Source organism: Leptidea sinapis, chromosome 1 (assembly GCF_905404315.1).
Source record: "Leptidea sinapis chromosome 1, ilLepSina1.1, whole genome shotgun sequence".
Taxonomy (NCBI): Eukaryota; Metazoa; Arthropoda; class Insecta; order Lepidoptera; family Pieridae; genus Leptidea; species Leptidea sinapis.
Genome location: NC_066265.1, coordinates 357,165 through 421,932, shown reverse-complemented (window position 1 = coordinate 421,932; position 64,768 = coordinate 357,165). Strand labels below are relative to the sequence as shown.

Here is a 64,768-nt window from a genome sequence, read left to right as displayed (position 1 = left end):
CATTTTATAAAACTCATATTAAAATCCCCGATTATCAAATGTTTCTTAGATTCATTTACAGCAATAGATGATTTCGAGAAAAAGGCCTGAAGAACTGTTTTTTTTTCAATAGGAGGAGACATATACGGCGCATAAGCTTAATTTGTCAAACCCATTAGCATTTTGAATCTCTAATTCTACCCATAAGTCTTCAGCAATACTTTCAAAAGAGGTCATTCTATGAGATTTAATACATTTATGTACGGCAATGAGAACACCGCCACCATCCCTATTACTATAAGAAGAATTAGACTGCCTATCACGTCTATAAATCTCATAGCGATCGTCAAATATTTCTCCATCATATATATTGCTATTGAGCCAGGTCTCATCATATAATTATGTAATAATACGTTTTTATTAATCTCATCCAACTTAGTTCTCATTCCCCTTATATTTTGGTAGTATATATCTAATGTTGCATTATTAAAAAAATTTAAAATCTAAACAGAACGGTGAGAAAACAATATAAACAAGTATTTTAAAATCAATAAGAAAATTATTTAAATAACTTTTCCAGGTGTTCCGGGCTCAAAATCGTCTTGGAGGGGGAATTTTCGTCTTTACGGATAAATATTTTACTGTCTCTTACCCAAACAAATTTATAACCGTTTTCTTTGGCTTTCTTTCGAGCATCAGCGTGCAAGGATTTGTTGGCTCGCGTCAAGTGTTCGTTTACAAATATTGGCACTTGGGGACCAGCAATGCCCAATAGCGTTGAGGAGAGTTTAGAGTCTTTGTGTGTCTTGTTATATAATATAACAGCTTCAAGTAAATTGTCGCGCATTAATTTGTTAGGCAGCTGACATAGAAGAGCTCTTGGCTTATTTGATTCACAATTATTCTTAGCAACTCTCGTAGGAAATAAAATATCCTTTGATGATGAAAGGTTAAACCCAACTACGCTACAGAGTTGTTCTACAATTTTCTTTGTATTTTCGTTTCTATGTTCCGGGATTCCAATAATTTCTATATTGCTTTGTCGCGAAATTTGCTCCATAGACCTAATTCGAGATTTTAACTGGCTTACGGTTTTTTTTTTTCGAGAGGAGTACATTTACGTATTGAAGACCCCGAAACGGTGCCCATATGTCGGGCTCGGGTGTAAACACCCCCTACCGACTAAAAACCTCCTCTGTGCTGATAGCCCTGAGGGCTTTTACAGCGAAGCCGGGCGGGGGCCTTGGAGGCCGAAAATGTAGCTCACAGGCGCGCGGCGTCTCGGAAGGAGAACGAACCTCGGACCACCTGCTCACTAAGCTGGATGGAGAGAAGATCACTAACGATCTTATATATCTGTTAGTCCAGTGGACTCTAGGTTTGACGAGACTTCGCACTCGCCGGCGAGTGCGGTGATATATGTATGTAAGTATGTGTGAGTGTATATAAGTGTGTGACTATTTGTGTGTAGTGTTATTGTAGGTGTGTGATTTGTGATGTGAGTGTGAGTGGTGTTAAACGATTACAGGACGAGGACTATCTCGTCGCGCTTCTATCAAAGTGTGTGAATCGTATTATATTAGGTTGTGGCCGCTGCAAATCGTCAAAGTGACGAGTGGCAGCGGTTTGATGTACACGGCCGCGCCTACGTCTTCGAGGGCGGTGTGGTTGGTTTGGTGTCGGTGTTGGTGATGGTGCTGGTGTCGAGTTCGCGATCGTAATATAGTCGTCCGGGTCGACTAGTACGTGTCGAGGTCGCCTCTGTTTATTCAGACTGTGGTCTAGAGGAGTGTAAGCACATGCCTCTCTCACCAAGATATTAGGGTGCTCGGCCACCTTATCAAAGTAGCGTCGTGATATCTCCTTGAAATGTTGAGCGATGGTCGGCAGCTCAAGATCGCGATGGAGATCTACGTTACGAACGAACCACGGCGCTCCGGTGGCCGTGCGCGTGATTCTATTTTGAACCACTTGCAAACGCCGCAAGTGGCTCGGCGGCGCGTGGGCAAACACGATGCTTGCGTACGACATAATGGGATATACGATGGTCTTGCACAATGTCACCTTGTGTCTGAGCGGTAGTTTGCTTCGCTTGCACACAAGTGGATACAGGCGGCTAAGGACAAACCGGGCTCTATGCAAACCGTGGTGATATGTTTTGCGAAGTTCATGTTACTGTGGAACGTAACACCTAAATATTTGTAATGTTGGGCCCACGGAATAGGGGTCCCATATAATTTAACAATAGGTATAGGGGCCAAAGATTTTCTTTTATTAGTATAACCAAAGAGTACCGCTGCACTCTTTGAGGGATTGACTTCAATCCGCCATTTTCTGAACCAGTCTCCTAGTTCATTAACGGCGGCCTGAAGCACTCTTGTATGAGTCGCGAGGCGCCCCCGAGTGGCGCCATAATAAAGAGCCGTGTCGTCCGCGTATTGTGCGATTTGCACTTTCTGAGGCTTCGGGAGGTCACTCGTGAAGAGTGAGAAGAGGGTCGGGGACAGAACTCAGCTCTGAGGCACTCCCGACCTGATAGGTCGGGGCGTGGATAACGTGCCTTCTTCTCGATAGCGGAAGCTTCGATCAGTAAGGTAGGCTCGTATGATGCGCACGAGCCTGTCTGGCATACCCAGTTCATACAGCTTAAAGATTAAGCCGTTATGCCATACCTTGTCGAAAGCTTTCGTGACATCGAGAAATACGGCCGCTGTAACTGTACGGTATTGGATTCGTTTAAGAATATACTCAGTGAGTCGGTGGGCTCGTTGAGGACACGAGTGAGCAGTCCTGAAACCAAACTGCTCTGCACTTCTGCTCCGCGATATAATATTTGAGGCGCGCGAGAATCAGACGTTCGTATAGTTTACCTAAAGAGTTAATTAAACTAATGGGTCTATAACTACTGGGACAAGTTTTACGTTTACCAGGCTTGGGAATACCGATAACAATCGATTCCTTCCATTGTTCGGGGAACGCGCAAAAATCGCTTACGGTATCACATAGGGTGTCTTTTTCAAAGCGGAGAGATGATATTTCCGTAGTTTTGGAATTGACAACTTCTAATAATTCTTCGTATTGATTATTAAGAACTGTGGTGGAATCCTTTAGTTGTTGTAACTGCTGTTTAATTGGTTCCAACTCGGAAACCAGAACCTCCCGAATAATACTCGGTAATTCCTTCGTAATTACGTCGATAATCTAATTCTCAATTTTACTTTTAACACTTGACGATATAGTAGAATTGGTTGGCTGCGTTTCTATAGACACTGTGGAAGTGCTATTTAAATTACATTGTTTAGTGATTGGGGAGCAACTGGAACATATCCACTGTGATCGTGACTTTGTATCATTATTATTATAACCAACACATTCAGAATGGTATTGGTTATTGCATTTTGTACACTTCAAACGTTTTTGTGTAACAAGAATAGTTACCGAACATTTTGTGCATAAAGGCATTACGGAACTTTATGTTATGTAAGTAGGTAACTTGTACAAAACGATTCATCAACCACTTAGTTCAATAAGTGTATGTCTCAGATGTAACTCTTATTAATATATTATTAGTATATTTACATCACTTACAGTTTGCTCATCCAGTATAAAACCATATACGCCCGTGTGTCATATGCCTTTATCGCCTCAATCCTTATAGTGGAATGCAATTGTTAGCACTTTTTTATACCTCAGTCACTTTTTGAATAATTATTCTCTTAAATACTTAGCACAATACTTTAAATTCACTTATTTTAACTATTTAACTGTTCACGTTTTAATCAAAACATTTATTCGGTCCAGACTTTATCCATTCATACACAACTTACAATAATTTAACTGTCGATATACCGCGTTTAAATAATTTTATTTTAAAGAACTTGTGTACGTGTGTATTGCGAGAGTTACTTACTATCTTATACATATAAAATCAAATATAATATTTAACCATTAACTTGATGGATGAAAGTAGGTCGTAACTCGGATCCTCTACTATGACGTCATAGCGACCTGCAAAAAGTTTTCTCCAAACTTTTATTGTTCGAGGAAGATAGCCATACATCCCAATGTAGCCATATTGCTTATTGGTTAACGAGTATGTCGCAGCATAAAACCTTGCAATATATGCCTCACAAGTAGTGTTGGAACTTTAGTTCAATGAGGTACTTTGTGTTTTAACACAGACCTGGGGAACACCAATCTGGTTTAAAAAAAACAACAAACACAAAACTTAATGTATATTTATTTCATGTTTGGATTTTAAACTTTTAAGTGATAGTTAAAATTATGTAGAAAAAGCTGCCTTCATTTGTCGTTCCCGTTTTGCTTTGACCTGCAATCGAAATAATAATAAAATTCAATTACGTTTTATAACACGGAACAGAAAAAACTAGTGGAAGTGGCTTGAGGGCGTTACCCTGTCGCCACTATTCTGTATATCTACAAATGTACCTACTCGAGGCTCAAGTGAGACCAGTCATTTGATGTCAAGTGAAGCATAACTATCTTTTTAAAAAAATACAAATATGCCTTATTGTGCCATTTCGGACTGTAGAAATCATAGACCCGATAAAAATATGTCCAACGAAGGAATTTCCTATCATCGGTGTTCATAATTTTCCGATTTAAATACAATTAATATTTTTTATGTGTAGTGCAATTTATACAATTATAAATGTACCCTAATACTATGACGTATGGTTCATTTACCTTTACGTTTAATCTATGTAACTTATGTGAGAATAATTAATGTAAACAATAAAAATATCTCGCTACTCAACAAGTGCATGCATGAACATATCGATATAATTTTATCGAAACATTTTATCTTTATAAATTGAATTCAAGTATTGCTCTTTTCCATGCATCATGCGATAAGGATGTAAGTAAGTAAAATGTTATAATATGGTTGTGGTAATTAATTGTGGACAAAAGAGACTACGATGAATTCAAATTATAACCCAAACTTCATAATGGTCCATCGTTCTTACCTGTGTTGGGAGCTTGCGCTGACAAACTTTCAGCTTTTATAAAATAACGTAGGTCTGGGGTTCACGGGCTCTTAGACTATTATAATTCTTTGCTGTTTTATCTTTCTCCATTCTTAAAATATCAGTCGGATACACAGGGAGCGAGACATGTCTGACGTCACTAATATGGCGGGCGGCCGTTGTAGCAACTTGCTAAATATATACATCGGGTGTTACCGTTTCATGCCCTGGTAGAGGCCGGTGTAGTAGCCGCTCATGTACCAGCCCAGCAACATGGAGGAGAGCGCCTGGTCCTCGGACGCGGGCGGGCGAGAGGCCACGTGCAGCGGAGGAGGAGGCGGCAGCGGCATGTCCACACTGCCCAGCTGAATGTTATTTATAGAGGTTTTAACCATAGGTCACAAATACGATTGCAATACTAATTTGTTATAAAAAACATGACAATTATTTATATTTTCAAATTTAAAATCATAGTTTCATTATCTGTATGTCACGTGACGTCACTATAGCAACACCCCAACGGATACGGACTATGAAAGGCCATTTCTATTTGTTACAAATAATCAATAAGGACTGTACCGCACATTTGACGTCATCACGATAATGGCGGCTCCCTTTTTGGCGCGATATTTGTTTTTTAAAACAATTTTCTAAATGCGTAAAGCAGAATTATTTTGTGGCAATAAAAATACCAGTTGACTATCGAAACTTTACGATCATTTTTGAATATACATATTTAAAAACAATTGAAGTATGTATTTTTTTTAAAAATGTACCTACTGCTACGAGTTTTCACAACACGATCTAATACAGTCTCGTGATACACTTCCGATACTGTTCACTCCGTTTTAACAAAAATGAAGCTTTGTAACCTTGATAAGACAATCCCAACCAAACCATGACTTACGCTGGATGATAATCACGTACTTTTCCGACTACTTGCGTAGGATCTTTGAAACTATGAGTAAATAAAACGGTACAGAGAGTAAGCTTCATACAACCACGCGAAATAGTTGCACTTTGTTTAGTGTACTGTATGCATGAATAATACGAGAAAAATAAAAATGTATCATATTTTAACTATGCCAAGGACTACAACTGGTAAGTAAATATTTGATAATATTTATGTTTGTATGACCTGAAAGTGAACATATTTTCATTTTGCTGCGGCTCTTCGAACGTGTATATTTTTCATAAGTGAAAAAAACTTTCACCCGCGTATCGGTACAGCAAGCATTTTGATCAAATCACTCTATTTAACCTAATTATTATGTTAAGATTAATTCAGGGCACGTCCTCTACAGACACTGAGCTTGGTACTTATTGATGATTAAATTAATTTTGATTAAATCGCAACTAATTTCGCCATTACTTGTAACAGGTAGAAATTGAGATATATTCTGATATATGACCACTCTGTTATAAGTATACTAAAAATAACAAAAATAATATTAACTTACATTTTTAAGAATGGATATATCCGGCATGGGCATGTCTGACAGTGTGAAGCTACTTCGTTTTTGTTTACTTTTCCCTTTACGATTTCTTTTTTGTTGCTGTGACACACCTGAAAGTTAACAAATAGCAAAATGTAGGTACAACTTTTTCGTTTAGATGTTTATGTGATAAGTTCCAACGTGGAAAAAGACCATGGTTCACGGTTGTAAGGACCATGAAGAATTGATTGCAAGTTTCAACCTTCTTTTGTGACGCTTGAAACTCGAATGGTGCCATATTATTTGGGCTATGATGGGCTAAGTTGTGGACAGTGTAGCCCACGTGCTATCAACCTCCCAAGAATACGACGTGCGGCCCGAGCGAGTATTCCCCGATTCTGGCAGAGTCGGTTTTTAAAAATGTTTTGAATATCGGCACAGTCGGTAAGACATAAATCGATTATCACCAAGTAAACACGTGCATCTCTAAAGTAAACGGTCGAGTCTACAGTTTCAGATTCTCTCGTGTAATTGTTTGATCACAGAGAGCAGTTCGTATTATTTCCGCGCCTGAAAGTGTGGCGCTGCTAGTCAAGTCGACATTAGACAATACGTATTTGATAATCTCAACACTGAATCCTTCTTCTACTGATCCTAATTAGGAAGCCGCTCAGAATGTTGAGTTCAATCAATTATTCTGAGTGGCACTGAATCGAGATGGACAGGGCGTAACTATCATTAACCATCTGGTAAAAGTAGTAGGGATTCGCCGGCTCACAGTAGTAGTGGGGATGAGCCGGTTCTGCCTCCCCGGTTCTGGCTCACTTGTTCGTGATGCCTACTAAAAAAAAAAAAAAAAGAAGTTTGGTGTCAAACTGGGGGTTTTGATGTATTTCCGAGCGATTGCGCTGATCCGTTTTTCGATATCTCTTATAGTTTCAAAGTTAGCTTTTTAAGTTAAACAGATCCATACTCATTACTAATCAGTGGTAATTAACCTAATGATTGGTGAGCGCCTCAATGTGAATTCTATGAATGTGATAGATGTAATTAGTAAATTACCTCTCATTCGTTACTAAGATTAAAACGACAGTTTTGTGCTGTGTGTCTTATTTATGTTAAAAGATTATAAAAATAAAGTATATAATAAAACATCGTTGCAGATTGTATCATTTTCAAAATATTTGATGAAATCATTCAAAATCTTCTTATTAAACTCAAAGTATAGATACATTAAACAGTACTCGCTAAATATACTGCGTCAAATAAATTCTTTACTCTTGTAGTATTGTAGATATACATTCTGCAATTGCTTTGTAAAAACCTCGGCTGGAATCCCTAAGCTGGACGATCATATGAATCGAAGTATTGTCCCATATCATGTTCATCAATGTGTATTGTAACAACCCAGTGAGAGCCTGGCTTATTTTCACTATCTATATCAAGTCAAGTGAAAAAAATCTTTATTCACTGTAAAACATTATAAGTTATTTAGTGCAAGTCAGGTTGAAGTACAAAAGTTACAATGGCATACAACAATATTCATTAACAAAATTTAGAAAATTAATTCCAACTATCTTTATCATTCAAATAATCTTTCACATTATAATAGGCCTTGGATGTTAATTTATTTTTTACGATACATTTAATTTTTTTAATAGGTAAGATTTTACTATCATTTGGGAGTTCATTATAAAATATAACACAATCCACATTAAAATATTAAGATATTTAATTTTACGGAGCCTAGTAGATGGAATTGCGAGTTTATGTTTGTCTCGAGTACATTATGTACATCACTGTTCTTTTTAAATTGACTAATATGTTCATGAGCGTATAGGAGGTTCTCGTATATGTACTGGCAGTGTAATGTCATAATATTAATTTAACTAAACTTTTCTCTTAATGAACCCCTTGAACGCATTTTATATATTGCTGACAATGTAACAGGGCGTAACAACGTATATCGACTATCGGTTTGCTGCGTAAATATTATTTTGAATACTGAGATCAATTTTCTTCAAATAATTCTGAATCTCGATTGTATTCAAATTAGTTTAGAATAAGCTCTTGTCAGTTGAGGGATTGAATATTTATGCGGTTCATGTATTTTATTCATGTATTTAAAAGTTATTGTGTTACAACTTACAATAAAACAAAACATCATTTTATGTACTTATATTAATTCAAAATCATAAGGCAATATAGTAGTAAGTTTAACCAAAAATAATACACAGCCTTACAAACGATCAAACATAAACATAACTGCGGTAATCTATGGAAATATTGTGATTTTTATCAATTTTATTGTATAAGAGCTTATTCAAAACGAACTTTGGTTTTTGAAATATGTAACTTGAGTTAAATGATATAGCTCTTTGTCATTATCTTGATGTAACAAATTTTGAGATAAATAAAATAAACTTTGGTTTCTGTGATTACTTCCTTTCGTGAATATATCAACAATCCGACAATCAGACTTCCTCATCAGGTCATCAATTATTATTAGGATTAGTTTAAGATTTCCGTCAAACATATTATAGAGATCAGGCAGTTATATCTTGAAAGTAATTAACATGGTTGAGATTTTATAAAGGTTGCTATATATCATCAAAGCATCAAGTGATTTAGATAAAATTTGTGTCACTGACATCATTAAAAAATTTTATAAAATTATTTGCGAAAACTGATTATCCTCATCCACACACAATGCAACTTCAACTACAAAAAAGGTTTCAAATAATATAATGAGACGATTTATTGTCAAACAACCATTTATTGATTATATTTCAATATAATAATTTATAAGTAAACCAAAATACAGTACCTACATCGTAACTTACTCCACAAGTTATGTATCTAATCCTATTCTTTTCAAAAAAATTAATTCAACCTTAAAACTTATATAATATTTTTTTATTTTATGATGACTCCAAGCTAATGTATCAATATAATTTGCTTAGATATACCGTTTGGTATGACAAACTAGATTTATTTATTCGTTGAACAATATTCATTCTTATTTTCAAATAGGCATATCTTTTAATTTTCCATTTTCATATACTTACTTAGTTACACTTTTATTAAATTTGAATGTGAATTGTCCAACAACATCTAATGCATGCGTTTACATCTAAGTACTAGGAATTCATTAAATATGTTAACTTTGTTTTCATCTTTATAATTATGGTACCGCACTCTATTAATTGACTTTTGGATAGCAAACAATTTTTTCTGTAATCAGAGGTTTAGAAACGCAAATGTAAATCAAGTTTTATATCCGTGTAAAATTTTTATATATCAGTGTACAATAATTTTAATTTATTTTGAAACTTATTTAACTAGTGAAAGTCATTGCATTAGAGTTTTAGAAATATTCAATATATAAAATCCCAAATTAATAGGTTTATTGAAGAACAATTTAGTTTTTCGTAATTGAACTGCAACCAAATTCTCATTTTAAAATAGATAAACTGTGGAATTCTATCTTGGCAATTAAATCTTGTACAATTTTACATTTACTCTTTTTTCAATCTTTTCCATTGTTCTTTATACACTGATTTATTCATTAATTTATAAAAATATTTTCGAAATGAGCTGTAGGTAGCTTGTTTATGCATGTTCCTATTTAAATCTATGTAATATTGTAACTATGAGCTTTGTTTGAATTTTAAATTTCTATCAATATTTTGTAATTTCTGTGTGAAGGGCCCATATTGGCACACCTAAAGTTCTTTACCCGAAATTGTTCTTCCTAACTATTTGTAATCCGAATCATCATTCTTCCTAAAAATTTTCATCCTAAAGTTTTCATTCATACTATTTGTAGTGCTACCGGCGATGCTCATATCACTGATGTTTCCAAAAATTGTAAATAATAACATCATTAATGTAAATATATTTAAACTCCTACTGTTTTTTATCATAACGCTTTTATCCCTAAACATACTCACCATAATATTTTCACTCATACTCAGAATGAAACATTTACCAAGTGTAATAAAAAATATATGTGGGTAGAAGATTATATTTATAGTTTCAATGATTATTATTTTAGCTTGGTATACCTATAATCTTTTATCTTATTTAGATTTTGTTTTCTGAAATATTACTATAAATAATGGGTGTTGCCCGGCTCATATGTATTTATGTTCTAACTTAACCTAACCTACCTTTAGTTTCTAGAAAAGGATATGGTTATAAGATCTAGATTCTGTTTTCTGAAATATAACTATTAATACTAGAGTGAAAAGAAAATACATCGACAAAAATGATAGAATTAAAAATATATTGAACATTTGAAAGCTATAGCCGCTAATATTAAACTTATTTAATTGAAATGTATATATGAAAACATGTATTTAACTACTTGTACCATGGTACTATTATTCTTATATGTTATACCTACATGTTATGTGAAAACAAAGTTAGGCAAAATTTGTATATATAATATTGATTATTATGAATAAAAAGAAAGCTAAAAAATCATTATTATTTGGAAAATTTAGTCTTAAAGTTTGAAATTGTTCTTCCTTCAAATATTTGACAAGTTTGTCTAAACTGAATGAAAAAAGTTTAATCGAATCAACATATTGTCAGTTGAATTTTACGATTATTTAATTTTATAGTTTTTGTGAATGCCTTGTATTTTTCTTACGTTTGTGGAATAATATCAATTACTTTTTCAATAGAATTTAATGCATGAACAACGGAAAAGATATTATTCAAATCATCTTACTAGTAACATCTGTAAAAATAACGTAATGCAATTATATAGTACTTTAAAAAACGTCACAGTTAATGAATCAGCTTTTTGTAATAGAATAACTTCATATTAAATTAAGAGTAAGTAAATCTTACCAATTACAAACATTAGAATCACCAGAAATGTTTTTGAACTCTATCAAAAATGATTTGATATCTTTATTATTATTATATCCGTTTGTTACATAGGTACGTTTTTGAAGTTTTCCTCCATCCAATTCGGACATGATTTAACCATTCATCAAAACCATGCTTACACACAATTTTTTTAATTTCCATAAAAATACTTGTGTCGTTATACGTAAACTTTGACTCCAATGATACTGAAAAGATTTTGCAAACTTAGTTATTGAGTACTTATTGTAAGATGAAACTCAGTATTTAAGAAATCAAAAGTAATTTTAAAAAAGAAAAAAAAAATCCTCACCGTACATTATAGTGCAACTACATTTTTGAAATTAAGATTCATTAGGAATAATTTTATTTCTTGACAAAAATCAGTGTGCAGAATAAAATTAACATAAAAATTTGTGAGCAATCGAAGAGATTCCTCAAATTGATATCATACCATTTTTGATAGAGATATTTCAGAACCAAATCCTTTTCTAGAAACTAAAGGTAGGTTAGGTTAGGTTAATCTAGATTCTGTTTTCTGAAAAAGATTTACTTACTCTTAATTTAATATGAAATTATTCTATTACAAAAAGCTGATTCATTAACTGTGACGTTTTTTAAAGTACTATATAATTGCATTACGTTATTTTTACAGATGTTACTTGTAAGATGATTTGAATAATATCTTTTCCGTTGTTCATGCATTAAATTCTATTGAAAAAGTAATTGATATTATTCCACAAACGTAAGAAAAATACAAGGCATTCACAAAAACTATAAAATTAAATAATCGTAAAATTCAACTGACAATATGTTGATTCGATTAAACTTTTTTCATTCAGTTTAGACAAACTTGTCAAATATTTGAAGGAAGAACAATTTCAAACTTTAAGACTAAATTTTCCAAATAATAATGATTTTTTAGCTTTCTTTTTATTCATAATAATCAATATTATATATACAAATTTTGCCTAACTTTGTTTTCACATAACATGTAGGTATAACATATAAGAATAATAGTACCATGGTACAAGTAGTTAAATACATGTTTTCATATATACATTTCAATTAAATAAGTTTAATATTAGCGGCTATAGCTTTCAAATGTTCAATATATTTTTAATTCTATCATTTTTGTCGATGTATTTTCTTTTCACTCTAGTATTAATAGTTATATTTCAGAAAACAGAATCTAGATCTTATAACCATATCCTTTTCTAGAAACTAAAGGTAGGTTAGGTTAAGTTAGAACATAAATACATATGAGCCGGGCAACACCCATTATTTATAGTAATATTTCAGAAAACAAAATCTAAATAAGATAAAAGATTATAGGTATACCAAGCTAAAATAATAATCATTGAAACTATAAATATAATCTTCTACCCACATATATTTTTTATTACACTCGGTAAATGTTTCATTCTGAGTATGAGTGAAAATATTATGGTGAGTATGTTTAGGGATAAAAGCGTTATGATAAAAAACAGTAGGAGTTTAAATATATTTACATTAATGATGTTATTATTTACAATTTTTGGAAACATCAGTGATATGAGCATCGCCGGTAGCACTACAAATAGTATGAATGAAAACTTTAGGATGAAAATTTTTAGGAAGAATGATGATTCGGATTACAAATAGTTAGGAAGAACAATTTCGGGTAAAGAACTTTAGGTGTGCCAATATGGGCCCTTCACACAGAAATTACAAAATATTGATAGAAATTTAAAATTCAAACAAAGCTCATAGTTACAATATTACATAGATTTAAATAGGAACATGCATAAACAAGCTACCTACAGCTCATTTCGAAAATATTTTTATAAATTAATGAATAAATCAGTGTATAAAGAACAATGGAAAAGATTGAAAAAAGAGTAAATGTAAAATTGTACAAGATTTAATTGCCAAGATAGAATTCCACAGTTTATCTATTTTAAAATGAGAATTTGGTTGCAGTTCAATTACGAAAAACTAAATTGTTCTTCAATAAACCTATTAATTTGGGATTTTATATATTGAATATTTCTAAAACTCTAATGCAATGACTTTCACTAGTTAAATAAGTTTCAAAATAAATTAAAATTATTGTACACTGATATATAAAAATTTTACACGGATATAAAACTTGATTTACATTTGCGTTTCTAAACCTCTGATTACAGAAAAAATTGTTTGCTATCCAAAAGTCAATTAATAGAGTGCGGTACCATAATTATAAAGATGAAAACAAAGTTAACATATTTAATGAATTCCTAGTACTTAGATGTAAACGCATGCATTAGATGTTGTTGGACAATTCACATTCAAATTTAATAAAAGTGTAACTAAGTAAGTATATGAAAATGGAAAATTAAAAGATATGCCTATTTGAAAATAAGAATGAATATTGTTCAACGAATAAATAAATCTAGTTTGTCATACCAAACGGTATATCTAAGCAAATTATATTGATACATTAGCTTGGAGTCATCATAAAATAAAAAAATATTATATAAGTTTTAAGGTTGAATTAATTTTTTTGAAAAGAATAGGATTAGATACATAACTTGTGGAGTAAGTTACGATGTAGGTACTGTATTTTGGTTTACTTATAAATTATTATATTGAAATATAATCAATAAATGGTTGTTTGACAATAAATCGTCTCATTATATTATTTGAAACCTTTTTTGTAGTTGAAGTTGCATTGTGTGTGGATGAGGATAATCAGTTTTCGCAAATAATTTTATAAAATTTTTTAATGATGTCAGTGACACAAATTTTATCTAAATCACTTGATGCTTTGATGATATATAGCAACCTTTATAAAATCTCAACCATGTTAATTACTTTCAAGATATAACTGCCTGATCTCTATAATATGTTTGACGGAAATCTTAAACTAATCCTAATAATAATTGATGACCTGATGAGGAAGTCTGATTGTCGGATTGTTGATATATTCACGAAAGGAAGTAATCACAGAAACCAAAGTTTATTTTATTTATCTCAAAATTTGTTACATCAAGATAATGACAAAGAGCTATATCATTTAACTCAAGTTACATATTTCAAAAACCAAAGTTCGTTTTGAATAAGCTCTTATACAATAAAATTGATAAAAATCACAATATTTCCATAGATTACCGCAGTTATGTTTATGTTTGATCGTTTGTAAGGCTGTGTATTATTTTTGGTTAAACTTACTACTATATTGCCTTATGATTTTGAATTAATATAAGTACATAAAATGATGTTTTGTTTTATTGTAAGTTGTAACACAATAACTTTTAAATACATGAATAAAATACATGAACCGCATAAATATTCAATCCCTCAACTGACAAGAGCTTATTCTAAACTAATTTGAATACAATCGAGATTCAGAATTATTTGAAGAAAATTGATCTCAGTATTCAAAATAATATTTACGCAGCAAACCGATAGTCGATATACGTTGTTACGCCCTGTTACATTGTCAGCAATATATAAAATGCGTTCAAGGGGTTCATTAAGAGAAAAGTTTAGTTAAATTAATATTATGACATTACACTGCCAGTACATATACGAGAACCTCCTATACGCTCATGAACATATTAGTCAATTTAAAAAGAACAGTGATGTACATAATGTACTCGAGACAAACATAAACTCGCAATTCCATCTACTAGGCTCCGTAAAATTAAATATCTTAATATTTTAATGTGGATTGTGTTATATTTTATAATGAACTCCCAAATGATAGTAAAATCTTACCTATTAAAAAAATTAAATGTATCGTAAAAAATAAATTAACATCCAAGGCCTATTATAATGTGAAAGATTATTTGAATGATAAAGATAGTTGGAATTAATTTTCTAAATTTTGTTAATGAATATTGTTGTATGCCATTGTAACTTTTGTACTTCAACCTGACTTGCACTAAATAACTTATAATGTTTTACAGTGAATAAAGATTTTTTTCACTTGACTTGATATAGATAGTGAAAATAAGCCAGGCTCTCACTGGGTTGTTACAATACACATTGATGAACATGATATGGGACAATACTTCGATTCATATGATCGTCCAGCTTAGGGATTCCAGCCGAGGTTTTTACAAAGCAATTGCAGAATGTATATCTACAATACTACAAGAGTAAAGAATTTATTTGACGCAGTATATTTAGCGAGTACTGTTTAATGTATCTATACTTTGAGTTTAATAAGAAGATTTTGAATGATTTCATCAAATATTTTGAAAATGATACAATCTGCAACGATGTTTTATTATATACTTTATTTTTATAATCTTTTAACATAAATAAGACACACAGCACAAAACTGTCGTTTTAATCTTAGTAACGAATGAGAGGTAATTTACTAATTACATCTATCACATTCATAGAATTCACATTGAGGCGCTCACCAATCATTAGGTTAATTACCACTGATTAGTAATGAGTATGGATCTGTTTAACTTAAAAAGCTAACTTTGAAACTATAAGAGATATCGAAAAACGGATCAGCGCAATCGCTCGGAAATACATCAAAACCCCCAGTTTGACACCAAACTTCTTTTTTTTTTTTTTTAGTAGGCATCACGAACAAGTGAGCCAGAACCGGGGAGGCAGAACCGGCTCATCCCCACTACTACTGTGAGCCAGAACCGGCGAATCCCTACTACTGGTAAAAAACATCAACAGTATAAAAAATTGCTTCATTATAATATTTCAAATACCCATATTGTGTATGGACTACATACTGCTGACTCATCAGCTACTCACCAAGGTCTCCAGTACTGGTTCCCTCTTCATGCTCCATGTCCTCAACGGTCTGACTCTCAAAGCCGTCATCGTGCCTGTCGAACAATGTCTCGGCTATTCTTACGGCCTGCTCACTTTTATCTAATGGTGATTGCAATTCACTTATAGGCATCTTTTGTAAATTATCGTAATCTGTAATTTCAAAATATAATATTAAAATAGACACTAAAATGAAAAAAAAATACAGGACTAATATCCAAACAAACAAATAAACAAGCTGCTTGAATCACTTCTGTAGAGCCAGAATGTTGTTTAATAGTGATTGTTCAAGGGGTTTAATATAATACTTAAGTTGCTCAGTAGCTTACTTAAAAGTGCTTGAACAGGCATGCTGCAACATTGGCAGTACTACATTAAATATAATCCCAAAGCAGGTATAAAGTCATGAAGTATTGCCGTGTTCTATTAATGACGCTCGGCTTCTTCGAAACCAATTTGGCTTTCCCTCCAGATGGCCACGGAATTGCCAATCGCTCGACATTCCGATACTAGATGAGGCTTTAAGGGAAGTGTCGTCGAAGAGCTTTAATTGGGGTTTTTTTGTGGTAAACGCGTAAACTTGAGTCTTCTGGGGGTCAAATTGGACAAGGTTCAATTTACCCCATTCCGCGACCTTCACAAGGGAGGATTGGGACACAACTTTACAACATAGACACAGTTTCTCCCGGTACTGGTCGGCGATTTGCCGAGAGACACCTGCATAGCCCGTGTATACGGCATCACCAGTAGTCGTCTGCATAGCAATGTATGTTGAAGGTGTCTAACATATCATTGATATGCAGAAGAAACAACGTAGAACACAGCCTTGGGGCACTCCAGCGTTGACGGGCTTCGGGTTAGAGCAATAACCGTCGACAACGACCTGTAAGCTGCGCCCAGTGACGTAGCTGAAAGTCTACTTGCAAAAGATCTCGGGAAGCCCAAATCTCATGTAAATACCAGTTCTGACGCTGTAAAGTTACGTAGAGGACTTTTGTAGTTAAAAGTGTTTAAATGGAGTTATGTAGTCCTTGTATATAGTAGTTGTATAACTAGTTCTACGGTTGACAGAAAGACATCGGATGACGGAAGCCGAATCTAGTGCGTAAACTACCATTGAATTAGTTCCACGACTACTCCGGACCTTGTTTTCACGGAGACGGATCGGATTAGTGCTCTTAAGCAATAAAATGAAGTTTATTACAGCATTATAGTTCTATACTGAAGCATAGGCCGTTCAGTTGATAATTATAACAGTGACTGTATGGCAAATAGCTGGATGCAAGACATTCACGCCATATACAGCAAAAAGAGTAAAAAATTTCTATGGACACTATAAAGTCTAAAGCAGGATGAGGGTCAGTTTTTTAATTGATTCGTCGTAACTCTAATCTGTAAAATATAATACACAGGCAAGGTTTTTTTGAGAAGGGCGGTGATGGCCAAGAATTACGAGACTTAGAGATAAGTCGTGAAAGGAGTCATGCCCTCGATTGATAAAAAACCAATAACTGCATATTTAGTTTTTTAAAATTTCTTGAACTTTTGACGGAAATAATCGACCTGAATGAATTTTCTAAAAAATAACATCCTGTATTATTGGACCAATGGACTCATCATAATTATTGTTAATCAGAATAATTGGGTAAGGCTCAATCTTTGCAATAAAATGTATAACTAAAACTACTACATGTGTTATGATGTTATGACTACTTTGTAATAAATAATACATGAAAGTTCTCAGTTAATTTTTCTTCGTCCATCGGACAGGCAAAAAGTCCGAGCCCATAGAGTCATATCGTTGATATTCAATAATAACGTTATATTGATATGTGTGATATTAATAATTTAACTATTGTTATTCAATTATTTATTAATAACTCGGCTTTAATTAATGTAAGTACATATTTAATGGTATAAATTAAATCTTCTTGTCTTTCAAGTTTTTAAGAATATTTGTTACATACTGGATGGCCTAGAATAGGTGGGACAAACACGGGCAAACATATTTCAGATAAGCAAAAAAAGTATAATGTAATATATATTTGTATCTGTTAACTATTTTTAAAGTTAATTATAATTAAGTTTTACTTCAATCGCGCGTAAAGATTACACGCACACACTTTATTTTGAAGTAGGCTGTATGTAATCAATTACCTAACATTTGGCACATGAAAAAAACAAACTTGCGCGACATTTCCCATAACTAAACCATTCATGCAATACATGTTTATTTTTTCTGCGCAAGTGTGTTGAAAAAGTGCGTAAGAAACTTGTGAGCAACTTGCTAACTAGATACTTGGCTGATTTACACCCTCGGCTACGGCTTGGGCTGCAACCCGCAGTCATGTGTATGATGAGCAACTTAGCTCACTTGTATCATAATAGTATAGTATTCTCTCTTATTGTCAAGGAAATAATCTTGTTGAAACCTACATACACCTGTGAAGAAATTCAAAGGTGCATGTGCAGCTCGAATTGAGTGCTATTTGGACGCAAAATAAGAGAACAGTAGATGAGGAAATTAGCTTTAAAATTGAAATTACTGGGTTACTTAGACTTGGCACCTAACAGCACAGCTACAGCAGCACAAGATGTCGGCTAGATGGTTACCATAACGGCGACTTGTATGGCGCCAAACATATAGAAAGTACTGGGTTACTTAGACTTGGCAGCTTGACAGTACAGCTTCAGCGACTTATGTCTCAAGGAGACGCACACAATCATGTTGCCACTACAATTTCAGGTTTTACCCCAACTTTAGGTGTTGCAGAAATTGACTAGATTGGCTCTTACCTGAGAATTGAACAATGCAGTCTTTGTCATCAATAATACTCAACACAACAGCTTTATATACCAAACCATCGTCCTTATAGACAGCTTTGCACTGCATACCTGCCTTCCACTGAATTTTGGAACTTTTTGACTTTGAAGAAGTACTTTGGCTTTTTTTAGAAGAACCTGTAAATAATATTATTTGAAGTGTTCAGATATTAGACTTAAATATATTTCACAAAATTTGTTTTAGAAAAATATTTATTGCATGCAAATTATGAAAGATTACACAGTACCGGGATGCCAACTATTAAAATAGACTTATCTCCAAGCTTATTGCACCGGTTATATCAGGATTTCAATGTCAGATAGGTAATGTTAAAGGGCATAATTTAAGCTACTTTTGTCAGGCTTTTTTTGGTTTCATTGCTATGTTAATGAAATATACACAGGAACCAATATGGGTAAATTGTAATAAGTACCAAATACTATTTGGGGCAGCTTAGTTGTCCTTATTTTATTGAATTTCACTAAATCTGTCAAATCGCTTGAAACTTTTATGTGTGTGTAGCTTATATTTTTAGAAATACACCTACTTTTTGTTTTAATAAAATCATGTGAAAAGTTTTAGAAATACAATAATTTATGTTGCAGCCTTAAATCATTTTATATGTCTAGATAGGATGGGCAGCTGTGAAAACGTCGAAAAAAATTAAGGATAACAGTTAACCTCTATTTTCAGCAAAAAAAAAACACATACCAACACAAAGTGATATACAAATCGCGAGTGTAAGACATAGCTTGTCACACAACATACTAAAGTAATAAACCTGGCCTGTTTTCATGAGTTTCCTAGCAGCAACAGGCTCTATCTAGACATATAGTTTATCTAATGTTTCAGCATTATTTCAATATTTCTATTCTATGTCGCTATGCCAACTTAATGGCTGACAGGCTTACCCTGCATGTTTCAGTATTAGAACTCTCTCTGTTATTCCTACTCTACTTAAATTACATTTTATTGAGATTAAACCTTTAGTTGAGAATGCAACGATCAACTACTGGTTAAGTAATAAAATGCTCACTGCATGATTGATGCATCTCCTGTACTCACAAACTCTTGTTTTTATGTATTAATTTACATTTTACTTTATTTTTACTTACTCATGCAAGCCATTGAGTATTAGTTGATGTTTTTGAAGACACAACAATTGACATTTGATTTGATTGGTTGTGAATTACCCTAAAGGATTTGAGTTTTACTTACTTTTAATAAAAATATTATATTAATAATTATAAATTTATATTAACTACATAAAATATTAATAAATACAAATTAAAGCAGTATTGTCAAATTGTAAGTAGAAGTATTTAGAGAGTATTGCATAATATGTAGAAGACAATTAATTTTTGTTATTTGGTTGAGTTTGCAGGAAGGGCTTCATCAGTCTCCCTTAAATGTCACTGCTTGTGGTGGCCACATAGAACAGATTATTCCCTTCCCTAAAATATGGTCGAGGGAGACAATGGCTGGCCCATGAGTCATGCTAGTGAATGGAGGCTACTTGTGGTAGCAGAATGAACCGGTTACCAGAAAGTCTGCTTCAGATTCTTAAAATTAAAGGTATTACATTTATTTATAATTGCTAATAAAATGCTTGCAAAACAGCTATTTATTATTTATTTACTGTGTATGTGGGTGATGCAGCTACTCTACTCAATAACCCTTGTTTTGTATTAATTTACATTTACTTTTTTGACTTACTTGTGTAAGGCATTGACTATTTGATATTATTGAGTATTTTCGTTTTATCATGTTACATATATTGTAATTGAAATGAATTGTAAAACAATAAAACCTTAAATGTTGATTAAAAGAGTATCAATGAGTTTCTTGCTACTTCTTCTCAGTAGCTCAGCCCTTTATGAAGTGGTGGTAGATTCAATAAGAAAAGTAATTCTTTGACATTGACCTAAGTACATGAATAAAGTTATTTTGATTTGATTTAACTTACTCTGTTTTTCTGTATACTTTGATCCAGTGTTGGTAGACATGGCTATTCTTTTAGCTACATCATCATTAGCCATCCTTAAAGCTTTGTCATAGGCATCATTTAACTTTCTATCATCCCAAACATTATCATCATCAGACTCAGACTGGCAACAAAACAAATATTGTTTTAATTATTTTTAATATCATAGTCTATAATACAATACTTGTAAAATAAAAAGATTAATAAATATTAGTCAAACATGGGCTACTACTCAAAAAATTATAAAAATAAATAATCTTTGCGAGTTATCATTAAAAACAAGTATAAGCTTATAAAGTCAACAGCTGCTTTATTAAAAACATCTTGTTACTAAAATACACCATTTGTTTTATATGGAGATGAAAATTAAAGAAATAAATAAATATTAATGCATCCAGCAATATTCTATAAACAAATCTGTACTCACTACATTCATCCCCCTAACGTACAAAACTTCACTTGACATGTTTTAACCACAAAATTTAGATCTATTGTCTAATTTATTTTTCTTTTAATACATTTATTATACTGTTAATTTTGTAGTTTTTAAATATTAATTGTTAACAATTTACACTGCCACTGATTTGAAATAAATTGCTATGACTTAAAAAATACAAATTACTACACAGATCAGAATACAGTACACAGCAGTCAGCACTCAGCAGTCAGCCTCGCTCTTTTCAAACTTTGACATTGACGTAACTTATGACAAACATGGTCGCAGAAATCCGAACATACTATGTCAAACAACAACAAACGCCAAGCTCTCACTTGTCAACAAATAATTAGGAATATATTACTAAACGCTTTAACCAAAGAATTTAAAATAGTACAAGTCTTAGAATATTAACGCTACAGAAGTAGCGTCGGTAACCTCATTACAAATAGATAGGACAAGCGATATACAACTAAGGCTGAGATAGAACGGGACAAAGCTATTGATCTTGCATCTCTATCGCGTAACCCATTTATTTGTTTGGCCCAAAGTCATCTTTTGGGACAAATAATCAGATCTGTCATGCTAGTTATATATCCTATCCCATAGTGCAACAGAGCCTTAAGTTCTCACGCTGCGGTAGAGCCTAACGCAGCACTTCTCTTATCAGTCGGCCCTTCCGGGCAATTTGTTATTATAAACCCTCGTTTACACCAAGAAACAAGTCAAAAACTTATTTTATACAAAACTTGTAGAATACTTGTCAAAACATATTTATTTGTTTTTAACATGTATTGCAATTCTCTGATTCTTGCGTTCACACTGTGTTGCCAACAAGTTTTTATACAAGTTTAAAACACATTTGCATTCACATATAGATCTGAGACATGTTTGATACAGTCTGATACAAGGACAGCGTACACACCAACATAAAACATACATGTTGTTAACAAGTATTGTTAATTTTAATGAAATTTATGTGTAATACTTATTTAAAACAAGTTTTATTCTCAATCCATGCTTGGTGGATAAAGTTTTAAGCGTTTACCGGACAGACCGCTTTTTTTCTTAGTGGAAAAGATGAGTGGTCAAAGACATAAGCTTTATTAGCAATATTTATCTCGGCTTATCTATATATATAAAAGAAAATGTATGTTCCCTAATAACTTCTAAACTATTCGACCGATCTCAATTAAATCTTTTGTAATAGATTTGTTGAAGCTCAAGGAAGAGCTCAATATGTAAAATATATAGGTTGTCGTGTCACGATCCCACCCACGCACTCACCCACGCATTTTTATATGGTATTGGTATTCAGGTATCTCTCGCACCGTTTATTGGCAGAACAACGTCTATCGGTTCAGCTAGTATTAAGATATTCTTTCAATACTTTTATAATCGTCTCTTACGCATTACCTACAATTTGCCTTTGATATCCAATCTCAAATAAACAGCTAACAAAAAAAGTGCGTACGCCTTCCTTCAAGGCCGGCAACGCTCCTGTAATTCCTCTGGTGTTGCAAGAAAATGTGTGCGGCGGTGATCACGTATCACTAGGTGACCTTTGCATACGCTCGTTTGTCCTCCTTTTCCATAAAAAAAATAATTGTTCTGCTGGAGTGATGGCATCTCTATACTGTGAATTCTGCTAAGAAAAGTATGCAACTTTTTGAAGCAAATTCTCCAAAATTTCTGGTCTTATTCTAACAAAATGTCTGAATCCACTTCTGTCTTCTATTCTTAAATCATTCAATAAGGAACGATAGGCCCCTTCTTGCTCTCGTCTCCTCAAAAATAATTGCGACCAGTAGGTACTTGCGTGGTTTTCTCGAATTTCCTTTATTCTGTATGACGTACATGTATACTGCACTCATGAAGCAAAGTTCAGCAGTAATGATTTTTTTTCAAACCTTTCTTTAAATTTTATTAAAAAAAAGCAGTTATTTATTATCAGTATTAATAATTTACAACGATATATTTGTATGGAGTAAGGAAACTAGAACGACATTTGTACGTTTTCCTGTGACTGATATTAAAACCAGGAACTTGATGTAAGGATGTTCGACAATGTGTAGTAAAATAACAAAGTTATCTATTTCAGGTTTCCTTTAGATCAAATTCTAAAGAACAATGGATAAAAGCAACAGGACGAACAGATTTATGGGCTGTTGCTATAGAATAAACATGCAAGAATTTCTTCAGTCCACTTTGATGCGGCACAAATAATAACAAAAAATAGAAACAAACGGCTTATTGAAGGAGCAGTTAAAAATTATTCATGTAAGTGAATAAATTTCCCGCTCTCAAATCTCGCCTCGTCACGTCGCACAAGTGTGACTCAAGCATATCTCACCTATAACTATGAACTACACCTTGGCTGACACCGACTCCAAAAAAACAATAATTGTAACTCCATCATGTTGTCGTAATAATTTGATTGACTTTTAGGTGGTCTAATATCTATTTACTTAGGAGAACTCTAAAAATAATTTTAAGATAAGATTATTAATTTATAGAAGAAAACGCAATTATTTTTTACTTTTTAGTGCATACTAAATTGTTTTGGAAAAGTTTTTTTTTGAAATGGGTTGTTTATTTTGTATTTTTTTTATTTTTTGTGAATCTTAAGTACACAATTTAATGTGTCTGAATAATATGTGAAGGTCTACTAAACGTTCTGCTCATATTAGACAGCGCTCTCAATAGAGGAAATCTACCTCGAGGTAGATATCAAATGAAACTTGCGAAAAGCGGAAACATAGATAGAACCTTGCGTCATAGTGAAATGCAGTAACGAACGTCAGCGCATTGCAATATGATTACAGACAGTTAGAAATTCTGCTACAAATAAGAAAAAGCCGTTAAGGATTTCCATTGAACATCATATTCGACCACGACAATTACTTGAGCATAACTTGGTTACGGTAGATGACTCAAATATCCGGATAGCATATAAAAAATTCGGATCAGTATCCTTAATTTTCCTCTAAGAATTGAGGATTTCTGTTACTTTTTGATGGATGCCATAATTAGAACTTAATCAATCAGATGACCCGTATGCTCGTTTGTACTCTTTTTTCCATAAAAAAATCATCAAAATCGGTTAGCGTGATATTCAATTATTCGTTCATTTGTCGCACACATACTTAATGCCAATTTAAGACTTATATGGTCTTCTCGTAGATGCCATTGTCAGAACTAGACTGCTAGCTGAGAAGGATAAGTTCAGTAAGTGACTTGGCTAACGGATGACCGAAGAGACGTTGACTCGACCATCATAGCCCAGATAGTCCTTACGGCGGCCTTAAAATGAAGAGCCTCTATCAATATATCAAAAGGTTCTCTCTAAGTAGGTGGCTGAAAGAACAAATACAGATGCCTCTGTCTGTGGCCCTGCCACCGATAGCTCAGCCCTTGGGCAAGGCTCCGCTGCCAGCGGCACTCCTTACATTAAATATATAGAGACCTTACAATAAATATGTATTATATTATAACACCTTATAATATAATAATAATATAATAATAATAAAAATAAAGCCTCGTTTAATCCAAAACTCTTTTTACACAAGCGAATTATTAGTAGTATTAGTAGGTAAGATATATTTCTAATAGTTTGGTGTTAGTAAGATTAGTTGCTTATACTTCTATTTATTTGAGTTGTGAATCTCGTTAGAGTAAAGGCCTCCTCCATGTTTTTCCATAGTGTTCGATTTTTGCTTTTATGCATCCAGTCTTTTCCTGCTATCTCTATTAAGTCGTCAGTCCACCGTTTATTTGGTCTGCCAACTCTTCGTTTGCCTAATGTTGGTCCATTCCATCTTGTGGTTAGGATTGTCCATCGATTATCAGTATATCGTGAAATATGCCCTGCCCATTGCCACTAAGCTTCATGGCTCATTTGATTGCATCTGTAACTTTTGTTTTTTGTTGTATGGACTCGTTTTTAATTTTTTGTTTTTTGTTTATTTTGAGAATGCTTCTTTCCATTGCTCTCTGCGTAGAAAGTAACCTCTGTTTCATTTTATTTGTGTATGTCCATGTTTGACACCCATATAGTAAACTCGGCAGGAGGCAGGTATCCATTACAGTTCTCTTTATATTCATACTAAATTTTCCTTTTAGAATTTCTTTAAATGACCAAAACTTTTTCCATGTAATATTTATTCTTCTTTCTACCTCTTCTTCGTTGTTTGTTTTTAAAAACGATATTTGTTTTCCTAGATAGATATAGTTAGTTACATATTCCATAAAGTTGTTATTTATCTTGATAGGTATTTTGAGGCTGTTAGTCATTATTTTTGTTTTAGTTTTATTCATTTGTGATTGTGACATTCTTTTTGACTTTCTTGATCTAGTGTACACAGCATAGCTTGTAGTTGTTTGGATGTTTCAGCAAAAATAATTATGTCATCTGCGAACCTGAGGTGACACAATCGACGTCCATCTATATTGATTCCAAATTTTTCCCAAGATAAGTTTTTGAAAATACTTTCCAATACAGCTATGAAAAGTTTTGGTGATAAAGGATCGCCTTGTCTAACTCCCCTTTCTATTTTTATCAGTTCACCTCTTCTTTCAAGTTTAACCCTGCTCGTACTGTTTAAGTATATATGTTTTATAATATTAATGTATTTATTATCTACATTTGATGTTTTTAATGCGCTCCAGATGGAGCTGTGACTGATGCTGTCAAAAGCTTTGCTATAGTCGATAAAAGCAACATATAGCGGTTTATTGTATTCCATATATTTTTCTATTATTTGACTCACAGTTTGTATATGATCGTTTGTGCTGAAACCTGAGCGAAATCCTGCCTGTTCTACTGGCTGTGAGGCGTCAATTTTTCCAGCAATTCTCTTTATTATAATAGATGAAAAGAGCTTGTATACACTTGCCAGTAAGCTGATTGGTCTGTAGTTCTCAATGCTTAAAGGATTCCCTTTTTTGTATATCAGTATTATATCAGATGAACACCATTGCTTAGGCACTGTTTCAGTGTCGAGTACCATGTTGAAGAGTATTGTTAAGTATTTGAGTATAATAGGGGCTCCTAGTTTAAGAGATTCGTTTGTTATGCCATCTGGTCCTGGGCTCTTTTCATTTTTAAGCACCTTTATGTGTGAGTACACCTCGTCTTCTTCTATTAGTTTAAATGCGGTGGACTTATTATTCTCGATGCTATATTCACTCTGTAGGTTGTCATTTTCTTTTTTGTTGTACAGTTTTCTATAAAAATTGGTCGCATGATCTATTACATCCCTTCTTGTCCTTGTTTCGCCAGAGCTGCTTTCTAGTTTTTGTATCCATTTCTTTTGTAGTGTCATTTCCTTATACGCTCTTTTAGCACTTTAATTGTTGTTAAGATTTCTGTTTATTATATCTTCTTTGTATTTTTTGTAATCGAGTTTTATGGATTTATTAGTTGTTTTGAATAATTTGGTCAGTTCGTGTTTCTGTACATTAGTTCTGGTTTTAGTGTGTATTAATTCTGATCTCTTCTTTATTAGTTGTTTTGTATGTTCGCTAAGTATTGTATGTTTCTTTTCTTGAATGGCTTCTTTGCTTTGTGAACTGCAGAGTATTTTTTCTGACAATATGTCATAGTAAGTTTGAACATTTTTTGGCAAACTGGTTGTCAAGCCTTCAAGATTGGCTTTTAAGCAATTGAGGTAATTGCCAATTACTTCACGGGTTTTAGGCATAAGAGTTGTGGTTTTGAAATGTTTCCTGCTTTTATTTTGGTGACCAATGATGATTGTTGCTCGTACTAATCTATGATCTGAAGGGAAGTTGACTGTGACTGTAGACTTATAATATAATACATAGTATTAATACATATTTTAAATATTAAAATCTATGAAACAAAATAAAAACATGTGAATAGATATAACAAATAACACAATATATTTCCTGAAGATTATTAGAGTTCTGACCTTAGTATATTTCAATAGGCAATGTAAGTGATTTTATGAAATTATTTTTGTTATGTTATGGTCCTATAATAAATAAATAATTATCATAACATGCTTTTCCATATTATTTAGTATGAGTATGTGACATTATGTCATACGATTTTATTCCGTGAGGGATAGTTTTAGTCTAATAATATGACAAAACCTAAAACTATTCCTGTCAAGTGTTGCTATCTAAAAGGGGCACATAGGGACTACTTCTATGGTGTCAATATTCTAAGGTACAAGTACTCGAGTTGTGTAGTGTGTACAAGTTGTGAACGTGTGGTAGACGGTAGTGAAGTGTGTCGCTGTCAAGTGATATCAATCAACTATCAACATCAATTAGTAAAACTGTTTTGTTATCTGTGGCCCCGGTATTTGCTTGTGCCGGTATTTTTATCCACATTCCACAAACTGAAACAGGTGGAGTTAGAGCTCGTTAGAGTAAAAGTGTTCTGTGAGTTAGAGTAATATTGTTCTGTGGGTGGAGAACGGTCGTCTTGAAGAATTGGCGTAATTAAACAATAATAAAAATGTTACGTGGTATTAACCGATTGAATAAACTTTATTCCGTCAAATATTCCACTGCTGCTGCGCCGGCGCCGAATACGAATCCAGATATATTTTACACTGGGGTAAATAGTGAATAATATTAAATTTTTAAATTGCAACTGCATTGTTCCTTTAGAAGAATTTGGGGGTTTTTCAGTGAAATATTATCTAAAACTGAATTGTATACTTTTACTTGATATTTTTTTATTTCAACGTTTCTTCTCTCTTAGAGCACCATTTGTTTCCGAAGTGGTGGTAGTATGATAGTGTCTATGATAGTGACATCAAAAATAATTGTAAAGGAATCAATTTTAAGAAAATAATTGCCTTTTTATATGGTGTTATTTCTAATAAATGTGCCTTGTTTGTACTGATTTTATCATATTCTACTACTTACATCTTATTATTATTTATTGTTATAAATTATTATTATATTTTAACAATTTATCTACTGTAGGAAGCAATAAAATAATATAGTACCTATCTCTTTGCTTACATATAAAGGGCCTTGTAAAATAATTATAAATGATAAAACAAACTTAAACACCTTAAATGTAAGAGATGTGTGTAGATTATTGTTTAAACTGTAAGTGCTCAGTATTAAAATTATATATAAATTAAAAATATAATAAACCCTATACGAAAGTCTGTTATAGCGAACAACCTTCTGGATCACTAGGCCTTGAACAAAAAACACACACAATACTGTTATACCCATTACCCATAGTTTGGAATGCCAACCAAAATACCCAACATGAATTCTATGGGCAACATCCTGGCTGAAATGATGGCATATAATATTATTAAAGACAAAACAAATAAAACAAAATTACCTAATGAGAAAATTACTTTGATTACCATTAATGGAACACATGTGCTCATAGTCTCAACAGATTAAACAAAAACTATTATTTTTATTATTTATCTATATCTCTTGGGGTGGTCTTTGGTCATCTGTTGATGGCCATCATTAAAAATATATTTGATAACAAATGTATCTCTTAAAGTCTTATATTTTTACATTGTTACAGTTGTTCATTAATAATGAATGGGTAAAGTCATCGGACGGAAAAACCTTCAAAACAGAAAATCCTGCAACTGGTCAGGTTATTGCTGAGGTTCAACAAGGTGGCAAGGCTGATGTTGATAAAGCTGTTAAGGCAGCTAAGGATGCATTCAGGTGTGTAACATAAGTGAATATAAAATAAAATATTTATTTAAATTATATATTTAAGGACACTCTAGCTTTGTTGAGAGTTTGCTTGTTTGAACACAGAAATTTCTAGATTTTTTCTTCAGATTTGAATAATTGTTTGTTTAAATCATGGCCAGATTGTTGAGGAATATCATTGGCTATCAACATTTAGGCATACCTCTTAGTTAACCTTAAATTTGGAATTTTGTGAAACATCACAAGTCAGAAGAAGTAGTGCTGACAAACTTCAAATATAATGCTATATAAAGATATTGCACAGAGGCACACACAAACCCTGCAGGATTCTGCCAGGAAGATCAGTGCCGGAACGAACTTGTGCCTTCTATATATATATATATATATCTATATATAGAAGGCACAAGTTCGTTCCGGTTCGTTCCGTTATATATATATATATATATATATATATCACTGTTGTGTAGGCCCCAAATATTATGTGATCCCCATTTGTAATATTATCGTGAAAGTGATTCTCAATTCAATAGTCATCTGGAAGGCAAATCAATCTTTTAGTAGCAGTCGACAAATGCAGAATTTATCTCATATCTGATCTAGTGCTCACCAGTATCCTCTTGGTCCGAATGGCCGTGTTTAGCTAACGCAGGGCTGCTCGAATTGTCGAGAATTTTCTACCACGGTTAGTGTGGAGATGACGTCTTCACCATCAGCAAAAGGTGACTCTTATGCTTGCTAGTACATCTATTCCTTGATAAAAGGTTATAAGAGGTAATTATAATAGGGGCTTAAGTATGAAATTTACGTTTTTGTGTACTGGCTACTTGCATTAAAATAAAACCTCCTTGTTGCGGAATATCAGAGTGAACCATTTATCAGATGCCAGCTAGAACATTCAATTTTGATTGTATAAAATTATTCAATCGTTGACCGCTACAAATAAAAAATTTACAACAGAACCGATTTGCTGGTCTCCTGCTTAAATGGGTAATGGACAATTTTTTTATAAGTACTTAGTGCTTAAGATTCTTTTAAGTTATGAGTAAACTTTTTGGACACTACATTAAATTTAAGATCTATAATGTATACTGTATGCAAAGCAATAAATAAATTTCATTTCATTCATTTAAAATCATAGATTTAAAAAGGTTCAACATTGGATTGGTCGATATTCGTTTTCCATTCATTGTTAAAATAAAAGTTGGATACAGTATGTTGAAGACTGAGAGTAATTTTTGAATTAAAAAGAAAGTAAATGAGGCAGCACAAACAGCTCGCAATATCATTGCTGTTGTCAGAGAGGATAGGGCTAATGAGCAAGTCCATTGGAGTCTCGAATTCCTCTGAAGCAGTACCTACATGTCAAGTAAATTAAAAGAAGTAGATTTTTATCTTATTGTACAACAAATACATATTATTAAAAGCTTTTAATTATCTTCCATCATCTGTGGTTCAGTAGACATATAAGTTACCCGAGGGTTAAGGTTTACGGAGGTATTAAAATATAGTCTAGTTGGAACTACTTTAAATATGTATCCTATTGAAATTGTCAGTTTTGATATAATTTGGTTGTGTGTGTCAGGTTGGGGTCACCGTGGAGGACCATGGACGCGTCACATCGCGGCTACCTCATCAATAAGTTGGCAGACCTTGCCGAGAGAGATAGAACTTACCTAGCTGTGAGTATGGCATCCCTATTTTCAAATATTTAATAATTGATTTAAAATATAATTTTATATCACTTATTGAACGTCACTATCTACCAGTCAGCAGTTGCGCAGTTGCGTTGCTGCTCAGAATTTTCCGTTGTTTGAGAATCCTGAGCGGCACTACGGCAGGGCGTATCCCTTACCATCATTTGCTTTTCTCGTGACTTATTATTTTAACACTCGTTTCTTACCTTGGTGTGTATGTATCTATGTAACGTAATCTTCACTCACATTAAAGGTGAACACACTTATCCGAGCCGAAAGAGTAGCAATTCAATTTTTTATGGACCTACTCTGTCCCATTTTTCTTTGGTTCTTCAGAATTAGTGATTAAATAATCAATTTATGCCCGACCCCCGGTGGTGTTTTGTGCCAAAGATAATATAATGAATAAAGTATTATTTTCATAAAAAATTCATGCCACTCGCTTAAGGCTGCTTTTTCACAAGAGATGTTTTCCTTTATTTATTTAGGGGCTTTTATATGTACCTACATTTCAGCTCCATTATAATGTAAGTATATTAACACTAAAACAAAAGAAAAACAAAATTCTTAACTTAACAAACTAAACAAAAATTCACAAGAGATGTGCTATACTTATATATATACTTATACACACATCCAGGATATGAAAGCTAACCTAAGAAAGTATGTGACCGCTTACACCGATTGTAATATATGTAGCCGAGCGAGTAAGGTGCGCTACTTTCTGCGGATAGCTCCACCATTTATGTATCTGTGCATATTAAAAACACTACCTAGAATCCTTTTCCATTAGGACTTAGCAGTATGATATGCGGACCAATGACAGGCTACGTAAATTGACTTTCTTGTGGTAAGGCAGACTTCGGCTCGTGGATGACGTAACAAGAAGCCTTCTGAACAACTGAAACAAATCGTGATTTGGCTGGTCTTTTGCCAGCAAGGTTGTTTTTCCTCGTATTACATAAAAATATTGAAATTACTGTTTTTTATCTTGTATTAGTTCAAGAGATCCTTAAAATTATATAAAAGTGGCGCGGAAGCATGACTTGTCACCAATTATTTGTTTAATGTTGTCGAATGCGTCTTTATAATACTTGCAAGTCACGTTTCATAATAACTCCACCAACATATCAAACAAACATTTTCTCAAGGTATTAGGTACATTATGAAATAGCGTTGGCCAGATACATGAGTACCTACGACGGTAGCGCCCAGCTCTACACTACTTGTGTCGGTTTGAGGGGTGCTGTAATTAATTAAATTATAATAGACTATAAACTGGCTGCTACTGTCTTATCAGGACATCAGTCAAGATTGTAATGAGCATGGCGTTGTCACCTACCATCATATATTATAAACATCTTGCTCGTGTCGTCGACTCTTGTCACAAACAAAATAATATCCGAGAGAGTAGGTAGGTACTTACAAATCTCAATGACAAAGACTTTCGCAGTAGTCAGATTTGCAAAGTTAGAAAAAACGATCGAAAGAAAACTTTTGGAATGAACGCTGCCTTAAAGTTGAGAGAGGAAAATAAAGTTACAAATTTAAACTTTAAATATTACATATCACCTTCTTTCCCAGGTAGCCTACTATGGTTTTACAGAAAATACGAACACAGACGGTCTCAGTGATAGATGGGCAGGGTAAAATTAATTTTTCAGATCGTGCGAATATAACTAGTGGAGTATCCCAAGGCCCCTTATTTTTATTCTATACTTAGCTGACATTATATTTAAAAAATAAATAACTTAAATCAATCATATTTACGTTGATGATATAAGTACAACTTTATTTTTATTTTCCGCCACATGAAGTCCAACAGGCTATAGATGTTAGAAATGCTGATCTTCACGAAATATTCATGTGGTCAGAAAGAACTCGTTGATTATAAACCCGGATAAAACAAGATTGTTGATCTTCGGCAGCTGTAACGGCTTGCTTGGAATTAATTAACGAGTACAATATACGACTAGTCATTAATGATAAGCATATCGAACGCGTACACGAAGTTCACAATCTTGGATTGATAATAATTGATAACGATGAATGTAAACAATTTGTTATTTTTAAAGTGATATCCCATACTTCTGGGATTAATTAAGTAACCAAAATTTATAAGCGCTCGAACGGAACCCAAGAATTCGCTGGTTCGAGTCGAATTTTGGTTACAAATTTAATTTAAATGGATGAGTCTGATTTGAAAAGCATATAAAAAAGGATTTTTAAACAGGTTTTACAGATTAAAAATTTTACACCCAATCAGTCCTGTCCCATTTATAACTGTTTGTGTGGCTTGTTTTGTTTAAACATACCGATACAGTTTATGGTCCGAGGTCGTTTGACAGAACAATACAAAGAGTACAAAATGTACGTGCTCGGTGTTGGTGGGATATACCGGCCCGACAAAACATTTTCTATGCCTCAGATGAAGAAGAAGCAGATGTTTTTAATATGTTTGGTCGTAGGTGATTTTATTTAGCCACGCTTTTACGTGTTGTCAAAACAAAATCACCAAAATATTTATATAATAAATTGGAATGGCTATGTTCAAGGCTTACGGCACCAGTTTCGTGCACTACTATATATTTTTATACCTTCCTCCTTTCATATTCCTGGCACTTGGTTCTCTGGCACCTTTCATTCATTACATTCAATTTTCAACTATCGCCTCTACATGAATGCCGCCTGCATTCCAGGGATTCCGTCCCTGTATACTGGGAGGGTAGAGTACACAATAAGGTGCTAGACGTTTCCAGGACGATGACATATTATGTATCTTCATATATGCAAGGCTCCTGCGATTCCTCTGGTGTTAAAGAGTATGAACCGCGGCGATATCCATCAGCTGACCCGTACGCTCGTTGGTCACCTCTGATATTGCGGATATGATATCCATAGCGTGGTTCGTTTTCATTTTCAAACAGATTGTTTGTTTTTAGTTGATTGATTATTTTTAGAGTTCTCCTTAGTAAAATTAAATGGAAGATTTTAGAGTACCTAAAGTCAATCAAATTATTACGACAGTGTAATGTAGCTACAATTATCATAATTTTTGAAATCGGTGTCCTCCCGCCGCGGCCTCTCTCGCCTCCTCACGTCGCGCGTGCGACACAAGCACATCTCACCTATATCTATGTATGTAGTTATAAACCTACCTTGACACCGACTCCCAATATAACAATTAAATAATACTTAATTAAATAAAAAAAGAATCATCAAAATCATCATAACAAACAGGAACCTCCTCTTTTGTTTAAGTAGGTTTAAAATAAAACCAGCAGACGCCGACATAAATGAAGACATCATCAAGGCGAAGTTAATAATACGAAATATATATTTTTTGTTTATATTAATAAGGTAAAAACATTTTATATAAATATAATTATAATCGTGTTTAAATTACTCTGTCTTAATTATTACTCTGGCAAATTTTTGCTCTCACTGATCTTTTTGTCTCGAATCGAAATTTCCGTCGAAAATGTGACGGCCACAGACATATTATATTATACTAGCCTAAACACGTCAGGTCGTAATATTGATTAGTCAATGTGTGCGTTAGATAGTGGTTTAATATTCAAAATACTAAGGAGACAAGCGTGACTGACTTACAATAAAAAATTGGTTACATTAACAATATTACTCAATCACAAAACATAAAAAAATAGTTGAACAATCGCCTATGCTATACATACATGAACAGTGAACACCGGCGTTCCTCTGTTTAAAGTTTTCGTGTGTTATGTATTCAATCACTCGTGTAAACACAATTTATTGAACATTATAATATTATGGTCTTCTCACACTCGAGGGCTGAGCGCCGACTGCTACGACTCGTAACTAAATATATACCATTATTGCTATCTCTAATGGATATAACTTAAATGCATGCACAAAATTATTAAATAAAACAAGATTGCAAATAACATTCTAAGATACTAATTGTACTATGTACTAAGTAAAACTTTACAATTAAGAGTAATTAGTAATAGAAATGTCATTTAATTTCGCTTATGTTCGCCAATAGTATTTTTAAATGGTTCTCAGTTCGTAAGTGGGTTGTTCTTATGATACATTGATAAATAAATCAGTTCACGCACACCACGATCTTCTCGTGTTTACTTAACAGGTACCTACTTGTACTCACTACTCAGGAGTCAGCACTGAGGTGCGAGAATAAGACAGTAGGCGCCATTTTTATGCTAGCCAATTACTTGTGTTTGAAAAGTCGAGGACCTATCTGCCAAGGCAACAATTCGCATGATAAGAGAAGAAGAATTACTTTGCCTACTTAAGTACATACGCCTGATGTCTACTTTTCTTCATCTAATGTTTTTTATGATTCTGCATGTTAGAGAACTTTTGCGCCGATCAAATGAACAAAGAAAACAGAATGATTATCTATGACGGGAGTAATAGCGGCAGGGGCGTCCCGGTAAGCGATTGTCAATCGACTGAATATCTACCTCGAGGCTTTCGCGCGCCTGTGACACGCAGAGTGACACACGCCTTGTAAAACTAATATTCTAATCTTAAGGTACGTACGTACGTTACGTACAAATAACGCGCGGCAAACCATCGACTATAGACGCGCGTGCTCGAACGTCCCGTGGGGCGATCCGTTCGCTGCCGGATTTTGAGACAGCATCAAATGAGCTATCGTCGTTAGGATGTTTTAGTTTGCGCTCGCGCGGCGAATACCTAAAAATGAACAATTAAATTGACTGTTTTGATGATGATGGTGATGACCGCTGCCGCCGATCAAGACTCGACCCCGCTAACAGGCTAGACATCGGCGTAAACGACGCGAATCGCGAACAATTTTCGGCCGCACGGCTGCTAGCCAACAAAGTGCCTTCCGCCCGTCTCCCCCTTAGTGCCCCGCGGGAATATTTCATTTATATTTCTTTACGATTTACCGATTTTATTTAGTTAGCTTTTCAGTTTGACAAAATGTCGTCGGAAAATAATAAACTTACGTTAATGAAAACCAAAATAAAGTTTATTGCTGTTAGCGAATTACAATATTCATAAAGAAATAGGTAGTTTTTGTTGGAAGATATTTGGCTGGCTGATTATTGATTGGGTTGGATGGGAAAATACGAATAACAATCACTAGATCAAGTTTAGTTTGTGTAGAAATCGCCAAACAAAATAATGATTAATAATTGTTCGGGAGGTACCTAAGTAAAATTAAAAATTCGTGAAAAAGCTTCTAAGTGCTTTATGCTTTACCTACCTACCTACCTACTACCTCCTCCTCGCGTCGTATTCCTTACTGCGGGGGTCGTGATTTCTCTGAGGATTCAACTTTTTGACAATAGTTCTACATATGTGTCTGTCTTTGGCTACGTCACTGCACGTGTGCGGATTTGGTCAGACCATCTTATAGGGCTGCGACCTCTGGGGCGTCGTCCGTCTACCTTCCTAGTAACCATCAGTTGTTCGAGGTTGTGCCATCTTTTCTGGCGATATGTCCAAACAAGTCTAAGACCACCGTATGCCTGTAGAGGAGGCAGATGGATGAAAGTCTGGTTTTTACACCTAGAGGGTGAAGAATGGATTGGTTAGTGCGGAATGCTGTCCAAGGTATTTGAAGCATGTTCCTCCAGCACCACATCTCAAAGGCACCAATCCGATCTCTGTCGGCCTTCTTTAGTGTCCATGTCTCAGCTCCATAGCTAAAGATAGAAAAAGTTTGAGTATTGCCTAGTCTCATTTTAGTTTTTCGTGAGATGTTACCTACCTACGTTACATACTAAATTATGGTTGGGCTTTGATTGCTTTTATACAGTCATTCAGGCCGTCGTTTACGCCGTCTCCGCATATTTCGACATCGGTCCACATGACTAGTATTAGAAGTCTCCAGGTGCCGGAACTTCAAAAGTTATTGCTAATTTAGTTTACAAGAATGACCTGGTCTGTCTAGTTGCCGCGGGCTGTTCAAGCAGGATCGCGCGCGGCAATCGGGTTCTACTAAATTAATATCAACATATTGGCTCGCGCGGCAAATAAAGGTCAACTCGGGTTGTACACACCCTTACAAACCGTAATCTTATTATCAAATCTTCGATTATACACAGATTATGTAACTTATTGTAGTATAAATTACAAGTGTATTTTAAATTTTCAGTCGTTAGAGTCGTTATAGTCGCTAAGAAACCGTGTGATGTGAAACGACCCTTTGTTCAAAGCCGCGATGACCCTGAGCTATCGCTACCAACAATATTGCTATGTATGATAATGCCAAGGTTGAGGCCAATTTTGACTGTTGTTTATCATTTTATGTGATACACGTTTGAGTGATAAAAACATTCGCACTTACATTTGATACGTTATATTATATCTACTTATTTTGAAATACTAGGCATTACTTGTAATAATAATATTTATCTTATTGTTATTGTGTTGTTGTTCCATAAAACATACACAAATTATAGGAGTGCGTGCTAAATGTGTTCGATATTTGTTACAAATGTTGTCACGTTGGAACTTAGGTACTCTTCTTTGGCACATGAACACTTAATACATAATGAACTGACAATATAGCCAGGAGGCAGACAAAATGTAAACACATCAAATGGTGTTGTTCTAAAGTAGGCTATAGAGTATTTTCACAGTAGACATATATATCAGTATGGACACTAAGCCTTGTTGATAAAATTCTTACGTATATGTGCGTACACTCCATTGAAGCAATAGGGTTGTCAGGTTATTTTTCTAACCGACTTTAAAAAAGGATTTTTGGAACGAAGTTCCTTATGGGGCGCTGCAGAGCGTAAAAGTAAAAAAGCGTAAGATTTTTTTGTATAGTGTATGTATGATAGCTACACAGTGTATAATGCAATATTGTAGTCTACATGATGACTGTTATGAAATGTTTTTAAACAACATTTTATTGAATGTTTTTCTTGGAAATATATTTTTTTGATTGTTTTTCTAAATTCTCGTTGAAATATTGACTTAAAATAAAATTTTAATTAATTACAGCTTTAAAATATGTGTTTTCATACTTAGTCTGTTGAAGTTTCACTTCTACCACAGTCTTAAGAAACTTCCCTGCAGTCATCCCACGAACATGTCTAGACGGGGCAATTATTGTTTTCGTCAGTGTCAATAACGAATATGACATCTATTTTGAGATGCGATGGCAGATGTAACATTTCATGTAGCAGCAGCTTCATGTAGCTCCATCTTGGATGAACATTTTGACAGCACTATAGAAAGTGCTGTCATAATGTTTCAGGACCCTCAAAAACCATGAAAACGACACGCGTGACGAAAAACTAGATAATTGACAAAACACATGTAGGTAAGTATTTTGTCCAAAATAAATAAATATAAAACATCCTAGAAAACCATTAAACCACACTCATAAAGAAGAGAAATGATAATAATATTGCAGCACCCATCTTAGTGTAAATTGTGAATTATGTTCACGAATTTATTATAATCGATCTCACGGACTTATAATTCGAATACCTACTAATTATAATAATAATTTAACAATTAATCATTTTTATATACTATACTACATTATAGTTTAAAAAACGAAAGCTGGAGTTTTGATGGAGCCGAGTTCAAATAGCCGTATACCACGCAATATGTTGACATTTTTAAATAGATCGCGGAAACAAACAACAACGTGACACTCGACTCGTATTGACCGCGAAAACTGCTTAGGGGCCTCGTCGATGTGCATTTTTGTGTGAGTGTGTCATTTCAAACGTTTGTAGGGAGTTTTCGTACTGGTACATATGTCTACTGTAGTATAGATCGTAAATATAATATAGATAGTAAATATCAACCCAAAACTTGACGGAAATAAAATAAAGGCTACATTTGCATTTGATATTATACCTACAGCGGCAATCTAGAATGACGACATTAAATAAACACACAGTTGGAGATATCTGACCGAAGTTATAAACTAGTTGTTTAGCAACACACTGTACTTATATTCTGTTCAAATTAAGTCAAATGACTTTATTCATGTAATGTTTTCAAAAGTTTTCTTTTCTTTTTATATTTACCACCACTTCGGAAAAGTTTGAACATTAATGAGAGAAGTGGCAAGAAACTCATTGGCACTCTTTTAAATTAATATTTACATTTTCATCGTTTAACAAATCATTTCAATTACTATAAATGTAAAGTGATGCAACAAAATTACTCAAGCGTCAAATACTTAATACTTTACACGAGTACCTAAAGTAAATGTAAAATAGTACAAAATAAAAGTTATTGAGTTCAGTAGCTGCATCATCCACACACACCGTAAATAAATAAAGGTATTTTTCGAGCATTTTATTAGCGATTATAAAATAAATAAATTATTATTATTTGTTTATTTAATCCCAGAAGTGAGGGTTATCACTTTAAAAACATAACAAATTGTTTAAAATAAAAACTTTAATATTAAAAATATGAGGCAAAGAAGTTAACACAATCGAACTTTCCAATGTGGTTATTGCATCACTAATTATTGTTTAATACAATAGTGTACATGAGCAAATAAAATAGTTAAAAATCGCTTTGATTCAGAGCTTGGAGACCTTGGACAACGGCAAGCCATTCCTTGCCTCGTACTACGGCGACGTGGCGTCCCTGATCAAGAACCTGCGGTACTACGCCGGCTGGGCGGACAAGAACCACGGCAAGACGCTGCCCATCGACGGCAAATACTTTGCGTACACACGGCACGAACCTGTCGGTAAGTACCTACTCGTTACCAGTTTGTTTGTTACGCAATCTGCTTTAATCCTTATACATAAAAATATTTATAATAAGTAAGACATTAACATTATTGTGAAATTACTTTCCTTCCATAATGGTGGTGGCAGTTCGAAAAGTTTTTTTAAAGAATAAGTGATCGGACGAATACGACGTTCAACTGATGTCAGGGCGATGTCAGTGTCTATTATTATATATTATATAGTGATTATTAAAATTTTTCAGTATCAAGATATGAGATGCTTAGCCTTTATTAACATAGTAAAGTCAGTCAACAAACTCTAAAACATGTTAAAAGTGTTGATTGTTGAAAATATGAGTGAAATATCATTCGAACCAGAGTCACGACTAGAAAAATGTATCTCGAAGATGTATTAGTATAGAAAAAATTGCAAAATTTATTAACAAATTCAGATGGAAAAACAGTCACAGAGGCTTGAGGAAACATATGTGTACTTATAGATTTTAGATAGATATCACACATCATGAATGAGGATAATGGAGTACACACTTGATATTATTTTGTAATTATTGCAGGTGTGTGTGGCCAGATCATACCATGGAACTTCCCACTGCTGATGGCATCGTGGAAGCTGGGTCCCGCGCTGGCGACTGGCAACACCGTGATACTCAAGCCGGCGGAGCAGACTCCTCTCACCGCCCTCTATCTAGCACAACTGGTGAAGGTAGGTCAGAACGTGCCCCACTTGAGACGGGACATAGGACGACACCTTGCAGCTGAATGAAAATTAAAACGTCGTTAGTTACAAAATGTGGTCAAATTAGCTTTAATACTGTTATTTGAAAGAAGTTCAGCTGAATTTAGTGATGATGAATTTATATACTTAGTTATTAATACACTATATAAGTGGTATATTTGTAAACAAAAATAATTGGCAACAGTGAGTTCTTATGAAACTAACTCTTAGTTATTGCTTTTTCAGAGTTAATAATTTGCCAAGCCGATCTTATTTAAGTATCAGATTTCTTGATTTTCTCTCTATATAAAGATTTAGCTTGGATGAAAGTTTCTAATAATTTGTGACATAATGATGTAGCCAACGTACATTAGTGGTGTAAAGGACCTTCTGTAATATAATACATACGATACATCTCTACTCTTGTGTATGCCAGTTGTTGTCCGAGTACTAAATGTAATCTGGTTTGTATTATAGTCTTTATTGATTTTACTTTTCATATTAATTTCCTCACAGTTACAGATGTAATACAATAGTGTGTTATACATATCATTAGGACTGTCTGAATTTGAAGTCAAGTAATATATTTCCTAGGTTTTCACACAATTTTATCAATAGTCTATAATAAATTGCCGGAATAATTGTTCTCGGACTATTAATGAATGTGATCATTTTATATTTGTGTAAGGGCGAAATCCGTTTATTAATCACTTTGCAAATACTTTAAAGTTAATAGTTCGTAGTGTGTTCGCTCGCTAGGGGGCTCGGAGAACACAATTAACGTTAAATGAATGTAATAATATCTTCAATCTAATCCACTAATATGTTTATATATTACAAACCCCACAAACTAGGACTTTTTTAATCGTTTTTAAACGTTCTAAGAATTTCTTTCATTATAGATATCAAAAGTAGCAAGTTAGTATTGTATCAAGTATGTAAGTATAATACGGAGCACGCTCTTGTTTCAAGACAAGGTGACCCGTTTGTATGTTCGTCCATCCTTCATAAAAAAAGAAAAGCACGTTGTGATGTACGCGACAGAGCCGCCAGTTTTAATTAATTCAAATGATTTACTATATTTGACAATGTCTTTATCTAATATTATGGTTAATAACTGGCTGTCATCAAAACAGCTCTCGTATCATTTTATAAACAGCAATTGTGTTCACACACAACTTGCATATTTATGTTTCAATTACATTCAGCAGGGACTTGAGTGTTCATTCATTCATTCATTCAAACGTAACACGTAGGCTTACCAATTTTTCTAGAAGTTATTAAAGAGTTATAACTTTTTAATTTCCTCCAATAAATTGTCACATTGATATTATATTTTGACGTAACTTATTATAACGGTGTTACCAGTATATTTCGTTAAGTAATTTGAAGGTCGTTTTTTGTGTGCGTGCCTGATATGTGCCAAGAAAGTCTGTTAAAAAAGTATTTTAGCGTAGCTTATTAGTGTTATACTTTATAAAGTACACATTTATAATAAATGGAGTGACTCTATTGTAGATTACAGTTGACAGACCTAGTCACACATGACGATTTGTCATAACTATTTTTGCCCATTTTTATTTAATGATTGGTAACCAACTGCGTGAAATGCAATCGTAATAGAGTTGTCTCAATCCCGCTGTGTGTGTGTACTTTTTTATAGAGAGAGGAAAATAGTATTACGTTTTGTCATGCCTTTATGTTGTAGTAATACAAAGTATATATAAATATATCCATCATCAACTTGTGATTCCGTCGTGATGCCGCCGCTAGATATTACTTCACGTTGATCTTCCGGGCCCGGCGGCTATACAGGATGTAATTGTTAAGTGAACTTTTCTTAATCAGTAAAATGACATGTTATATATATAACTAGTTATTGATAAGGCAGAGTACATCATGTATATCTATCTCGCCGATGCTCTGCAATGCAGTCATATCTTAATATATATAAATCTCGTGTCACAATGTTTGTCCTCAATGGACTCCTAAACTGATGAACGGATTTCAATGGGGATTACTTCATGGAGTGCAGTTTAGTCCAACTTAAGAGATAGGATAGTTTTTATTTCGATTTGGGACCCATAATTATTTTTATTTCCAATATTTGTTTTGTTTGGACATATTTTCTGTGAGAGTATTTTTGACGCGCGGTTTGACAGTTCTGCTGTGAAACAATTCCATTATAACAACAAGGAGCATATTATTATGTTACAATGAAAAATTATTGACAATTTCATCAAAAACGGTATTTTATTTATTATGTACAGAACAACGTCGGTCTGGTCAGCTAGTAGTCACATATTTCTAAACTCACTCTTTCTAAACAGTTGACATTTTGTCGGACTGTGTATTATTATTGTTTTTTACAAATATATATATATATAATGTACGTATTATTTCCAAGTAGTATGTACCTATATCCTGTTCGTTATAAAACATACAAATTATGTCCTTACTTTATATAAATTTAATACTTAGACATTTTTGACTGTATAAATCACACTGTTACCATTGAATGATGTGTTTATCATTAATTCTTAGATACATATACCACAATTGTACCTTTCATAAGTTTATATAAATGTGTAATATATGTAATGTTGATGATCCAAATCAATATATACATATAAAACCCACAATGACGAACAATCAAATTCAGAAAAGTTTTTTTTACAAAAGTATTTAAAGTATTATTTTAGTGCTACATTGTTTGGTTTGTCTGTGGTGTCAATTTAATTACAGAGTAGGTGCAAGGTGACCAAGATTCGTAACGGATTGTTCTCACTTTAATGTTCGATTGTTCCTTTGTTTATTGTTACCACTAAATACCTACTTGCTAATATTTGCGTTCACAAATTTACTTAAAATTGTGTAATATAATTTTATTACTACTTATCTACCAGTTTTATTTAAGGTCGAATATAATAATATATAAAGGCACCCTGAGATAATTTCTTGCGCTGTTTTTTCTGAGCCTCGTTTTGTTTTCATAAGCTGTGGCATGTTACAAACAACTTTTTGGAACACTCCTTACTAGTTGCACCAGATCAAAGAGTATAATAATGTATAGGGAAAAGAGAGCCGTCTCTACGCATTATGAGCTGTTTATTTGAAAACTAGCGCCATCTGGAGATCTGCCCCGAAAATAACTATATACGAGGGGCGGTCAAAAAGTTCGCGGAATGGCGGGGTTGGCGGGGGTGAGGTCGCTCCTCCAGGTAGCCGCTACTTGAGTAACTCATAATTACTATATATGCCAATTTCTAGCCTAATTGGGTCATTAGCTTTCGAGTTACAAACGAGTGAACAAGTAAATCGGGAACAAACTAGCCACTATGGAGAAAATTGAACATCGCGCCGTCGTAAAGTTCCTCACCAAACAAGGAAAAACGCCTCAAACTATTTTGCAAGAGATGTTAGCTGTTTACGGAGACTCTGCTCCTGGTAAAACCATGATTTACAAATGGCACGGCCTTTTCAAGCAAGGAAGGGAGTCAATTGAAGATGATCCTCGACCTGGACGGCCCATTGAGGCCACTACGCCGGAAATCATTGAAAAAGTTGAAAAACTTGTATTGGAAGACGGAAGGTTGAAGAAGAAACAACTTGCAGCATCAGTTGGAGTATCAGAAACCACAATTTTAAATATTCTTCATCAACATCTTGGCATGAGTAAAGTGTGTTCAAGGTGGGTCCCGAGAATGCTCACGCCGCTGCAAAAACGTGAGCGCGTCAACTGTTCCCGCGAGTATTTGGACCGCTGTGGAGAAGTTAGGGAAGAAATTATGGCCCGAATTGTAACCGGTGATGAAACTTGGGTTCACCACTATGAGCCTGAGTCAAAGCAGGAGTCGATGCAGTGGCACAAAAAAGGCACACCACCCCCAAAAAAATTTAAAGTGTCGCAATCGGCCGGAAAGATCATGGCGACTATTTTTTGGGATACTGAAGGTATTCTTTTGATCGATTATAAAGAACGTGGTGTTTCTATAACGGGAGAGTACTACGCTTCCCTATTGGACCGATTAAAAGAAGCTATTAAAGAAAAAAGAAGAGGAAAACTGACAAAAGGTGTACTCCTTTTGCACGACAACGCGCCCGTTCACACGAGTCATGTTGCGACGGCTGCCATTCATCGATGCGGTTTTGAACAACTACGCCATCCACCCTACAGTCCAGACCTGGCCCCTAGCGATTTTTATTTATTCCCAAAGATGAAGAAAGAGCTGCGTGGAAAAAAATTTAGAGACGATGATGAAGTCAAGTCGGCGATTTCGGCGTATTTTGACGCCCAAGACAAAACCTATTTTTTCGACGGTATTAATAAGTTATATGCCAGATCCCAAAAATGTATTCGTGTTAAGGGGGAATATATTGAAAAGGAAAAATAACATAATGTATCATTTCATCTTTTTTCCCAGTCATTCCGCGAACTTTTTGACCTCCCCTCGTATAAGCTCGAAATTATAAAATTCATTTTTAATGCTGTGACGCAATTAAATAACTAACTCTACTTTTTAATGTAGGTACTGCAATTTTTACCATGTTGAAATTGCGCGTAGAATTAGTTATTTAATCTTGCCACAACATAGAACATAAAGGATAGATTTAGTAGTAAATATGCAAAATGGAACACGAGAGCTACATACATGCACAAACGATAGAAGTAGCCGCCATTTTATGAAAAGTGGGCACTTGGGCAGTGACACAAATAAAGAAAAGTTGAAAGGTTTCAAAGCGAGTGACAGCTGACAAAGCTTTCATTTTCGGGCCAACTAACAGATGGCACTACATTCTTCTGAAAACGTCACTTTAAGGCGTCTGTCCCACCCCTGCACCAGACCGTAGACGCGAGCAAAAGGACCTACTCCATAACATGTGGCCGGAAGTGCGCTCTGTACGTAAAGCGCTAGAATGAGGGCCGCCCAGTATACCTCATACTTCAACATTACATTATGATATTATGTAGATATGTATTTCAGCCATTATGGTTGGTAAGTGCTTGCTGTAAGGGCTATTGGTAAATTGATATTAATTTCGTTTCATTGTTTTTTTTACCGGGAAACTTATTTTACTGTTGCTTCAAATTAATTTTTATAACAACTCCTTCATGTTACTTATGAGACTGTCCAAAATCCATATAATATGCACGGACTAGGAAAAAAGGACTCCGCAACGTTTTTTTTTTATTCATTTATTGCAGTAGCCTTTACAAATTTCATGAGTACAGTCTGCCTAACTACGTAAGTAGTTTGTCGGCAGCAGCTCTCGTGGAAAGATAATACTAACAATAATAAATACAATACTAACTATACTACTTACAATAATACTAAATTTACACTATTAACCTAAAACTACTATTAAACCTAATGTACAGCATTAAACTTATTTCTTATTGTTAATTAACACGGCATAGTAAAGTTAAAATTATAAATGAAATATTAAATAAACTTATACTAAATTCATTTCATGGGCACAGTGAGAGATAATGTTTTGTGAGAATTTGTTTAAGGTGATTTTTAGAGGAAACATCTTTTAGCAAATCCTGTGGCAGTTCATTTATGACAGCGAGCACTATCCAGCGTTTTTCTCTTATGTGAGTGTGTGCGTTTTTCTGTTACGTGATAATAGAAAGTAAAGCACCTTTATGCTAGTGTGTGTGCGGTTACGGGCTATACCAGTTACACAAATTTTTCTCTATTAAATAATCATAGATCCACGAATACTTTTATAGTATTGTATTAACACATTTTCACAACGCACGACGGCATTTTTAAAATATTTTATTGCGACGCAAACTGATCTGTCACAGACGATGGCAAATCTCATAATGGCGGCCGATAGGCTTGTATTAGTGTAAGTGTATGCGTGGGGCTATGTATTTACACGTTTACCGGCTTATTTTGGTGCCTCACTGTTATGTAAAGTGACACGGAGTCCTTCTTTTTTTACTCGTCCGTGATAATATGTAATAATCAAATTCGAGCAACAAAGAACAGCTCCTCGCTAGCGGGCGCTGTCCCTAAATCAATATATTTAGCACGACATACCATCGTGACAATCATTTAAATCTGTATCAAGGGTACCTACCGTTTGCCACAGTGCTTTCAAATTAACATGCAACTTTTATGTTATTCTCAAGTAATGAATAACGAGACGAAAAAAAACTCAAAGATATTCATATAATGACCATGTACGGCCAATATATTTATAGCAATCTCCTGGACGTACATAAACATTATAATTTATACAGTAAAATAAGCGACAAACATAATTTGAACACTAGAAATAACTAGATTCTTATAGTGCCCCCTACTAGGCTCTGTAAAATAAACAATTCTTTTCCATGCGATGGTATTAAATTTTACAAAAAATTACCAAAACGTTTATCAGAATTATCAATAAATAAATTTAAATCTTTTAATAAACGCAAACTTATGTCGTAGGCTTATTACAGTATTGAAGATTACGTAAACGATATTACAATATGGAAGTGAATAGTATTATAGTTGTTTTTTTATTTCGTTAAATCTTTGAAAAATGAATACTATATTAATTATTGCTTTCATAGTTTACGGTAATTAATAATCTACTTCACCCCAAGCAATTTGTTTTTACCAAAGTTAAGTTAACCATGGATGCTGGAATGGCACTTGTCAAGCATGTGTTTGACGGCTGGGAGGACTCCTATGATGCAATAGCTATTTTCTAAAAGAATTAAATTGATTCACAAATAATAATAAACCTATTGTTAAATAGTAAAGAACACAATTGTGTTCCATTTCAACTACCAAAAGTGAAACAAACAAAGGTAAATGTAATGCTACATTATAAAACTGGAATTTGTATCAGATCTGACTGTTTTTCTTGTCATAATCATAGATAGTAAAGTACAGTGGGGCGCACATATCACTAACTTAGTAAATATTCTAAGTGATGTGAATACATGCTGTTTGATTTATTTTGCATACTTCCATAATATCATTATGTCACACGGGGCTGCAATTTATAGAGCTTCGGGCCCGTAACCCTTGCCTCGCAATACATACATACGAATATAATAAGTTGTTATATGATTTATAAGATGGGCTCGGAGTTTTTATCTCTTCTTCTTATAGCCCCTTCACTAAGTGATGTAGCTTCATGACGTGTACCAGGTATTGTTACATTAAGAATGTTATTGTCACAACCTACAGTAAATAAATTATTATTAAAAACCTACAGTAAGTAAATAAATATTAAGACACCTTAATACGAACCTTAGACTCAAGAAATAGATATAGTTTTGTGAAATAAAAATAAAAATATTTACACTATAGGTTCATGTTCACCAGTGATGTGAACACACCCACCTTACAGTACATTTATTGTCCTGATATAATTTTTGCATATCATAATTCTAATATTAAGTAATTTTATAGTATTTTTGGACTCGAGATGTCATCTATAAAAGAGTCGTTAATTGTGAATGTTTATAAATAATTTGTCATGTTTTTAAAGTGATAACCCTCACTTCTAGGATTAAATTATTTACACAAATAAAATTTGAAAAATAAATTTTATGAACGATGCGGGACTCGAACCCACGACCTCTTGCGTTCCGTGTAAGTGCTGTGTATTGTGTATTAATCCTAGAAGTGAGGGTTATCACTTTAAAAACACATAAAATTGTTTAGATTTACAAGAGCGACATCGAAAGTCAATTTTCTAATATGCAAATATTGAGGTTGAGCAGGTTATCAACTGTAAAGTAAATCCTGTAGAATGTAGATGATGCCACAATCTGAGAGTTAAACAAAGCATACAAAATTTTATAACGATGCGTCACTCGAACGGTTAGCTCAGCTGGTTAGAGCATCGGCACGGAATGCCGAAGATCGTGGGTTCGAGTCCCGTATCGTTCATAAAATTTTATTTGTGTGAATGTTTATGTCTTTTTTCATTTGGTGTCTCCAATCTTTTTCATGGCCTATTGTAAAGTATATTATTTCAGAAGGAACTGTTATACGGGAATAATCAATCTGGTTTTCATCATTCATCTAGAATATAGTAACAATGGAAATAGTAGAGTTAGAAAATGAATGGTGCGGCTCAAATCCCGAACTAGACTGACTGCTCTCTGAAAGTCATTATATAAACTTACAAAATGCTAGTAAGGCATTTTTTTTGTAGCGTCCTCAGTGACCTATCTACAATAGAACCCTCGTTGTATATGAAGCCACTATATCCCGAGATATAATCACTATTCTGTCAGTGTATACCACTACATCATATAAAGCGTATTATCCCTTTCTTTAAAATAAACTGTGATTTTAAACAAAGTGATGGGAAATCCCCAGTAAATGCCGTGGAACATGCAATTGTTTTAACTATTCCTTGTTTTATACAGGAAGCCGGATTCCCTGAGGGCGTGGTGAACGTGGTGCCAGGGTTCGGAGACGCGGGCGCCGCGCTCGTCGACCACAAGGACGTTGACAAGATCGCATTCACTGGTATGACGTAACATTATATGACAATAAGGAATGAGACGAGCAGGATGTTCAGCTGATGGTAATTGATACGCCCTATCCATGACAATGTAATGCCGCTCAGGACTCTTGAAAGACCCAAAAACTCTGAGCAGCACTACACTTGCGCTCGTCAACTTGAAACATAAGATTTTAAGTCTCATTTGTCCAGTAATTTCACTAGCTACGACGCCCTTCAGACCGAAACACGATAATCTTTTTTCACACACAATCTTCACGGCAGAAAATTATTATATCATAATTACAGCAGGTTTTGAATTAATCTTTACGCAGGGCTAATGTCAGAATATGATTTTTTTATTTTAATCTGTCTGTTCTGTCTTATCTCATCAAGACTGGGGACAAAACAGATGTCACAAACTACTGCCCGATAACCATTCTAAGTTGGTTCTCCAAAATCTTTGAAAGGCTTGTGTATGCACATGTCTTTAACCATCTGAAGCCCATCTTAAGCTCACGTCAGCACGGTTTCTTTGCGGGTCGTTCAACTGTTTCTAACTTACTGGTATATATTTCATTCTTATGTGACACAATTAACGATAAGAGTCAGGTTGATTCAATATATACAGATTTTGCGAAAGCTTTTGACTACGTTCACCATTCAGTGCTTTTATGTAAGCTACATCACCTGGGAATTCATGGTAATCTTCACAGATGGCTCACATCTTATTTATCAAATCGTACGCAACTAGTTGCGTTGAGTGGCTTCGAGTCAGTCCCATTTCTTACTAGCTCTGGTGTGCCTCAAGGCTCAAATCTAGGTCCTTTGCTTCTTTTGGCATTTATAAATGACTTATTATCCAAAATTCGATGTGAGTGTCTGGCGTACGCCGATGATATAAAAATATTTCGTAAAATAAACGGTCCAGAAGACTGCTGCATTGCTGCAAAGGGACATCGAGACTATTTGGCAGTGGTGTAAAAGTAACCGCATGATGCTGAATATAAAAAAGTGTCAACTGATTACATTTACTCGCAAGAAAAATCCATTTGTTCATGATTATGTTATCGACGGCAATGTTCTAGATCGTGTGAATGGGATAAGGGACTTGGGCGTCATCTTTGACTCGGATTTATCCTTCAAAAGCCATTACGATGATATTTGTTCAAAGGCAAATAGGATGTTAAGCTTTATTATTAGAATCGCCAGACCATTTAAACAGGAAAACTCCTGGATATTATTATACAAAGGTTTAGTGAGAAGTATCCTGGAGTATTGCTCAGTGATTTGGTCTCCAATTTATAATGTTCACCGTGATAGAATAGAGTCAATTCAGCGGCGGTTTGTAAGAGTTCTCTGTAGCAGGTTGGGTGTTAGACGTAAAATTCCCGAATACTCTGAGCGCTTACGTAAATTTAACTTGCATAGTCTTGATAAACGGAGCTGGGTATCTGATATGTGCGTCTTACATAACATTGCGAATGGTTTTATGGATAGTCATCTATTAAGTTTGATAAACTTTAAATTTCCAACACGATCTGTGCGTATTCCATGTTTATTTCGATCAATTCCTCAAATAATAATGTATCGCATAACAACCCGATTATGAGAATTTGTAGAGAATTTAACGAAGTGTGTGCTGATTTTGATATATTCTTTACAAATGTAGACATTTTTAAAAATACTCTTTATAAAACTTTCTAGTTTATGTAAAATAATTTAATGTTTAACTAAATTTCGTTATACTGTAATTACTATTGTGTCCACTTATTATTTTTTTATTTTTTTACTGTATTTGGTGAATGATGTGTACAATTTTAATTGGATCTCAGGATCACAAAAATATGCTGTACTTGTTATTAGATTATAGTTTTATCTTGTTATCTGTTATTGTACCTACTTGTAAATAAATAAATAAATAAATAAAATCTCCGAGAGGGCTGGGTCTATTATAGGGCGCGTATGTTCATAAATAGGCTTATTGAAAAAAAAATTGTTTCTGACATAATAATACGATATGATGATAATATTTCTCAATTGCTGTTTAACAATTATCAACTCCGCTCACGAGAGCGGCCCACCACATAAAGTAGCTGTCTTCTTATTGTATTATTTAAGGTTCGCTTTCTGTTATAGTTGAAGACATCTGTTGCAAGTTCTGATCCAAGTCCGATCAGTTCTAAAAATAGTACCGTGGGCGATCATTTGTCCTTCAAGCGTGGTGGGGTCACACAGTCCGTGTTTTTACTAATGTAATACCGAGAATCTCAACCTTCGCGTGTCTTAGGTTATCGAACATGAGTATACAGTACTGAAGAACGCTTAGTTTTAAAATCAAATAAATTTCCATCAATATTGTGATCCGAAGCCGGGACCTGTAGTTCAGTATCCACTGCTATGTTGTTCCCGTCCAGGGTCCACGGAGGTGGGCAAGTTGATCCAGCGCGGGGCGGCGGGGAGCGTGAAGCGCATCACCCTGGAGCTGGGCGGGAAGTCGCCCAACATCGTGCTGGCCGACTGTGACCTGCAGCACGCTGTGAGGCAGAGCCACCTGGCGCTGTTCTACAACATGGGCCAGTGCTGCTGCGCCGGTAATGAACACCCGCACCTCACACCTGCCGTACACGTGACCACTGATACTTACTACCAACATCGTGCTGGCCGACTGTGACCTGCAGCACGCTGTGAGGCAGAGCCACCTGGCGCTGTTCTACAACATGGGCCAGTGCTGCTGCGCCGGTAATGAACACCCGCACCTCACACCTGCCGTACACGTGACCACTGATACTTACTACCAACATCGTGCTGGCCGACTGTGACCTACAGCACGCCGTGAGGCAGAGCCACCTGGCGCTGTTCTACAACATGGGCCAGTGCTGCTGCGCCGGTAATGAACACCCGCACCTCACACCTGCCGTACACGTGACCACTGATACTTACTACCAACATCGTGCTGGCCGACTGTGACCTGCAGCACGCCGTGAGGCAGAGCCACCTGACGCTGTTCTACAACATGGGCCAGTGCTGCTGCGCCGGTAATGAACACCCGCACCTCACACCTGCCGTACACGTGACCACTGATACTTACTACCAACATCGTGCTGGCCGACTGTGACCTGCAGCACGCCGTGAGGCAGAGCCACCTGGCGCTGTTCTACAACATGGGCCAGTGCTGCTGCGCCGGTAATGAACACCCGCACCTCACACCTGCCGTACACGTGACCACTGATACTTACTACCAACATCGTGCTGGCTGACTGTGACCTGCAGCACGCCGTGAGGCAGAGCCACCTGGCGCTGTTCTACAACATGGGCCAGTGCTGCTGCGCCGGTAATGAACACCCGCACCTCACACCTCACACCTGCCGTACACGTGACCACTGATACTTACTACCAACATCGTGCTGGCCGACTGTGACCTGCAGCACGCCGTGAGGCAGAGCCACCTGGCGCTGTTCTACAACATGGGCCAGTGCTGCTGCGCCGGTAATGAACACCCGCACCTCACACCTCACACCTGCCGTACACGTGACCACTGATACTTACTACCAACATCGTGCTGGCCGACTGTGACCTGCAGCACGCCGTGAGGCAGAGCCACCTGGCGCTGTTCTACAACATGGGCCAGTGCTGCTGCGCCGGTAATGAACACCCGCACCTCACACCTGCCGTACACGTGACCACTGATACTTACTACCAACATCGTGCTGGCCGACTGTGACCTGCAGCACGCCGTGAGGCAGAGCCACCTGGCGCTGTTCTACAACATGGGCCAGTGCTGCTGCGCCGGTAATGAACACCCGCACCTCACACCTGCCGTACACGTGACCACTGATACTTACTACCAACATCGTGCTGGCCGACTGTGACCTGCAGCACGCCGTGAGGCAGAGCCACCTGGCGCTGTTCTACAACATGGGCCAGTGCTGCTGCGCCGGTAATGAACACCCGCACCTCACACCTGCCGTACACGTGACCACTGATACTTACTACCAACATCGTGCTGGCTGACTGTGACCTGCAGCACGCCGTGAGGCAGAGCCACCTGGCGCTGTTCTACAACATGGGCCAGTGCTGCTGCGCCGGTAATGAACACCCGCACCTCACACCTCACACCTGCCGTACACGTGACCACTGATACTTACTACCAACATCGTGCTGGCCGACTGTGACCTGCAGCACGCCGTGAGGCAGAGCCACCTGGCGCTGTTCTACAACATGGGCCAGTGCTGCTGCGCCGGTAATGAACACCCGCACCTCACACCTCACACCTGCCGTACACGTGACCACTGATACTTACTACCAACATCGTGCTGGCCGACTGTGACCTGCAGCACGCCGTGAGGCAGAGCCACCTGGCGCTGTTCTACAACATGGGCCAGTGCTGCTGCGCCGGTAATGAACACCCGCACCTCACACCTGCCGTACACGTGACCACTGATACTTACTACCAACATCGTGCTGGCCGACTGTGACCTGCAGCACGCCGTGAGGCAGAGCCACCTGGCGCTGTTCTACAACATGGGCCAGTGCTGCTGCGCCGGTAATGAACACCCGCACCTCACACCTCACACCTGCCGTACACGTGACCACTGATACTTACTACCAACATCGTGCTGGCCGACTGTGACCTGCAGCACGCCGTGAGGCAGAGCCACCTGGCGCTGTTCTACAACATGGGCCAGTGCTGCTGCGCCGGTAATGAACACCCGCACCTCACACCTCACACCTGCCGTACACGTGACCACTGATACTTACTACCAACATCGTGCTGGCCGACTGTGACCTGCAGCACGCCGTGAGGCAGAGCCACCTGGCGCTGTTCTACAACATGGGCCAGTGCTGCTGCGCCGGTAATGAACACCCGCACCTCACACCTGCCGTACACGTGACCACTGATACTTACTACCAACATCGTGCTGGCCGACTGTGACCTGCAGCACGCCGTGAGGCAGAGCCACCTGGCGCTGTTCTACAACATGGGCCAGTGCTGCTGCGCCGGTAATGAACACCCGCACCTCACACCTGCCGTACACGTGACCACTGATACTTACTACCAACATCGTGCTGGCCGACTGTGACCTGCAGCACGCCGTGAGGCAGAGCCACCTGGCGCTGTTCTACAACATGGGCCAGTGCTGCTGCGCCGGTAATGAACACCCGCACCTCACACCTGCCGTACACGTGACCACTGATACTTACTACCAACATCGTGCTGGCCGACTGTGACCTGCAGCACGCCGTGAGGCAGAGCCACCTGGCGCTGTTCTACAACATGGGCCAGTGCTGCTGCGCCGGTAATGAACACCCGCACCTCACACCTGCCGTACACGTGACCACTGATACTTACTACCAACATCGTGCTGGCCGACTGTGACCTGCAGCACGCCGTGAGGCAGAGCCACCTGGCGCTGTTCTACAACATGGGCCAGTGCTGCTGCGCCGGTAATGAACACCCGCACCTCACACCTGCCGTACACGTGACCACTGATACTTACTACCAACATCGTGCTGGCCGACTGTGACCTGCAGCACGCCGTGAGGCAGAGCCACCTGGCGCTGTTCTACAACATGGGCCAGTGCTGCTGCGCCGGTAATGAACACCCGCACCTCACACCTGCCGTACACGTGACCACTGATACTTACTACCAACATCGTGCTGGCCGACTGTGACCTGCAGCACGCCGTGAGGCAGAGCCACCTGGCGCTGTTCTACAACATGGGCCAGTGCTGCTGCGCCGGTAATGAACACCCGCACCTCACACCTGCCGTACACGTGACCACTGATACTTACTACCAACATCGTGCTGGCCGACTGTGACCTGCAGCACGCCGTGAGGCAGAGCCACCTGGCGCTGTTCTACAACATGGGCCAGTGCTGCTGCGCCGGTAATGAACACCCGCACCTCACACCTCACACCTGCCGTACACGTGACCACTGATACTTACTACCAACATCGTGCTGGCCGACTGTGACCTGCAGCACGCTGTGAGGCAGAGCCACCTGGCGCTGTTCTACAACATGGGCCAGTGCTGCTGCGCCGGTAATGAACACCCGCACCTCACACCTGCCGTACACGTGACCACTGATACTTACTACCAACATCGTGCTGGCCGACTGTGACCTGCAGCACGCCGTGAGGCAGAGCCACCTGGCGCTGTTCTACAACATGGGCCAGTGCTGCTGCGCCGGTAATGAACACCCGCACCTCACACCTGCCGTACACGTGACCACTGATACTTACTACCAACATCGTGCTGGCCGACTGTGACCTGCAGCACGCCGTGAGGCAGAGCCACCTGGCGCTGTTCTACAACATGGGCCAGTGCTGCTGCGCCGGTAATGAACACCCGCACCTCACACCTGCCGTACACGTGACCACTGATACTTACTACCAACATCGTGCTGGCCGACTGTGACCTGCAGCACGCCGTGAGGCAGAGCCACCTGGCGCTGTTCTACAACATGGGCCAGTGCTGCTGCGCCGGTAATGAACACCCGCACCTCACACCTGCCGTACACGTGACCACTGATACTTACTACCAACATCGTGCTGGCCGACTGTGACCTGCAGCACGCCGTGAGGCAGAGCCACCTGGCGCTGTTCTACAACATGGGCCAGTGCTGCTGCGCCGGTAATGAACACCCGCACCTCACACCTCACACCTGCCGTACACGTGACCACTGATACTTACTACCAACAAGTATTTGCAGTAAATGTACAAATACTCAATACATTGAAATAAGAAATTATTAATAATCATAAACGTCGAGCGTAACGGAAAAGTGTAACGATTTCTTTATCTCTTCTCTCAATATTGACGAAATTAACACTGACGAAAACTCGAATCATTTGGATAATTATGCATTTCCGCAAAGTGACGCCTATTTTAATAAAAAAAGACGATGTATTTAATAAACCTAAAATGATAGAGTTGTCAATCTGTACTGTGGCACTTACAAGAAAAACAACATGGTACGTAACTAAAACTTGTGACAGTTTGCTATAAAATGTATCTCATACGTCGATAAACAAGTTTCATTTGAAAAATTCCAGGCTCCCGCACATTCGTCGAGGACAAAATCTATGACCAATTCATCGAAATGTCCGCCGAGCTAGCGAAGAAACGCGTCCTAGGGGATCCCTTCGACCCCAAAACAGAACAAGGGCCACAGGTAACTTTACTATCAATTGTGTATTCATAATAGATTTTTATCATTGATATACATACAGCCATGCCTGGCATAAACACTACATTATAAGTCACCAATCGAATTATTTGTATCATCTTCAATTTCAATATCGCGTCTGTGGTATCCTAACTTTATACGCCCTTTTCCAATTGCTCTACAAACTTGTCAAAATCGCGTTGCGTATTCTATTTGGTGATGTTGACACGGGACGGAATGTATTACACACACATGCACATATACACTGGCGTGTCAACTAAAACAAGGCTAGTGACTTAGGGCGAATTCGACCAAACTGAATTGTATTTTTACTCGCGAGTAACTACTGCTATTGTAAAATTAAACCTAATTTTGCATTGTAACAACCACTAACCCAAGAATAATAATAACTATACGCGACCATATACTTTGGCGGTGTAAAAGGTTAAACTGAGAATAACAGTTGTCAGAGCAGAGTTAATAAGAGAAAAGAATTTAAGATGGCGATTTGTAGTTAGTAGCAATCGCAGCAGTAATGTTGAAACTAGTAATACCTTGTGGGAGGTGGCAGCTACGTGGTAGCACGGCGCGCATGGCCTAGCAGTAGTGTGCTATCAGTATTTTATTTTGGTAGGAAAGGCGCCGTAGCTAGCGAAATAACTGGGCTACTGAGAATTATCATCTTATATGTCACTCAGCTTTAATGGTTGTTCAAGAATCCTGACAGACTCTTCATTAACATCAGGTGACCACCTTGATTGTCTCATCACTTTTTGAATCATTTACCTGGTTTCGTTATAATTTAGTTATTACAAACTAAATTATCGCATGCACCTCGGTAAGGCATAGCAATGAACAACAGGGGGGCAGAAATTAAAAATAATTTTTTTCTCTTAGTATTAATTAACAGAATCAATGACGTTCTATAACATATAGACAATTCACGTCAAACAAAAACAAAGCCGAAATATGGCACATGCCACAAGTGACACCATAATAAGCTGCGACTATACATTCCTGGGTTTACTATATCGGTTTGTGTGCAAATTTTTTACTCCTTAACTGGATTTGGATCTAATAAGTTAATGTAGCCTATAATGAGAGAAACAAACACTCAAATATAATATTTTTTTTACATAAAACAATTCGGTTCACTGGTTATTAAAATGTTAAGTTCCCTGAAATAGATTTAATTTCTTAAAATTTGTCTTTTTAACTTAGACATCTTTTTTCTTAATTTTTTTATGTATGTATATTATGTAGTATAAGCGAACATCAACATTACCCTTTTATGACAGCTTTTGTCAAACTATAAAAGTAGCTAAATTGGACTTTTGTGAGTGCTTAATTTGACTAAATTTATTGACATAAGTATCGATTATCACTAGGTTATGATACGTCTGTGATGCCGTATAAAAAGCACTAGTTTGTAATCGTTCCTGTGAGCCGTTGACATTCACTGCCAATGACTTCCTGTGCACAAAATGTAATATTGCTAAGAATTGTTCACTGGGCCTTTTAAAAAAAAGAGCGACTGTATAGTTTTCATTTTTGACTGTATGCTGGTTGCGTCTTTTTATGTCTCATTTTGACGGGAGATAAAGTGATGTGAATACTTGTGAATAATTGTATCATATTGAATGAAAATACATTTGTTTTACTAAATTTTTTACGCTTTTTGCCTACTCATTATATACATATATACTCACACTATGTTTTTTGCGCACTTTTTAATAGCACACTTAGACTTGGTGATTGACACACGACTAAGGAAAAAAGTGTGCTCACATTGTCTTTGAGCACACTTTTGCCGCTCCGCTATTAAACTGCGAATGATATGTCCATATATATAGAACAGTATTGAATAGAATAGTAACTTTCTCAAAGAGCTTATAAATTTTTAGAGCTTATAAGTGTTCTGGTGATTATGATATAATTATATTAATGTCGGTATCCAGATCGACGCGGAGCAGCAGACCAAGATCCTGCAGCTCATAGAGAGCGGCAGACGGCAAGGAGCCCGCCTGGTGACAGGGGGCCAGGCGTCCCCGCGGGCCGGGTACTTCGTGGAGCCCACCGTGTTCGCGGACGTGCGGGACGAGATGGACATCGCGACGGTCGAGGTGAGACCTGGCTCGCTCACATCGACGCGGAGCAGCAGGCCAAGATCCTGCAGCTCATAGAGAGCGGCAGACGGCAAGGAGCCCGCCTGGTGACAGGGGGCCAGGCGTCCCCGCGGGCCGGGTACTTCGTGGAGCCCACCGTGTTCGCGGACGTGCGGGACGAGATGGACATCGCGACGGTCGAGGTGAGACCTGGCTCGCTCACATCGACGCGGAGCAGCAGGCCAAGATCCTGCAGCTCATAGAGAGCGGCAGACGGCAGGGAGCCCGCCTGGTGACAGGGGGCCAGGCGTCCCCGCGGGCCGGGTACTTCGTGGAGCCCACCGTGTTCGCGGACGTGCGGGACGAGATGGACATCGCGACGGTCGAGGTGAGACCTGGCTCGCTCACATCGACGCGGAGCAGCAGGCCAAGATCCTGCAGCTCATAGAGAGCGGCAGACGGCAGGGAGCCCGCCTGGTGACAGGGGGCCAGGCGTCCCCGCGGGCCGGGTACTTCGTGGAGCCCACCGTGTTCGCGGACGTGCGGGACGAGATGGACATCGCGACGGTCGAGGTGAGACCTGGCTCGCTCACATCGACGCGGAGCAGCAGGCCAAGATCCTGCAGCTCATAGAGAGCGGCAGACGGCAGGGAGCCCGCCTGGTGACAGGGGGCCAGGCGTCCCCGCGGGCCGGGTACTTCGTGGAGCCCACCGTGTTCGCGGACGTGCGGGACGAGATGGACATCGCGACGGTCGAGGTGAGACCTGGCTCGCTCACATCGACGCGGAGCAGCAGGCCAAGATCCTGCAGCTCATAGAGAGCGGCAGACGGCAGGGAGCCCGCCTGGTGACATAGGGCCAGGCGTCCCCGCGGGCCGGGTACTTCGTGGAGCCCACCGTGTTCGCGGACGTGCGGGACGAGATGGACATCGCGACGGTCGAGGTGAGACCTGGCTCGCTCACATCGACGCGGAGCAGCAGGCCAAGATCCTGCAGCTCATAGAGAGCGGCAGACGGCAGGGAGCCCGCCTGGTGACAGGGGGCCAGGCGTCCCCGCGGGCCGGGTACTTCGTGGAGCCCACCGTGTTCGCGGACGTGCGGGACGAGATGGACATCGCGACGGTCGAGGTGAGACCTGGCTCGCTCACATCGACGCGGAGCAGCAGGCCAAGATCCTGCAGCTCATAGAGAGCGGCAGACGATAGATAATTTATTTATCACGTGCGCTAGTCGTGAGCATGTCGGTGACGTGAACCCATAAGATATTCCCCTACCAAAAAGTGCCCAGCGCGGCTAAAAATGTTTTCATTTCAAAATGTGTTTTTATATATTCGGTCCAAAATGTGATTTTATATATTTGGTCCAAATGTGTTTTTAGATATTCGGTCCAAAATGTGATTTTAGATTTTCGGTCCAAAATGTGTTTTTAGATATTCGGTCCAGTGCAACAGATCCTCAAGTTCTCGTCGCTGGAGGAGGTGGTGCAGCGAGCTAACGACACGGAGTACGGGCTGGCAGCCGCCGTGTTCTCACAGGACGTGGACAGGATCAACTATGTGATACAGGTGAGTGACGCGGGGTGAATGGTGGAGTATTGGTGGAGAGGTGTGTAGGTAAATTAAATGTTTGTTGGTGGAACATTAGCTTATTAGTTTACTGAAAAAATAAAAAGTTAAAGTAAAATTTTCTGTCACGGCAAAGATTGTTACACTGTACTAGGGGTAACTAAACTAAATTAATTTTTTCAGTCAATAATGTATCCGAGCTTATTATGTAGCATAACATTCGAAGTTATGGTATGTCTCCATAAAGTTATGTAAGTATTATTACAATCAGTCTGCTTAGGGCAATAAAAATCCACTTAGTTCCCTTAGGTGCGCAAATTTACCCCAAATGATTGCGCAAACTTACCTTTATTACGGAGAAAGTGTGTGCATTTAGAATCATTCGGATCTGTTTTTTTCCGAAGTGAAGATTTTATACTCTATCAGAGACATCTTCTTATTTTCCTTTCGTGCTTATCGTTTTATTTGACACTAGTTTTCATGTTTAAGTGTGCACCCTTGCCCCGCATGACTCTAGAGACAACATAATGCTAGTAGGGTAAATGTTGCACCTAAGTACAGATGACGAGAAAATTTAATACAGATTTATTTAGTAAAACACGCAAACACAAATATCTAAGTTAGCTACTGACTCTAGTCATTACCGATTATCGAAATATTAGCACCAAATAAATAAAACATATATCGTGAGTACCCGTCATAATAATTACAATGTTTAAGGTCCGCGATAATAAAAGTTTAAAAATATATAATATGATAATGTAAGGAAATGTTATTTATTCATAAAATGTTTTATTGATTATAATAGTATATATATATTTTAATCGTGCGGGAAAAGTAGTATCCTGGCGCTCGGTGTTGCGGTTGAAAAAGATTCGCTCGTGCGTTCAACTTCGCTTTCGTGGGCAATCGAGAACTTGTCGCATAGTATATATTTTGGTCTTAGTTACAATTCTTGAATTCATTAAATTTTTATAGTATTAGTATAGTATGTACATTATTGGTATCATTATTTAATTCTATAAAAGTAACAATTGATTAGAGTGAGAATATGAGTGGTGCCATATTGGGTCTTAACGTACACAACCGAATTAGGCCGGCACGCCCGGAGAAATACCACTCTCCCACTTAAAATCGGCGTGAAATAGGCTTTGCCGCTGTGTTTCGTTCGGCGTGTGGGGTATCCGGAGGCCTAACCCTTCTCAGATGGCAGCACGAACTAAAAATAAACTACTCCAGGCCGGTACCAGGCTATGTAGTCCTGGAGAATCCGACCGTGGGCGTCCACAATTAGGACCTTTACCTAATAGTGTCTGCCCCGCGTATTCTGGAGGGGGCAAACCTGTGCTGACTCGGGGTAACGGAGCAGAAGGCTCAAACCACCCTCCCCCACATTCGCTGTTGCAATATCAGGGGGCTTCGCTCAAATTTAAATGCCGTCAACTTCTACCTGGAGACTGAAAAGCCGGCCCTGCTCTTTTAGACGGAGACACAGATATCCTCTCTGGCTGATACATCTTACCTCTCATCTCACTAGTCGTTTCCTCATGACTGGGGATCGTGGTCATCAACAAGTGGTTTACACTTGGAGTGAACTATTTGTTTCCATCGGCTTCTGTACATCGCGGCCCTGACGACGGAGCTAAACCTCGGGGACCTGGAGTCTTTTATTTGCTTGGTCCATCTGGTAGGAGACCGGCCTCGGGTTCGCTTGCCATTTGTGTTCCCAACTACGATCAATTATTTCTCCAGGCTCTCATTATCCCTTCGCATTATTTGGTCGAAATACGAAAGAATTCGTTGGTGGCATATCGTGGACAGACGGGTTATTATCTTGACCTCCACATCTCCAAGGCATCAATCCTCTGCCTCTCGCGAGCCCGTATCGTCCACGACTCCACGCCATACAGAAAAATAGGGAATATCAAGGCACGTGTAACTAACTAACCTTAACCGGGTCTTGTTGTTAATAGTGATTTCTGATTGTGGCTAAGAGCACAGTGTCATCGGCATATCTCAGGTTCGAAACCCTTTTACAACCCTCTATCACAATCCTTCAGGGTCTTTCGCATTCTCCGTATATTTTGAAGAGTGCCGGAGAGAGAATGCAACCCTAACGCGCGTTTACGTCAGGGAGGATGTCTGTTCTCGACGCCTGAGTTTTCAAACATGGTAGTGTTTTTTTGAGGTAGATGCCTCCAGGTCCCTCAAAAGAGTGATTCCTGACGCGAAGTCGAAGCACATTGGCAAAATTAGCGACAGACTTGCACGCCTTCTCTCGGGAATTGGTGCGTTCTGGTCACTCGCCAAGGCTGTCCAATTAAACTTCTGCCAGCCAGACTTTCCGCCACTGCACAGGGACGATGACTCGCTGGCTCAAAACACAAAAGAGAAATCTGATCTCCTGGGCTCCCTATTCTCGTCCGACTCGACTCTGGATGTCCAAGGTGCACCACCACCGCATATTCCGCGGTGCGAGTCATACATGATGGAGGTAAAATTCCGGCATGGCGCCGTGCTTCAGGCGCTTCTCACCTTGGACATTCATAAATCGAGCGGACCCGATGGCATTTCCCCGGTTATGCTGCGGACATGTGCTCCGAAATTGGCGCGGCTCCTAAAGACGGGTAGTCTTTTCCGGCTCTCCTACTTATCAGGTGTAGTTAATTATGGAAGGCATCTTTGGTGCACGCGATCCTTTATGAAGATGTACGCTCGGATCCGTCCAACTGCCGCCCCAATAACTCCATTTTCTTCAAAGTAATGGAGTCGATTATCAACCGCCAGCTCTTGGGATACCTAGAGGAGCACCAACTGATCAGCGACTGCCAGTACGGTTTCCGTCAGGGTCACTCAACTGGTGATCTTCTTGCATAACTCACCCATAAATGGGCGCAAGCGGTTGAGTCGAAGGCGGTGAGTTTGGACATAGCGAAGGCCTTCGTTCGAGTGTGGCATAAAGCGTTACGTAACGAAGTGGCTTACCCTGCCATAAGAAGTTATCATTTCAAAAACCAGTTTGTTAAATGTTAATGTGTATTGTTGCAGGGTTTGCGCGCCGGCACGGTGTGGGTTAACGATTACAACGTGTTCGGGAACCAGGTGCCCTTCGGAGGGTTCAAGCAGTCGGGGCTGGGCCGCGAGAACGGACCCTACGGCATCACCAACTACACCGAGGTGAAGGCCGTGGTGACGAGGCTGACGGACAAGAACTCATAGGACACAACCCACACACCACACATGTACGGACTCCAGTGATCTGATAAAGATGGCGATATTAAATAAACACACGGGGATTATTACTTAATCGTGATCATAAAAAAATATTCAAAAGTAAAATACATAATTCACCTAAATAAATAAATTTTTCCTAATATCATTTCGGAACAACGTAAGTAAAGTTACGTTTAAAGTTAACTTTTTATATTACAACCTATCACACAAATTATGCAAAAAATACATTTGTAAGACGCTCATGTGGCGTTTATAATTAATATTTATAAATAAATAAATAAATAAAATAAATATTTAATAAACGTAGCTTATATAAAAGACAAGTAGGTGAAGTGATTTCTGTTTGAAATGAATATTATATTCGCAATGCAAACAATTCAGTCAACTAACGGAGGTGAGCGGGCGCCAAGTACTGAACGCTTATTGGTCAGGTGATATGGTCACAGCATATCGTAAACAGTCTGTGTTTCTAATGTGTTCTATTAGTTATACGATCGACGATGGACTCACTGACCTTTCTAATTTGTTCGCTGGATATCTTTAGTCTGATATTACTGTTTTAGAGCTCTGAGCAGTTCTGAGCGCAGTCTTATAATATCTGTAGAATATTTACTGATATTATTAGATACTCAAGGCAGTCTCTCAGTACTCGGACACCGTGACGTTAGTTGGTCAACTAGACCACTTGTATCATACTTCAGGTACCGCAAGCTTCACTGAACCACAACCATGGACGACAATTGAATAAATGTTTATGTGAATAACTTGTAAAAAATGCACTTCTTTCTCACAGTGTAAAAATTATTTAATAACATGAGTTATTTATCTATAATATGCGGTATTGTAATATTTTCATTGGTTCTATTTATTTAACACCATTATTATTCTCTATGCAAACGTAAAATAGCACCAAGAATAATTTTTAAAGGTTTTTTTTTTGTTTTGTTACCTACGTCAAAGAAGTATAACTTGTAGCGGGCGTACACACACTTGTATGAACACTAACTCGACAGACATTGTTCTAATATAATAAATAAAATACTGTTTTTCATGAATATAAATAATATTTCATAACATCAAGAATAATTTCGGAAGATATGCTCCCTGTTGTTATAATGAAATTGGAAACTGTCAACCGTGCGTGTATAAAATATGTCCATACAAAACAAATATTGGAAATAAAAATAATTATAGGTCCTAAATCGAAATAAAAACTATCCTATCTCTCAAGTTGGACTAAACTGCACTCTATGAAGTAATCCTCATTAAAATTTGTTCACTAGAAACAATGATGTTAGTTTGGCACTGGATTTATATATATTAATTATTAATTCTTCAGCGTCTCGTTAAGTTTTTCGTATTACAAACATTGAATTCCATACTAAGGGTGCTTCTCACTTCACTTAGGAATAAATAAGTTTTATTGTAATGGCATCTACGTAATTCGTGGAGGACAGTGAGAAAATGACTCGATCGCGAATTTCATATTGAGGTACTTTCTGAAAACAGGCCTAAAATATATATTGGATTCTATTTGAGTGAATGACGTCCTCGGGGCTTTATACATTATTATTATACAGAACAAGCAAATATTTAGATTTGTTTTGAATATAGACGAATGCAAAATATGCACAATAATTATTGTATGTTCCTATATCAATAGTTTAATGTTGGCTGTGCCAAAGCATTTACTAATTTCAATAATATATCATTTATATTTTGTACATTATATATCTATTTGTAATAATTACAATCTGTATCACTGGATTATATTATGAATAATAAATTGTTTTATTACTGTCTTGGCCTTTTTTTATTTATCCTCGTAGAATAATCGTCTACAGAATATCACCTTAGGAACAAATATACCTAAATAATAATAATCTTTATTTAAGGCGAAGAGTGAGGAAAAAACACGCAAACTAGGTGTTTTTAGGCAAGTTTTATGGTGAAAATATAGCATTTAGAGCTATGAACACTAATTTATCTTGTTAGACATACCCTTAAGTCTAATATTTAAGTTGCCAATGCTTGCAATTGTTATAGTTAATACTCTAGAGTTATTTTTAACAACCATTTTTATTTATAGTTAAACACGCTGTTTCTCGGTATGACGCATTTGTT

At 36.9% G+C, this 64,768-nt stretch overlaps 2 protein-coding genes and 1 long non-coding RNA gene across 59 annotated transcripts; 1 reads left to right on the top strand and 2 right to left on the bottom strand.

Moving 5' to 3' along the window:
• Positions 1–4,201: 4,201 nt before the first annotated feature.
• Positions 4,202–21,515, bottom strand: LOC126968188 (survival of motor neuron protein). Its single transcript, XM_050813050.1, has 7 exons — positions 21,287–21,515; positions 20,842–20,983; positions 18,848–19,012; positions 16,034–16,204; positions 6,428–6,534; positions 5,184–5,332; positions 4,202–4,309 (listed from the first exon to the last, which is right to left on the bottom strand). Exons 1-7 carry the CDS (start codon positions 21,323–21,325, stop codon positions 4,282–4,284), a joined length of 801 nt encoding a protein of 266 aa, XP_050669007.1. The 5' UTR covers positions 21,326–21,515; the 3' UTR covers positions 4,202–4,281.
• Positions 21,516–27,531: 6,016 nt separating this feature from the next.
• On the top strand, positions 27,532–64,446 carry LOC126967978 (aldehyde dehydrogenase, mitochondrial). 50 transcript variants are annotated; one of them, XM_050812790.1, is made up of 13 exons: positions 27,540–27,884; positions 28,833–28,981; positions 30,555–30,651; positions 39,211–39,379; positions 39,937–40,085; positions 48,490–48,592; positions 50,984–51,093; positions 51,538–51,564; positions 54,574–54,613; positions 55,628–55,746; positions 57,699–57,863; positions 59,276–59,410; positions 62,459–64,446. In XM_050812790.1, exons 1-13 carry the CDS (start codon positions 27,783–27,785, stop codon positions 62,627–62,629), a joined length of 1,536 nt encoding a protein of 511 aa, XP_050668747.1. In that variant the 5' UTR covers positions 27,540–27,782; the 3' UTR covers positions 62,630–64,446. The 50 variants fall into 50 exon arrangements, 39 of the variants coding, with proteins under 39 accessions (XP_050668866.1, XP_050668784.1, XP_050668881.1 ...); XM_050812798.1 differs by lacking the exons at positions 51,538–51,564; positions 54,574–54,613; positions 57,699–57,863 and adding exons at positions 52,743–52,809; positions 58,069–58,233 and having other exon boundaries at positions 27,536–27,884; XM_050812729.1 differs by lacking the exons at positions 51,538–51,564; positions 54,574–54,613 and adding an exon at positions 53,201–53,267.
• LOC126968199 (uncharacterized) lies at positions 50,957–55,268 on the bottom strand. 8 transcript variants are annotated; one of them, XR_007730170.1, is made up of 7 exons: positions 55,139–55,268; positions 54,490–54,546; positions 53,144–53,291; positions 52,686–52,833; positions 51,932–52,079; positions 51,686–51,776; positions 50,957–51,093 (listed from the first exon to the last, which is right to left on the bottom strand). It is a non-coding gene; the product is annotated as an uncharacterized LOC126968199 (long non-coding RNA). The 8 variants fall into 8 exon arrangements; XR_007730174.1 differs by lacking the exons at positions 51,686–51,776; positions 51,932–52,079; positions 53,144–53,291 and adding exons at positions 51,834–51,924; positions 53,299–53,446 and having other exon boundaries at positions 54,483–54,546; XR_007730169.1 differs by lacking the exon at positions 51,686–51,776 and having other exon boundaries at positions 51,989–52,079.
• Positions 64,447–64,768: the final 322 nt, after the last annotated feature.

What these genes read in the sequence shown, in the direction of transcription:
- LOC126968188 (XM_050813050.1), bottom strand. Translation starts at nt 21,325, where the DNA reads ATGTCAAGTGAAGTTTTGTACGTTAGGGGGATGAATGTA. An exon ending in ACGTTAGGGGGATGAATGTA is followed by an intron (nt 20,984 to 21,286) that starts GTGAGTACAGAT and finishes TTTTGTTGCCAG; the next exon opens with TCTGAGTCTGATGATGATAA. An exon ending in CTCTACCAGGGCATGAAACG is followed by an intron (nt 4,310 to 5,183) that starts GTAACACCCGAT and finishes TTTCGATTGCAG; the next exon opens with GTCAAAGCAAAACGGGAACG.
- LOC126967978 (XM_050812798.1), top strand. Translation starts at nt 27,783, where the DNA reads ATGTTACGTGGTATTAACCGATTGAATAAACTTTATTCCGTCAAATAT. An exon ending in CAGATATATTTTACACTGGG is followed by an intron (nt 27,885 to 28,832) that starts GTAAATAGTGAA and finishes ACATTGTTACAG; the next exon opens with TTGTTCATTAATAATGAATG. An exon ending in CACACGGCACGAACCTGTCG is followed by an intron (nt 39,380 to 39,936) that starts GTAAGTACCTAC and finishes TAATTATTGCAG; the next exon opens with GTGTGTGTGGCCAGATCATA.